The sequence below is a fragment of the Muscardinus avellanarius genome (assembly GCF_963383645.1).
Source record: "Muscardinus avellanarius genome assembly, chromosome: 1".
Taxonomy (NCBI): Eukaryota; Metazoa; Chordata; class Mammalia; order Rodentia; family Gliridae; genus Muscardinus; species Muscardinus avellanarius.
In genome coordinates this window covers 342,861-403,808 of record NC_137786.1, presented here as the reverse complement: position 1 = coordinate 403,808, position 60,948 = coordinate 342,861, and the positions used below count along the sequence as shown (strand labels likewise).

The following is a 60,948-nucleotide window of genomic DNA, read 5'->3' as shown; positions in this document are numbered from 1 at the left end:
GCGGAGCTCTCCCTGCCTGGGACGGGGACCTCCTCAAGACTCAAGACAAGCACCACTCACGTCAAGTGCCTGTGGAGGGCAGGCGGGTGGCTGTGCTGACAAACAAGCCACTGCTCCGTGGACTTGGAGTGCCGTCGGCGTGGGGCAGCAGGCAGCGTGGGGCAGAGCCGGCTGTCATGGGGCAGAGCACGAGGTGGGGCAGCGGGCGCCGTGGGGCAGGCTCTGGACCACCTCTGTCCTGGGGTGGGCCCTGTCTGGGGCCGTGATGAGCAGGGGCATTTCATAGCCAGGTTCTGCCGTGGGCAGGCGGAGGGCCTCTGGTTTGCTGGATTGGGAAGGGGAGGGAGTCAGGTCTGAGTGGACGCCGCTGGTCCTCCTTACTCTGAGAGCAGCTTTTCTGTCGAGCTTTAGGTAGCTGTGGTCTTTGGAGCTGGTGGGCCTCTGCAGCTGGAACGGCTGGCAGCTGGTGGTCATGCCACACTGGCTGGCAGCTCCGTGGGCTCTGCGGCACTGTGCTTCAGATCTATGTGTGGCTGTTTCCTTCCTGCCTACCTCTCCCTGCCCTATCAGCGTCCTGGCCAGGCTGAAGTGGAGATGGTAGAAGTGTTCCAGATGCACGTTCTTGGATTCCTGGCCCTTGGGCTCCTGTCGGGGATGCTGTGGAGGACTGGGAGCGCCTCTGTCCTCCTCGCTGTTCAGAGCCTTTGGGGCCCAGTGCCTCCCCAGGCTACAGCCTCCGGGGTACATCTCAGCAGGACCTTGCTGCTGGTCATGGTAGGCATGGACGCTCCTGGCATAGGAACAACCATCCACACAGCACCCCTGCCCAGGCCCAGTGGACCCAGAGAGGGTCTAGGGGCTTCACAGGGGCTGGCGGATGCTCTGCTTCAGGCCTGGGTGGAGAGCGCCGTCCCTGGTAAAGATTCGAGGGTCCTAGCCTCAATGCACCTGCCCCAGAAGGCCTGCTAGGCTGGGTCATCTGCCTGGGGTGGCGGGCCGCCAGCAGGGTCCACTTGCCTGTGTCTCCGAGGACCCTCCCTCTCATGAAACCCACACTCCCAAAGCCCTTCCCACCTGCAGGGCGGGCAGCAGACACCCAGTCCTGCTGAGCACAGCTGCCAGGCTCCAGCACTGTGAGGGGTGTCCTTTGTCCTTGGAGGGAGAGCTAGATGAAGGAGCCCAGGCATGTCCTGAGTCAGTCAGCACAGCCGAGGAACGTCAGGGTCAGGCCACAGTGCAGATGCCTGCAGCACCCTCTTAGGCCTGTGGTCTCCGAGCCACCACAAGCCCTGTGTCTCCTGCCACACAGGTGCTGGCCCCTGCCAGGGAGAGACCTGCAGGGCTCCTGCCAACACAACCTTTCAGAAGGTCTGGGTCAGGGTGCCAGTGCGCCAGCCTGCCGTCCCAAGCCTGGCTCTTTTGCAAAACCTGGTTTGCATTTGGGGTTCATGCTAGGACCAGTCGTTGCAGGGTGGACTTCTTTGCCAGGGCAGATTCTCATTGTGAGCTGCCAGGAGCTGCGTGTGGCTGTGTGGGGCCACTTAAGTGTGCATACTGGCTGAGATGCCCCTCACAAGGGGGTTCCCACAGAGCCCGTGGTGGGTGGGATATTGGAGAGCCTGGCTGGTCCAGTTCAGTATCACACAGGGGTCCCTGAACAGGAAGGCAACGACTCCCAGAAAGAGCAGGCCAGGGTCAGCTCTGAGCGTCTCCCAGCCCTGGGAAAGGTGGTGGGCATGTAGCCACAGCAGGGCCAGGGCCCCATACTGCCCCTCCAGGTCTGGGCAGGAAGCTGCAGGTGGGGCGTGTGAGGGACCCATTGGAACAGGGGATGGGAATAGTGGGTGTGGCTACAGACACCTCCCCCCCTCACAGACATCTGCTCCTGGTAAGAGACACCCGGTCACCTGATTTACTCACAGACTCCTGGTCCTAGTTACAGACACCTGGTCTTGGTGTCAGGCACCTGCTGCACTCACAGACACCTGGTCAGGGTCACAGACACCTGCCCCACTAACAGACTCTTGGTTATAGACACCTAGTTATAGACACCTGGTCAGGGTTACAGGCACTTGCCCAATAGACACCTGGTCCTAGTTACAGACACCTGGTCATGGTGTCAGGCACCTGCTGTGCTCACAGACACCTGGTCATGGTGTCAGACACCTGCCCCGCTCACAGACTCCTGGTCATGGTGTCAGACACCTGCCCCGCTCACAGACTCCTGGTCCTAGTTATGGGCGCTCCATCATGTCACATACAGGTGGCCTTGCCTGTAGAAAGCTCCTCACATACACTGACTCCCAGTCCTCCTGGAAGGCCGTGCCAGTGGGGTCTGGCCTGCAGGGATGTGTCCTCTACCCCCCTTTCTTTAGGCATGCTTTATTCTGAACTAATAGGGCCCAAAAGATTTGCTGTGGGGCCTGTTTGGAACAGGGCTGGCCCTTGGGGTATGGCCAGAGGCCAGGGTGTGTGAGAGGACCTTGGGTGTGCCAGAGGCCTGGGGGTATTAGGTGAGAACCTGCCTGGATGGAGGAGAGTCCCTGGGTTCTACAGGAGGTTTGGTGCACTGGTAGCTGCTCCTGGGCTTCCTCCCGCTGGGAGGTCTGTAATTCCACCTGCCAGCCTCCCTTGCCCTCTGGAGATGCAAATGTGGTAACACAGTCTGTCCCTGAGCTGCAGATAAGTTTCCAGTTCCCATATTCCTGCCGCCCCAGGGGAGGCGCAGGGGAGACAGACGTGCTCAGCTTCCACCAGCCTTGGCCTGGGCCTGAGGCCGGACATCTCTACTCACTGTCTCAGAGTTTGCTTCCAAGGGGTGGCCAACATACAGGGCACAGGAAGGGCTGTCTGTTGTATGTAGGCTGGCTCTGTTGAAGAGGGCAGGGCAAGATCGGAGCACCTCCCTCCTGTTTGGGGGGCCTCAGGAGCTGCAAACCAACAGTGGGGCGCAGGAGGCACACCTGGGGGCAGGACACACACCTGGGTGTAGGGCATATCTGGGGCACAGGGCACAAGCCTGGGTACAGACACACCTAGGGTGCAGACACACTTGGGTGTAGGATATGCCTGGATAAAGGGTACATACCTAAGGGGCAGGCACACCCAAGGGTATAGGAAACACACCCGGGTATAGGAAACACACCAGGGGTACAGGACGCTCACATGGGGTATGAACACACACCTGAGGGTTCTGGGTACACATCTGGAATTCAGAGTTGCAGGAAAAATAGTTGGGGTATCAGGCACACACTTGGGGTATCAGGCATACTCCTGGGGTATGAGAAGCACACCTGGGGATATAAGGCACGTACCTGGGGTGCTAGGCACACACTTGGGGTGCAGGGCACACACCGGGGGGGTATAAGGCACACTGGAGTGCAGGACACACACCTGGGTGCCTGGCACACCTGAGAGCCATCTCTATCACTGTGCTGGTGGGTCAGCAGCCTGCATCCTTGGAGCCTCTTCTAAATGACCTACTTCTCTGATGGAGGAGTGTTCGGTGTGCACCAGGAAGGGTGTGGCTGCCCCTGGGCTCAGATCGGCCTTGGAGATGATGGGCAGGGAAGAAGCTACAGCCGGGCCACCCGCCGCATGAGCAGGGCAGGGCATCAGAGGGAGAGGCTGGCCCTGGCTGGTCTGGACACTTCCCTATTCCAGTAAGAACAAGCAGTAACTGTGGGGTCTTCATACAGCCACGTGTAGGCACTTTATTTTATTTGCTTTTAAAATAAAAACCTTTACAACGATGTATCTGTCAGGTAATACATGTTCAGAATAACAGAAAACAAGGAACTTGAGGCAGATCCTGGTGTGTTCCCGGCCTTGCTGTTTGTGTGGCAGTCTGCCCGTCACCAACGCCTTCTGAGCACGGGCTCCAGCCCATCCTTCCTGCAGCCCTCAGCATCAGGCCCGGCTGCCTGGAGCCTGTCTGCCCCAGGACATGTCTGCCAGGGTGCAGAGGCCGAGGGGGTCCCGGGCCCGCGGTTAGGGCAGGTCCAGGGATACCCAGCTCCTTGCTGTCGCTATGGCTCCAAGTGCTCTGCTGTCTTTCAGCCCTAGATCCTGCAGAGCTCCTTCCCAGGCCCCAGTGCCTTGCCCCCAGCAACACCGCTGCCACTAGGGATCCCCAGGAAGTGTGCGGAGGTCCTGGGCTGAGCTCGGCCCCCTTGCCGCAGTGGATGGGCGTCCCAGATCCTCGGAGCAAACTAGTCAAAGCTAACCCTGCATCATCGAGTCTTCCTGCCCTTCCAGCCCGGGCCCCTCCGCACCCTGTCCCCTCTCCCCATGCTGGCCGAAGTCTGCGGAGGCTTCTCTTCTGCTCAGACTCTGGCCTGCTTCAATTTCTCCTCTGCCCCTCTGACTGCCTGAGGCTGTCCACACTCTACCTGCGCCCCGAGGGCAGGCCTGCCATCCTGCTGAGTCGGCTCCACATTTTGCCTCCTGGCCTGCGTGGCTGAGCTCAGGGCTGGCACCTATGGGGATGCTGGGGAGCCCTGGCTTCACATCTGGGTCGTGCTCTGTGAGGCCCCAGCTCCACCTCTGTCCTTGCTGTTCCCGTTCGGTTCTCGGGAAGCCCTTTATTTTGGGGTGATCTGGCACCTCCAGGAAGAGGCCCCTCAGAGAAGTCATATTTTTCTCAGTCCGGGGCCAAGGCAGTCTGCTGGGGTCTGGCCTGGAAGCACCGTCTCTGTGACTGGGTGGCCCTCTGGCCACACCAGGGTCTCTGGATTTTGGAGGCCTGAGGCCAACAGGGTGCTGACCCTCCTAGGGACCCAGTGTCGAGGAGGGCCTTTCTTCCCGTGGAGCTGAGCACTCAGTTCCCTGGAAGTGCTGACCAGCCTGTTGCCACTGTTCCTCGGGCCAGGGGTGACCACAGGGCTGACCCTCCGCGCCATTTGTGTGGCCCTGCGTTCTTGGACCTGCTGTGGGGTGTGCCCGTTGGTGTCCTGGCCCCACAGGGACACCTGCTAGCTTTGGGGTCGGTGCACATAAAGTCCAGACTGGTGCTGTTGGTGCAGCCCCAGCACACAGGTGCCTCTCCTGGGGCCCGTGGAAACCACGTGCTCTGGGTCCCTGGATGTCCCCAGGACCTCCACCCCACTGGGCATGGTGCCTGGTCAGGAGGTCCCGCCTGAGGGTGGGAGTGCTGCTGTGTGACCATCCAGGTCCTGCCCAAGGGTGGCCATCGTGGCCCAGCAGGGGGCAGGGGTGGCAGTTGCAGGTTAGACCATTAGCCTCCTTGGTCCAGAGCCCTGTGGTCCTGATGCCAGGTCCAGCGGCTGCGCTGGCGCATTCTCCTGGCAGTAATGCCCAGGGGTCCTAGCCTCAGGCAAGGCTCCCTATCATCTCAGCGCCAGTGGGGACACAGCTTGGGCCAAGGAGAACCACAGTGACTCCTGTTTTCTCCCCCTCCCCAGCAACATGGCTGACAAGACCAAGCCTGCCAAAGCCGCCAACAGGACACCCCCCAAGTCCCCGGGGGACCCTGCAAAGGACAGGGTGGCCAAGAGGCTGTCGCTGGAGTCGGAGGGCGCCAGCGAGGGGGCAGCGGCGGCCCTGGAGCTCAGCGCCCTGGAGGAAGCCTTCCGGAAGTTTGCTGTGCACGGGGACACGCGGGCCACCGGGAAGGAGATGCACGGCAAGAACTGGTCCAAGCTGTGCAAGGACTGCCACGTGATCGACGGGAAGAACGTGACCGTCACCGACGTGGACATCGTCTTCAGCAAGATCAAGTAAGTGCCGCGGAGCAGCACCAGGCAGCGTCTCCGGGCCAGCCCCCTCCCGAGGGCCCGGAGCCCTGCGGTGGGCCCTGCACCCAGGTTAGCCGGCAGTTACGGGCATGAGTGGGACAGCCTGGGCAGGCAGAGCTCCGCCCTCCGCGGCTGCGTCTCTGGGAGCGGTGGCCGAGGCCCCCGCAGCTGTCTTCTGGGGTGCTCACTGGCTGAGCCCTCAGGACTTCACCCAGGCGACCAGTGCCTGTCCCAGGGCAGGTCCCACCCATGAGCCTTGGCTGAGGGGAGCCTTCCCCGGCTTACGGGGGCCCCTGAAGCACCCGGGCCTGTTGTGGACGCAGCCCCGTGTTCCCCTCTGGGAAATGTATGCCCCCTTGTAGCAGTGGCCCTGCGTGTGGGTTTGAGCAGATGGTCCTAGGCGGGGACCGGCAGGCTGTGAGCAAGGGCACTGGCCTGGGTTGTGCCGGGTGACCGGGAACCGGAGCCTCTGGCATAGACACTGCCCTCGTCCTGTGCCAGAACTCTGGCCCCGCTCAGTGGACATCCTCACAGAGAGGGAAACGGCTGGGGAAGCAGATGCCCCGCGGAGCTCACTGCTGCCAGTGTGGATGCGCAGGGCCACCCACCGCCTGGCTGCGAGCCCCTGCGTCGCGCCCCTCCCCCTCTCCTGTTTGTGGTACTGGGGATTGAACCCAGGGACATTCCACCTCCAGCCCTTTGTATCCATCCTCCTGTCTCAACCCCCCACGTACTGGGATCCCAGGTGAGCACCTCTATGGCTGGCTCCGTTCTCTTCTTGTGCTCGTGGGTGCCCTTTGCAGCCCCCACTTGAGCCCGCCCAGGCCCCGGAGCTGCTCCAGCAGTGGGCTGCGGTACGCAGGGTCTCGGGACAGGCCGGGAAGCCTCATACTCTGCTCTCTGCAGTGTCCTCCTCCCTCGTGCTCTCTCGTGGCCTTGGCAGGCCCAGCATGTCCAGGATATTCAGAGTAGCACCAGGGTCAGAGGCCCAGAGGTGCTCACAAGGAAGCTTCTAGAAGGGCCGGCTGGCAGGCAGGAAGAGACAGCCTGTCCAGAGGCTAGCCAGTCCTCGGGGCCTTCTGCAGAAAGCTGTATACACGCACAAGTGTGTGCCCACATGCATACACAGGTGGAACATGTGTTCTCATACCCGCCTAGCAGAAGCCAGTGTGGTCAGTTTATTTGGAAGACAGGGCTGTGCTAAGGGACGTGCGTCCTTCCTGTTCACGGGAGGCACTGGTCCTATGAGCCAGCCCTTAAAGGGATCACTTGGCGGTCTGCGTCCATTCCCAGAAGACAAGGGAAATCAGTCTGCTAGGACCTTGCAGACTGAGGCTTGACCCCTCGCCCTAGGGCATGGCCCAGCCCTTGCTGCAGAGTCCAGGCCGCTGGGGGTGTTTCTACCTCAGAGGCCCATGTCTGGGGACCTGGCTGCCGCAGCCCTAGCCCAAAGGGACCAAGGCCCTGACATGGTCCCAGGAGCCAGGGTGCCCTGGGCAGTGTCCAGCTGGGCAGCTGTGGAGGAGCCTGGCCTAAGAGGAGGCCCTGGGTTCTGGCCTCCCTGTCTGCCTGCAGCTCAGACCCCAGGACACTGGGGTCTCCCTTCCTGGAGCTGACTCCAGCAGCTCCTGAGCCCTACCCAGGAGGCCCCTATTCTGGGGAGGGTCCCTCACCTCTGAAGGCTGCAGGAACAGAACTTAAGGTATACCCCATCCTGGGGAAGGAGAGGGGGCAGCAGCCTGTACAGGGTCATATAGTAATGGTGGCCCAAGACAGGGTCTTGGGGTCCTGCAGGAAGGCTTGGAGAACTTGTGGTGGAGAGATCCCCTGGGGTTTCCTTTTGATTTCTGGGGAAGGGGGTGGCTATATTTTGCATTTTAAGGAGTGGGCGTCCATGGTCTCCCCAGGGGCTTGGTCAACAGTCCTTCACATCCCTTGAGAGCCTGGGGACAGCGAGGAGATCATTTAGGCACCACCAGGAAGTCGCTGACTCCCAACAGGGTTAGAAGAGAAAAAGTCCAACTATTTCTGTTTTCGGGGCAGGTTGCCATGGCTCCGCAGGCGTGGCGCCAGCTGGGGTATCTGCAAGCCTTTGTTTAGGGCCTTGTCACCATGGCAGCGCTTGTTTGTTTTGATGTTACCATGTGTTAAGTTTTAAACAAATTTCTTGCTGCTCTCTACCAAGTTTTATTGAAGCCTACTGTTAACTCCGACTCCTTTCCTGCTCAGGACCGCCAGGCTCCTGCAGTTAGTGGGTCCTCGGGCAGGGCCCAGCGGGACGCGAGGGGACCCAGCAGTGTGCGTGTGTGGACACCTGTGTGTCTGCGTGAGGCAGGGCATGTGGGAGATGCGGGGTTGGGCTGTGTTCTCTCTGACTCTGCCTACGCAGCGCCAGGTTGGGAGGCCAGGCGGAGGGCCAGGAGGAGCGGCGGCCTCCAGCTCCCCAGCCACTGGCTGGGTGGGTGCCTCAGAGCATGTTTGCCTCTCCTGCCCACACCTGTGCAGGGATCTGGGTGGTGGCTTTGCATGGGGCACCCGGGCAGTGACCAGACTGTCCTCTGGACCTAGCTAGAGGGAAGCATGGCCAGCACCCACCGTACTGTAGGTTTGTCAGGCCGCAGTGTGGACAGGGGCTCCGCGCAGCTGCAGCCACAACCTGAAGCCTGTAGATAGCTGGAAGCTGCTCTGGGGCTGGCACAGCCCTCCCGCTCCCGAGAGCAGGACCCATGCCTAAAGAGCCCTGGCCAAAGTGTGTCTGGGGGCAGTTGGGGTCGAGAAAACCCAGGTGACCAGGACTGAGGCCCAGCCAGGACCCTGGGGGCAGCATCTTTTCTGCCCTAACAGGCCTTGCTTGCCTCTGGCACCCAGAGCCCGGGGTCCCAGAGGGGCTGCCACTGCCACAAGTCCCTTGAAGTGTGGGCCTTTCCTGCCCCAGCCCTATGGTCGAGTCCCAAGTCTGCACAGCCCTCTGGTGGCCACTCATGGCTCTGCACAGGGAACCCGGGAGTCCTTCCTCCAGTGGGTGCTGGACGGGTCGCCGAGAGCATCTCTGGCTGGTGGTCCTCTGGTCTTCAGAGAGTCTGGTGACAGCATCGGTGTCCTGCTCCTCACCTGCCCACCCTTCTGTGGGCCTGGCTGGACAGTGCATGCAGGCCGTGGTAGAGGATGACCTTCCCCAGACCTCCAGTGTTTGAATGACCTCAGGTGCACCTGTCTGTCCCATGCCCCCTCCCCCAGGCCAGTGGTTGGAGAGGGCCAGACAGTGAGCCCAGGGCCTCCCAGAGAAGGTTGACCATCCCCGTGAAGACCAGAAACCAGGAGAAACCTTGAGGATGGTGCATTCTTATTCAGAGGGAAGTGATGTTCGGGCTTCAGGTTCCCTCCAGGCTGGCTGGTGACTCCTGGGGCGCATTCCTGTGCTCTGTGGGGCCTGGGAGCACAGCGGGGCATGGCAGGGTCCTTGGTCAGCCTCTTGTCAGGACCTGAGATCAGCGAGGAGCACTCACAGGTGGCCACACAGGCGGAGGTCTCCTTGCCCACCCTAGGGTGCTCCCTGCTTCTCTGGCTGGGCAACCACCTGGGGTGGGCAGAAAATTACGGGGTCCCAGAAGCTGCCACCCAGGCCAGAATCCCCCACTCAAGCCACCACTGTCTTTGGTGCCCCTAAGGCTGGCTACTGGGGGAGGCAGGGGCAGTCAGTGGGCACGGACCACTGGGCCTCCCTTGAACACAGAAGCCTCCAGAACAGCTCCCCATGAGACTGGCCACAGTCCAACAGGCAGGCCTTGTCCAGGAGCCCCACTGCCTGGGGCCCCTCCTGGAGCTGCTCCCCAGCCTGAGCCACACCAGCACAGGGGCGGCTCTCCCTCAGCAGCCCCAGCTTTCCGCCCATGCTGGCATCTGGCTGGTGAGCCCGCCCTCTGGGGAGACCCCTCTCAGGCCTCGGCTTCTATGGGCCAGAAGCCAGCAGTGCTCTGTGACCCCCAAGTTCTCTCTGATCATCCAGGCCTGCAGAGAGGCAGCAAAGGTAAGGGCTGGGGGCTCTGCGTGAGCCCAGGGGTCAGGAGGCACAGCCTTTGAGACATGGGCCCCGGAGGCCCAGATCTCTGTTCTCATGACTTGTGCTGGCTCCAATACCCCAGGAGCCTAAAACCCTGAGGCGGGGAGGCAAACCCAGGTGTAGAGCATGCTGTGTGAGCAGAGACATCTCGCTGGGTTGGCTTTGGGGCAGAGTAGCCTCCTGGGCCAAGCCCCGGCCTAGGGGGCAAGGGCAGGGACGCCTCCAGTTCCCAGGGCTCTCTAGGGCAGACCTGCTGTGTCGAGAGCCCTAGGGTGGGACAAGGCTCTGGGAGAGACAGGCACGGTCATTCTAGACTCACTGGGGACTGCTCCAGACAAGCACCGTATCCCCTAGGGATGGCTCCCCGTGAGCTTAGGGGCCAGGCCTGGGGCTCCTCTTTTCACAGCACAGGGAGACGCGTGGGGACACAGACGGATGGGGCTCCTGGTGTAGCCACCCCCACCCCCTGCATGACTCACGCTGGTGGTGCCTGGCACGGAGGCTGCCCCGAGGGGGCTGTGTGCTCCAGCGGCGGGCAGCCAGGCTGGCTGCAGGCCTGGCATCCACATGTCAGCCTGGCAGGGCCGTGATCAGGAGACAAGAACGCCTTTGACGCCCAGGACAAACAGGCCCTAAGGGTCCCCGGAGCAACACCCTAGGACCAGCAAGGGGAACAGGACATGGCTGTTGGCTCCAGGCACCACTGAGCTGCAAGGACGTCATGGGGCTGAGCTTGAGTGTGAAAATCTACCCCACACTGCACCCACAGAGCCCTTGGCCCATCAGGCATTCCAGAATGTGTTGGCGCACACACAGTTCACCAACACAGACCGAGGGGCCTGGTCACAAAACCCAGGAGCTTCCCAGGATGTCTTCCCTCTGGCCCAGCTCCTCCCATGTCTCACAGGGTCGGCCTTCGGGGTCCAGCGCAGGGCCAGCTGGGAACCACCAGTGGTGGCTGTCTGGCTGCCCAGGCACTTGAGGTCCACCATGTCCTGGGTGTGACTGCTTTGACCTCAGGTTGCTGAGTGGTGTCCGTGATGAGGCTGCGGAAGGACACATGGCTCGTGCGAGTCAACTGTGACCACATCGACATTCAGGCTTATGCGAGGCCCAGATGGCCATTCTCTTGAGTAAGAACCCAGAAAGGGGCCCTGGGCGGCGCTCACCTTCAGGACACTGAGTGTCTGTGTCTGGCGCCCCTGCCAGGGAGTGCAGCGCGGCTGAGGCAGCATGTGCTCAGCACGGCCATTGCTGGGCTGATGGTCTTAGCCACCTGCGGGTCTGCTGTGAGGACCACACGGCAGCCTCTGCACAGCTCGCTGCCATCCATGCGTCTTCACGTGGCCCCGTTTTTAAACACTGAATTCTTTTCTTATTGTTGAGTGTAAGGAGTTGTGTGCACATTCAGCTCCAAGACTCTTTTCAGGTCTGTGTTTTGCAAATACATCCTACCCGTCTGTGGCTCCTCTTCCTTTTCTTCAAGGTGTCTTCTGAAGAATACAACTATCCAACTCCTCCATTGCTTTAGTTAGCATTTTGGTGTGACTTCTAAGAACCTCTGCCCAGCTTGGAGTCACACAAGTTTTCCTAAGCAGCTCTCTAGAAGTTTGCCAAGGCTGCGTGGTTAGGACACTTCTAACTCTACCTGTGGTGCAAGGCAGATCCGAGGGCTCTGGGGCGTTTGTGGGGATCAGTTGTCCTGGTGCTTGTGGACAGGACCCTCTTGCCATGGCTTGCCTCGCACCTTGCTGAAGACCAGCTGGCCGCAGTCCTGGGGCTGCTGCTGGGCTCGGGCTGCCGTCACCTGTATCTGGGCCCTCCTCAGTACCATCCCTGGAACTTTCCAGGTGGCTTGGAGTCGTGTGCTGCTGGTCTTCCAGCTCCCTTCTTGTCACACACCTTGGCTGGCTAGAGCCTCCACTCCTGCACTTCTCTACAACCCTAGCTATTTTTTTTTGTTTTGTTTTGTTTTGTTTTGTTTTTTTCAGTACTAGGGATTGAACCTAGAGGCAGTCTACTTCCAGGCTACACCTCCTGCCTTGTTTTATTTTTTATTTGGGAACAGTCTCGCTAGTTGCTGAGAGTCTTGGTAAGTTGCCAAGGCTAACTTTGAACCTCCTGTCTCGGCCTCCCGAGTACTGGAATTACAAGTGTGCACCACCACGCCTGTCCTAGCTGGGCTGACCAGGCCGGTCATCTCGAGTCCTGCACATGCAGGGCTCTGATGCTTGGCACTTGGTGGCGGCCTTTCTCTGGCCATTTCCCTGGGCTCCCCTGTCGTGGAGGATCCATGCAGATCTGAGCCTCGTCCTGTCATCCTCACTCATTTGGATTAGTTGGGGCAGATCCTATTACAGTTGAAAGTTTTTAAGTAAAACCTAAAAGACAAAGACTTCAGAATACTTTTGAAGTTGCCAGAATGACCTCAGGGGTAGGATTTTGTGAAAGCCGTGGGTGTGTGTGGCTCACGGTGGTGGCCAGGTGTGTGTGGCAGGCCCTGCCCAGGCCACTCCGGCTGGTTGGCTGCACTCAGGCTGGCCGCCTGTCCATGGGGTGGTCAATGCAGGGTAGCAGAGAGGGTCCTGGAGGAGCCTGGGGGCAAGGGTGTGGGGAGGCAGCCTCCTAATTTGGCCATGCCCTTGGCTCCACCCCAGCACCTACGGGCTCCTTTCTGGGCCGCTGGATGCCAGGCTGCTGTGGCCACCAGAGAAGAGGTACCTCTGCCTGGTTTGCCCCGATTCCTGGAGTGGAGGTCACAATGTTGGTCTTAGATCAGACAGAGCTGCCCTGGAGTCTGGTGGTTCATGAAGGACGTGCTTCCCTGAGGCTGTCTCCAGACGGTCTGCAGTTGCTGGCCGCTGGTGGCCGTGGCCTGCGGCGTCACCTTGCAGCACAGCTGGGCAGACTGCGCTGGGCCTGGCTGTCTGGTGGCCTTCTACCCCGAGGCTCACCAGGCCTGTCCCCACAGAGGGAAGTCTTGCCGGACCATCACCTTTGAGCAGTTCCAGGAGGCACTCGAGGAGCTGGCCAAGAAGAGATTCAAGGACAAGAGCGGCGAGGAGGCGGTGCGCGAGGTGCACAGGCTCATAGAGGGCCGCTCGCCCGTCATCTCCGGCGTCACGGTGAGCGGCTGGGGCTGCGGGGCTGGCTGGCTGCAGGCCTGGAGGTGCGATGGATGGGCTGGGCCTGAGGGGTGGGCATCCTCACCCCGGCTTGGGAGGCCACCCTCAGGCTGGGCAGCTGGGCACACTGCTTGATGCTAGGATTTGGAGAATGGGCCAGGTAAGCGGACCTGTGTCTGAAGCCCTCCTCGGCCAGGTGGCACCCTCTCCTGGCTCCATGCCGCTCACTCAGCGCTCTCTCCCCTTGCAGAAAGCTGTGTCCTCGCCTACTGTGTCGCGGCTCACAGATACTACCAAGTTCACAGGCTCACACAAGGAGCGCTTCGACCAGTCGGGAAAGGGCAAGGGCAAAGCTGGCCGCGTGGACCTGGTGGACGAGTCGGGCTACGTGCCTGGCTACAAGCATGCAGGCACCTATGACCAGAAGGTGCAGGGTGGCAAGTAGCTGGCCCTGGCCTTGCACCGCGGCGCTCAGAACTGGCACCCATCCCACTTCGTCACATTCCTTTGCCACTTGGCAGGACTCACAGGGCCTCCTTGGGCGGGTGGGGTGGGGTGCCCAGGCCACCACCTGCTGGGGACTTTTCTTTCAGACCAGGGCTTGGTCTTCGATCCGCTGACCCTTCCTAACAGGCCTGCCTCATCCAGAGCCTGGAAGTGGAGCCTTTGCAAATTTTCTTCCAGGATTGCACCACCTTGATGCCTGACCTGCAGGCAGAGGGGCTTTGGGAGCTGGCAGGGGCATGGAGCAGCCCCGCCACAGGCCAGGCTGACCTTCTGGTGAGCAGGTGCCTTCCAGGGGCCTCACAGGCAACGGGAGCTGGGGAACTAACCCAGGGCACCACAGCACGCCCTGCTCTCCCCAGCAGGGGCATGGCAGAAGCCACCTGGCAGCCCTGTGGGGGTGGGTGAGGCGAAAGGCCGGGGGAGGACTGTGAAAGGCCCCTCCCGGGGGGGTGGTGGGGGGTGTGGCAGGAGCTTTGCTGGCTCCCCTAAGAAGTGGCAGGAGGTGGTTGCAGTACAGGGAGAGCCCGGAGCGAGGCTGCCATGCCTGGCTGCTCATGCCGTCGCCAGTGCCGGCGGGGCCCAGACCCCCCCCCCCCCCCGACCTCTCCTGCCTGTGGCCATGCTGCTGTGCACACTCAGAGGCTTCCTTCACTGGAGCAGCGTCTGCAGCTCTCAAGCCCTCCCCTGTAACTGGCTTCCCTAACCTCCCCAAGCTAGGCCAGCAGCGTTGGCTGGAGCTTTGCCTCCTCCGTGGGCAGCAGAGCACAGAGGGGCCAGGGCAGAAGCCTAAGCAGCCATACCACAAGGTGCCACCCAGCAGCCTATCCTGAGTCATACCTGCACGGCCCGAGGAGCCAAGAGGCGTGTGCCGCCCACCGTCACAGGACCCCACAGCAACTGTTCGTCTGCACAAACACAGCCTCAGCCTCATGTGTGACCTGCTGGGCTGTGTGGTCCTGGAGAGCCCGGGCAGCTTCAGGAAATGGCTGCTGACTAGCTCTGTCCAGGGCAGATGGCTGTTCAGGCCAGGCATGGCTCTCTTGGACTCAAGGCCCAGCCCACAGCAGAAGCAGCCAGCAAAACCCCTTCCTCAATGCCACCAGCTCCCCAAGCTGGGGAGACTACCCTGGAAGGCCACCACTGGCACACAGTAGGGGCCTTGGCCGCAGCTCCTGGCTGACAGACACTGGAGGTCAAGGGCTCTGCCAAGGCCCTGGTCCACACGGGAGCCTCGGCCCTCAGGCTTTGAGATGCCCTAGTGCGGCATCTCACTGGGCTCGGCAGGCAGGGTGCCCAGCCCTCACTCGGTGCCCTCGCCCTCCCAGGCTGGATTGTGGTGTGAAACTGGAGGCAGTGATGACACAACACTCAAAAACTGAATGTGTAGAGCGCCAGTGACTGTCTGCCCAGAGCCTGCTCCACAGACAGCCAACGGGCCGCAGCCATCCCAGGACTGGGCATCCCACACCTTCTAGGCTCCTGCCCATTCTGGTACCCCTCGTCCCCACAAGCTACCATATAGCTGGCACTGCCATGGCCAGTTTTTTGTCCTTCTGCCTGTGAACAGCCCCATCACCACATCCTGGCCGAGTCACTGAGAACAGACATGAACCCAAAGGACCCAGGCCCTGGGTAAGTGCCCTGGCCAGGGAGCATCCACGGGTCTCCAGCCCATGCAGCAGGTACGGCTGCCTCCGGGACTCTGGTCTGAGGATGCAGAACACCATCTTCTGTGAGCACCATCTTCCGGTGATCACTGGAGGGCAATGAGCACCAAACCGAGGCAGGCCAGCCTGGAGCACACCAGGGCACTGCCTCGAGCAAAGGAGACAGCACAGTGCCATCCTGGGCACCACCGGACCCTGCAGGAGAAGGTCCCCTCAGACCAGCCATCTCGTCCGCATGGTCCACGCCTCACAGTGCCACTCACCAGAACCAGAGGGAGCAGGGCAGAGTGGCGGGCCCACAGGTCCAGCACCATCTCAGGCCCTCAAGGTGAGCTCCTCGATGCGAAACGGATCTTCACTTCAGATGGCAACGTCACAACAGTCAGCACCATCCAAAAGTCTTTGGGCTTTGTGACTGAAAGTCAAGTTGTTTGCTGTGGTGGTCCTCCCCATCCTAGCCCCGTACCCTTGGCTCCTGGAAGGGCAGCTCCACACCCTAGGCTCTCCCACCACCCAGCCCCTGGCTTCTCATTGGACAAGTCCCCTGCCTGTCCCCAACAGAACCCAAGGGTTTCCTAGGACACTCCGTGCCAAGGGCCACATCCTTCTCTGGTCAGTTTCAAATGTAGCTTTGAGAACGCCCCTCCCGTCTATGTCACTTGTCAAGGAAGGGTAGTAAACATTACCCGTGAGGACTCAGTGCACCGCCACCACACTGCCAGCCATCTGTTGGGCTCGTCCTGGCCTGTGTGTGCCCTCAGGACAGGACGGTGCTTGGACTCCAACCTCTGCACACAACGGATGCACATTTCCCTCCGCCACGGTGTGGTCAGCTCACAGACTGGTGTTTGTCTTTGTTGCATGTTTTATGCAATGCATTTAGCTTCTACTAACCATGGTTAAATAGAATTAAATGTCTACCTGTGAATAAAAGAAACTGCACAGCATGCAACCCAAGACACAGGGACACGTCTGTCAGGTGACACCCAGGAGACAGGGAAGGTGGTCAGGTAGGAGGACACTGACAGTGTCATAAGATACTATCAGGAGGGTAGGAGAGTGCTTGAGAACACTGATCCTAGCAGAATACTTATTTATTTCAGTCTAATGCTATAGGATGAGCACCTAGTTAGTGATCAGTAAGAGCTTACCAAAATCAAAGTTCAAGTTACATGTTTAAAGTGTTATAGCAAAAGAAACAGATTTATACTGGAGTTTTTTACACCCCTGCATCTTGTTCTTAGTTTGGGGCAGATGAGAACTGCAGCAGCTGAAGGTGAGCTCTGCGAAGGCACCTGGGTGTTCCCTGCCCCTCCTCTGCCATCCGCTGCCCTGCCTGGGCCTAGTAGTGACGGGCAGGCAGGCCTTGGGCAGCCTGGGCAGAGGCCAGCCCCACCCTGCCGTGGCCCTGGGCTGCTACAGCTGCCTGATTTGTTATTTGGGCTTTTTTTAAAGTCTTTTTTTGGAACTGGGGATGGAACCCAGGGCAGTGCACTTGAAGGCGAGCACGGGCCGCTGCATGACATCCCAGCCCCCAGCTGCCTGTTTTGTGAATAAAGTTGTATTGGCACATAGCCACAACCATGTGTTTACATATTGTCTGCAGCTGCTTTGGCACCAGGACTGGAGAGGGGAGCAGGGGACGGACACCATGGCATGGGCACTCTAGGACTCACCGTCTGTCCCTTCACAGGGAATCATGCCTGCTTGTCTGGCTCCCTTCCTCCTGCAGTCATACATGAACTGGCCGCTCCCCATCCTGCACACATGCCGTAGGGATCCCGCTGTCACCTGCCCACTAGAATGGCAGCAATACAGCTGTACTGTGAAGCTATCCATAGGCTAGAATGTCCTTCAAACACTGCACTCGATACCTTTCCTTTACCGACTTACTACTGAACACTCCGGTGAACTCAGGTGGTTTGGAGTGTGGCTTTCATTCTTGGGTATGTGACGGGGAGTCAGGACAGGCATTCCGAGATGCTTAAGTTAACTGTCTCTTCCTTTAGACCTCTTAAAAAACTAAACCAAGCCAAACAACAAAGGAAACTTGCACAACTTAAAGAAACTTGAAAGGGATAATATACTACTAGTTTGTACTAAGTTTTTTTTTCAAGAGAGGGAAACAAATTTATATATATATATATATATGCAATATATTTTTACACTATTTTATTAATGTTAGGGAGTACTGAGCATATCACTTTATCGGTGTGATGGGTGATGCTGTACCATGAGTGTTCTCAGAAAGGCACTTCTGATGTCTAACCCACTCACCAGGCACATCCCTGGGGTCCGGATGGCCCTGCTGTCCCTCTGCAGAGCAAGCTCCGTGTCACCTGCTGGACGTGCGGACGGCCCGCCCTGTAACCTTTAGAGAAACAGCTCCCGTGCGTCTGCCTGTTGCTCCTGTGTGTTTGCTGTTGTTAACATTGTGTGTCAAATTGGTAAAGTGATAAATAAAGGTGTTACAACATGAATTTCTGTTTTTCTTAGCGAATACACCCTGTGCCAGCAAGCACACCTCTCTGGCCACGGGAGCTGGACACTCGCAGGCACACACTGTGGGAGGGACCACCAGAGGGGGCGAGTGGGGTCTGCCTCTGCCCCAGAGCTCACAGAGAGCCCTGGGCACTGTCGAAAGGAGCATTTAACACTGGCTCAGCAGGACGGCGGTCCACCCAACCTCAGGAGGGCAAGTGGATCGGGCAGCTGCTGCTTCACAGGCTGGGTCTGGTTCTGCGACAGCCTGGTTTGGGGCCCAAATTCAAAGCACCATTCACAGCCGTGTCATGAACAACCGCGCAGCCTCCATGGCAGGCGCGATGTCAGCAGAAAGTCATGTGCCACTGAGACACCAGCCCCAGACAGTTTCCAAGAGGCTCAAATAAAGGTATCAGGAGGATTTGCCACCAATATTAAAAGAACTTCATGCAGGAAGACAGTGCCAACAAGTGGAGTGTTTGGGAAGTGAAGGCAGCGGAACAGAGAGAACAGGTAGCTCCAACTGAAAGTGACCAGACAGATGCTCTGCGGGGTAGACTTTCACCAAGCACTTGGGGGCCACAGCAGCCGAGGGCAGGCAGGGAGACGAGCGCAGTCTCACAGGAGAGCCTGAGCCAGGGCGTGCAAGATGAAGGGTAGCCTGCCGGGGCGCTGTCTCTGCTCGGACGCCGAGGCAGAGCAGATGTGCACCATGTGTGGCCTCCTTGCTGCACTACTGCTCGGGGCAGGGAGGCCACATCTCTACCACAGTGACGTAGCTTCAGGTGCTGTGGCCATTAAAATGCCAGCAAGAGTGCGAGTGCTATGCCAAAAAATCTGAAGATTAAGACAACACGGGCCAGCTCTTAGATATAAACTGTAAAACTCGAGGAAGAGTAGCAAGCCTACACGGCCCTCAGGCTTCAGGTCAGTGACTGCCACCTACAGTGGAAACCCCTACACCGCAGGGCTAGACACCCGACACTTATTTCTCACTCACACAAAGCCCACCTGAGTCAGAGAGGGGGCTCTTCCAACAGAAAAATTCCCTCTGATGTGTGATGTGGCCAACAAGGCCCGAGGGCCAGGCAGTGTCAAAGTGGCCGCCTGACGTGACGCACCTCAGCTCCTCTCACAGCCTCACTTAGGACTCATCACCTAGCCCCAACCAACCTGGGGAGGCTGGGCTGTTGGTGAAAACAGGCACTGCCACATCCTAACGCATTCATTAAACTTATCAGCAGTCAAACGAACAACCCAGGCACAGACGACTTCACCAGCAAGCTCCGCCAAGCATTAGGGACGCAGCGATCGCATCTAAGTAAATTCTTCTTGAGAACAGGGAGGCGCAGCCTGGTTCACACCATCCAGTGACTGACGCAGCTCCCGACAGGACCACATCATCAGGGGATGCGGAAATCAGGGCTCAGTAAATCTGTGAAGTGCAAAGGGTTAGAAACAGCCAGGCATCCTGAATGTCAGCTGGAAAGACATGCGCCGAGAGGGTGAAGAGAGGAAGAGCAGACCAGGGACAGAGCACTCCTTAGAACAGGGCTTTGGGAAGCTGGGCAGCAGAACCAGATCTGTGCCCTTCATGATCTGATGTCCTCTTGTAGAGGACATACCTAAATTCTACATATGTACTTAAAGTATATACCTCAACACCTGCGGGTTGAGGCCAGTCCCCAAGAAGGCACTTCCACCTTCAGGAGAGGCCGGCCAGCCCCAGGCCGTGTTTCTGACCAACCTACTATGACCTACTATCAGCTGGGGTCACACAACCCCTTCTTTTGAGTTCAGCTAATTTCCTTGAGCTCTCACAGGACTCAGGGAAAGGCTTACGATTAGGGGTTTGTCATCCACAGGTTGCAGATGGGGAGGTGTGTGGGCTAGGACACTGGAGGGACAAGCTCCATGCCACCGGGCACTGCCTCCAGGACCCTTCACCTATGAAAGCTTCTTATGTACACATGACTTAAGTGCATCATTGGCCACTGCTGGTCAGTTTAGCCTTGGCTGGGTGAGGCTGAGCCCCAGCTTGCCTGGGTCTCCTGTGACTGGCCCATCTTAAAGCTCAGAGGCTTAGCTTCTATGTTAACTCACTAGTGCTCAGAGGCACAATCCCCTCAGAGACCCCAGGGGTCTTAAGATCTGCACGTCAGGAAAAGAGACGGCTGAATATACACTTCACAGTGACTATGAAAATGGATTTTTAAAAACTGGGATCCAAAATGCTTTAATCATAGAGAAAAGATTGATACTTTGGACAATAATAAAATATGAAATTCTTCTTAAGATATACTATTAAAAAGTGAGAAGAAAGGAAGCCACTGCTCACAAGCACAAGCCACAAACATTCAGAGCCGCAGGCTGTGCAGAGCGCTTCAGGATTCAGGCTGGGATATCTGCACAGACTTCACGGGCTGAGCATCCCTATGCCAAGTTTTCACGTGTTGGGGATGAGCCTGGGGTGTGTGTGTGCCAGGCCAGCGCTAGCCACTGAGCAACACCCTGGCCCATATGTGCTCAAAAAGCTTCCAATTTTGGAGAACTTTGGATTTTCAGATTAGGGATAGTCAACTATAAATAACACCTGCAAATAATAGAGACAAACTATCCAACAGAAAAATAGGGAGAATGCTCGAACAGGCATGGGACAAAAAGAAATTCAGATGACCAACAAACAGATGAAGTACCCAGGCGGAGGCGAGTTACAATCACAGGAGGTATTTACACAGCTTCTGGGAGACGCTGGGTGCTGGGTGCTGAGAGCACGGCCAGCAGGCACTCACACAGACGGGGATGGGTGGCCGGCATCACAATACTGTAACTCTTGAGTGAGCTCAGAATTACCTAGGAAAGCTATCAAGGACGTGGTTACGGAGTTAAAACTACATGAATGAAATGAGAAAACCTTAACAAGAAAGAACCAAATGGGATTCTAGAACTAAGTGTGGATAGATAATCACGGACAATAAAACTTCACCACACAGACTCACGTCAGGTTAGGGTCCGGAAGGGAAGCTCAGCGAAGTCTGCACTGGCCAACAGCAACAACCCCAAAGGAGGCACTCAAACAAAGGGCGGAAAAGACCAGTGTGTGCAGGGCCACGGGACAATGTCCAGGGCCAGCAGAATGTCAGTGGAGTCCAGGAGGGGCCGCGGAGAGGGCCGAACAAGGAATCCCGGCCAGACTCTCTCAATCTGATGGAAAATATGAACTCACGGATCCCAAAAGCTCATAGAAACTCAAACAATAGAAACATAAAGAAACAGAATGGCCTGCCATCTCAGTACCTGGGAGGGCTGAGACAGGAGAATGACAAGTCCTTGCCCAGTGTACGGTAACTTAGCAACATACTGTTTCAAAATAAAAAGGTCTAGGGGCACAGTTCAGTGGTGGAACTCCCTTGAGTTCCATCCCCACAATTGCCAAAACAAGCAAAAGCGAGAAAAAGAGAAAGAACGGCCTGGCGATGTTTTCTACACACTAAGATGGATTGCTACTGAAACCCTTTGATGCTTCTGAGTAAATAAATTAAAGGTCTGATGATGGAAGAACTCCACCCCACACCTCAAAACCTAACTGGGACTACGCATTTTCCTGCTAGATTCCAATACCTGGTGCCGAGGGCCTCAGCCAGGACAGAGGTGGCAGGAGAGACACGGAGGGTCACCTCCACCTCTCACAATGACTGGACTCACACCCACACAGCTACAGAGTGCTTGCTTCTCAGGCCTACTCATTCTTGTTAAATGAATATTGCTTAAAAAAATTACCTTGCTAGCCGGGCGTGGTGGCACACGCTTGTAATCCCAGCGCTTGGGAGGCTGAGACAGGAAGATCACACAGGTTCAAAGCCAGCTTCAGCAACATAGTGAGACCCTGTTTCCAAATAAAATACAAAATAGGTCTGGGAGTATAGCCTGGAGGTAGAAAAGTCCCCTGGGTTCCACCCTCAGTACCACAAAAAAACAAAACAAAACAAAACAAAAAAACAACCTTGTTGCCAAGCGTGGTGAAATATGCCTATAATCCCAGTATTTGGGAGGCTGAGACAGTAGGATTGCAGGTTCAAGGACAGCCTCAGCAATGTAGTGAGACTCTCAGCAACCCAGCCAGAACTTGCTTAAAAAAAACTTAAAAGGGCTGGGGGTATAGCTCGAAGGTAGCATGCCCCTGGATGCAATTCCCAGTACATACACACACACACCTACCTCTTGTTTTTAACAAAGCAGGGATTACATATGAAGCGAGTTTCCAAACTAAAAACCTAGTTTTCGCGCGCGCTGGCTTAGGAGACCCTGTTTCCAAATAAAAAATATAAAAATAGGTCTGAGAGTGTAGCCCGAAGGTAGACGGGCTTCCAGGAACCCCAGTACCACCAACAAAACAAAACAAAACAAAAAAACAACAAAAAAAACCCCCTAGTTTTATGTCCTGTTATAATTTTCAGAAATATACTATAAGCAAAAGGCAAAGTTTAGAAGATAATTTTACTAGACATGTTACTATCATAAAACAATATTTTCATACCTTACAAGTTCTACTTTAAGTCTTAGAACTTAAGTATTGCCACTTAACATAGTGGGTAGCTTGTTTTATAAAATAATCAGTGAGAAATTCAGTTATAATTTGTAAAGAGCACTTAAAAATCAATTTTTCACAGCCGGGCATGGTGGCCCACTGTAATCCCAGTACTTGGGAGGCTGAGACAGGAGAATTGCAGGTTCAAGGCCAGCCTCAGAAACTTAGTGAGGCCCTCTGCAACTTAGTGAGACCCTGTTTCAAAATAAAGAATACAAAACAGGGCAGGGGGTGTAGCTTGGAGGTCTAATGTCCCTGGGTTCCATTCCCAGACCCACAAAAAAACAAAAAACTAAAATAAAATAGGGTTGGGGTATAGCTCAGAGGTAGACCATCCCCCAGGTTCAATCCCAGTACCTCCTCCCCATGTACATACATACAAATTAACTTCTCAGTATATTAGTTCATTAAATAAGGACTGCTTGTCCACAAAAACTATTTTAATTATCATTCATATTCTCTCTTACTTTCATTAGAAGAAAAACCCTATGTTTACTGCTTCTCGGGATAACTGATGGATAGATAATGGTATTCATTCTATTATTTTGGGGTGCTTTATACAGTCCCTAAATACATTTTGAAAATCATAAGGAATTCACAAACAGAAGAGGCGATCCTTGCCAGCAAGTGCGAGTCAAGATACACAAGGCCGTGGCAGACGACAGGAGGAAGGGTCTGGGTCGGAGTCAGCAGGACTGGCGGCCCCCAGGGCTGGCGCTGCGGGGTGGGAACAGGGCCACGGTCTTCTTGAATTCCTGAAAGCTCCAGCGCATCTGCTGCACCTCGGCCCTGTGCTGCGCCCGCGCCCGGCTCAGCTCCTGCAGCAGGTGCTCATTGGTGCTGACCAGGGAGCTGGAGAAGGACAGGGAGGCCATGGCTAAGTTCTTCCCTGTGCCAGGCTGGCTGCTGCCTTCCCTGAGGTACCATTCCTGCTCCTCCACCACTGGCCAGGCCAAAGCCCCCCAGCACCAAACTGTGAGTTCCCGAGCCAGGCTTACTCCCTCCCCAGGGTGCCAGGTCACCACCTGTCTAGAGCTCGATGGACTCCCACTTTCCATTGGCCATTTCCCTCTGCTTCGCCTTCCAGACCAAGGCGGGCTGTGCCCCGCCTGACCCCAGCCCAGGCGTGGCGTCCAACAGCAAGAAGGGCTGAGTGGGTGAAGGCTCCCCGCATCCCACCGTGCGTGGCTCTTTGAGAAGAACACCTTATGGCCCGCAAAACACTAACTCCACAAACGATCTACACCGCAAGGGTGGTCACTGCTACTGACCAGTCCACTCAGCAGGCACTGGCCATGGAAATAGCCACTGGTCCATTAGCACGAGCCTCAGAGGCCAAAGCCTGGCCCCTCTGCATTTAGAAACTGCACTTGCTCTGACTGCACAGAGCCGCAGCGTACCCACTGGAATGGCCATGACTGCCCAGGATGGCCCGATAGGTTCCAGGGGTGAGGGCCTTCTGGCCACTGCTCTGCCCGAGGTGGTGGTACCTTCCCTTCATCCCATCCATTCCCAACTGAGTCCCCTCTGCCTGGAACTCCTGCCCCTCTGTAACTCAGGCCTGGAAGGAGCTTGGGCCTGTGGCCTTTAATCCCTAATGGGTCAGCGGGGCTGCACCCATGATCAGGCCACTCCTAAGCAGAGAGGGGAGGAGTGAGGAGGGACTGGAGGCGCTGAGAGCAGGGCCAGGACCTGGGCTCACACGTGCTTGGACGGTGCCCAGGTGGCCACCCTCACCTGCTCAGCAGCAGTCCCCCGGCCTCCACCCACTGCCCAGCACACCTCCTCTGAATAAAAAGCCGCAGCTCCTAGTCCCCTTTTTGCTGCTGTAGCACAGCCAGAGGGTAAATGTAAAATGTCCATGTTTCCATGTGAACAGCCATAAGCTGCAGAGAGGGAGAAAGCACAGGCTTCAGGAAACACAGCCCAAGGGGCCAGGACAGCACGCCACATCTCCCGTCTCATGTGCCCCCTGGCCACCCCTCTGGGTCACGCATGGCCCACACGTCGGGGGCCATCCCTCATGGCACACACTCCAGGGTACACACTCCCAGGCTGCATGGCCCACATGTCGCATACCTTGCAGGTCCTGGTCCAGACCTCACAGGTCGTACACGGTAGGGTCCACACCTCAAGCACACCCCCAGTCACACCTCATGGGGGCCATCACACCTTTGGGTCACACCTCAGTCATTACACTTCATGGATCACACCTCACAAAATGCTACAGCAGGAAGAAAGAGCCTCACTCCTGTCAAGAGAGGAGTGTGCACAGACGTGGGGCCTGGGTGCAAACGCTGGGAAGCACCAACAGCTGCCGCCCTGCGCCCCGCCCCCCCAGCCGGCCTCCTCCCTCGGCCGCGCGCAGCAGCCCAGCGCACCTGTGGCTCTCCTGCAGCATGTGTGTGAGCTCCTGGATCTTGTCATAGTGCTCTAGGTGCTGCTTTAGCTCCACCACCTCACCAGACAGGCGCTTCACGCTCGTCTGCAGTCCTGGCAGGGAAGCAAGGCAACGTAAGGCAAAAATCATTCATGCATCTTGAACAATGCTAGGTTACACTGGAGCTGAGTTACCAGAGAAAAAATACAGCTTGGAAAAGACCTAGGCTCCTCCTCTGGCTCCCTTCTTGGAGCTGAAGTGGGAGGTCAGCCCTGCAGACACCCCTGAGAGTCCCACCCCAGGGACAAGGAGCATGGCGCGGCACTGGCTCTGTCTGGCCTTTCCAGGCCTTTCCACTAGTAAACTAGGTGCTGTGAGGAGGGCCTGCGACTTAGAGACAGAGTCCAGTGGCCATGTGCCCTGGTGTGCCCTCCAATGCCACACCCATCAGTGGCAGAGAGTATATTCAGTTTCCCTCTACACACTCCTGTCTCTTTCTGGGTTTCCTACTCTAGAAGGAAAGAGACACAGTATCTCTTGCTCCCTAAATCCAAATATGGAATACAAGTAATTCCACATTTAGACACACTACTGCAAAGCCACACAATGGCAGATACAAGGAGCCAGAGAGGAAAGCAGTGACAAAGCCTAACAACCACAGTGACAGCAGGCGCGTGCTGGGCCGCGTCCAATGGCACTGAGAGTGCAGAGCAAGAGGCGCCCGAGGGTCTGTCCACTCAAACTCCTACACAGGGCACGAATGGAAGGGATGCCAGGAAGAGGCTTTCCCAGGATTCCCGTATTAGTCAATCACCACGAGCACCTAGGTGGAAAATCAGAGCCCCTCAGCAAAGGGCAAGGGAGACTCCAGACCCCAGAAAGGGGCAAGGGAGACTCCAGATCCCTGCAAGGGCAAGGGAGACTCCAGACCCCAGCAAGGGGCAAGGGAGACTCAAGAGCCCCGCAAGGGCAAGGGAGACTCCAGACCCCAGCAAGGGGCAAGGGAGACTCAAGAGCCCCTCAAGGGGCAAGGGAGACTCCAGACCCCAGCAAGGGGCAAGGGAGACTCCAGACCCCAGCAAGGGGCAAGGGAGACTCAAGAGCCCCGCAAGGGCAAGGGAGACTCCAGACCCCTGCAAGGGGCAAGGGAGACTCCAGACCTTGAACAATGGACAAGGGAGACTCCAGACCCCAGCAAGGGGCAAGGGAGACTCAAGAGCACCCCCCCCCCCGCAAGGGCAAGGGAGACTCCAGACCCCTCCGCAAGGGGCATGGGAGACTCAAGAGCCCCGCAAGGGCAAGGGAGACTCCAGACCCCAGCAAGGGGCAAGGGAGACTCCAGAACCCCCCGCAAGGGCAAGGGAGACTCCAGACCCCCGCAAGGGGCAAGGGAGACTCCAGACCCCCTCAAGAGCAAGGGAGACTCCAGACCCCCTCAAGAGCAAGGGAGACTCCAGACCCCTGCAAGGGGCATGGGAGACTCCAGACCCCCCCCGCAAGGGGCATGGGAGACTCCAGACCCCCCCGCAAGGGGCATGGGAGACTCAAGAGCCCTGCAAGGGCAAGGGAAACTCCAGACCCCCCCCCACGCAAGGGCAAGGGAGACTCCAGACCCCAGCAAGGGGCAAGGGAGACTCAAGAGCCCCGCAAGGGCAAGGGAGACTCCAGACCCCCGCAAGGGGCAAGGGAGACTCCAGACTCCCGCAAGGGCAAGGGAGACTCAAGACCCCCGCAAGGGGTAAGGGAGACTCCAGACCCCCTGAAAGGGGCAAGGGAGACTCCAGTCCCCTGCAAGGGGCAAGGGAGACTCCAGTCCCCAACAAGGGGCAAGGCAGCCTGAGGGGCTGACTGGCCTCACCCAATCTAGAAAGGGCCCACCCTGGAGAGAACAGCTGCTGGAGGGCGGTGGAACAGGACAGGGCACAGAGAAGAGTAGGGAGGAAACGGGCCTGGGAAATACCAAAGGGAGGCCACCATGCTTCTGATCCAGGAAGTCAGAAAAGCCTCCTGGCCCTGCCTTTCTAGAGAATCAGGAGAACAAATTCCACATGAAAAGAAGAACAGAAAGTATTGCAGGCAAGTCCCACGGCCACTGCAAGAGCGTCCCTAGACACAGACAGGCCCTTGGGCAGGTCACACCCTACCCACTGCTTCAACACGCGCAAGGATGACAGAAAGTGCTGTGAGAACAGCTAGCCACCTGAGCCAGAACCACAATGTCAGGAAACGCAGGACAGAAGTGGCTAGGAGAGCCCTAGGAAGGAAGACCAAGCTAGAGGCCATCCGAGAGCCAGGAAGTACAAGCCGTAGGAGCAGAGGCAAAAAGGAGAATTTAGACTACAGAAGGAACAATATAAAAGACTCCCCCCATCCAGCAAAACACCCCAGTTTGCAAACGACAAACGATCTGGGCAGACACTCTGCCAGGGTACAGGCCTAGCTGCCTGGAGCGTGTCTCCTTTGTGGTGCCGCAGCCGGGGACGAGGTGGAGGAGCACCAGCCTGGGCAGCTGCCCCTGCCTCGAGTCTTCCCTCAAGAGAAAGAAACAGGCACTCAGCGTCAGCCTGAGTAACACAGAGGCAGCCTCCCGGAGAGGGTACCATGGCAACACCAGCACCGGGCCCTCTCGTCACAACCCAGGTATCCAAACTTGAACTTGTCTTAAAATAGTAAAAGACGCTGGGTGTGGTGGCACATGCCTGTAATCTCAGCACTCGGGAGGCTGAGACAGGAGAACACATTTGCTGTCAGCCTCAGAAAACTCATGAGGCCCTCTGCAACTAAGAGACTCTGCTTCAAAATAAAAAATAAATGTAACACAGAGGTAGAATACATCTGGATTCAACCCCCAGTATCACAAAATAAACAAACAAATAGAACCGAAGAAAGTGAAGAGAGAGAAATGAAAATTATCTGGACTTGGAAGAAACGGTGACGGAGTCAGTGGACGGAGCTCAAGACACCCGCCGGGGAGCAGAAATGCAAACACAGCCCACGGCGCCCACCGCAGGACCTCAGCAGATTCCTCCGCACTGCAGTGACAGACTCAGTGGGGTCGTAAGACAGCTCCCCCACCTGCCTGCTTCAGGCCACCGGGCCAGTGTGTGCTCACCAACAGGGTCAAGCCCCCCCACCCCCCAATGGCCCGCGGTGAGGGCTCCCTCCCGCTCAGGACAGACTCCCGGCTTCAGACTTCTGGTAGGAAATGATTTAGAATGACATCTACCCCACGTACACTTTGAACACTCAAGCTTCACCAAGTAGGGTTAAAAATAAACGGTAAACTCACCAGTAATCTGCATAGTTAGTGCAGCAGAAGCATCTGCATTCTTTACTTCTTTTTTCATGCTGAACAAGAGAGATTTTAAGCTACTATTCTCCTCTAAAGACTTGTCTAAATGTTGTTTCAAGGTATCCTAAGGGCACAGAAAAGACACTTCAAACAGACCAGTCAGATTCAGTAAAATGCATCTAGAAAATGGGATGAAGCCTTTTGATAAACAGTTCTACAGATACAGGCTTCCTTTTGGCTCAGCCTTCACAGGAAGACCATGTGGCGCACACTGAGGACCCCGTGTCTGCACTCTGAGGACTCGGGCTCAGTGATGGTCCCTGTACGGTGGTGCCCACGGTCCCCAAAGCTCTGCTCCCGTACTGTATTCTGTACTTCTCCAGCTGTCCCTGTCAGTGGTGCCACCACAGGACTGAGGTCACCCAGGGTAGAGATTCGGCTCACTCACCCAGTCAGGGGACTCTAGCCTGCTCGTGTCCAGAGTGCGCACAGGCGGCGAGGGAACAGCATGTGCTGGGGCCACCCTCTGGGCAGGACTTAGGTAGAGTGGCAGCACACAGTTGACATTTGAGCTCCATATGTTGAGTTGCAACTGGTCTCAGATGCCTCAGGGTCAGGGGTATACCTGGTCCCAGAGTACTAAGAGTCAGGGCACACCTGGTCCCAGACTCCTCAGGGTCAGTGGTATACCTGGTAAGGGCCGGGTCAGGATACACCTCAGGTTTGCACAGAGCCCTGGCAGGCACCACTGTTTGGTCCCTCTTAGGGCTACCTTGGGTCCCGCAGGACAATACTTCCCACAGCTGCCTCTGCAGTGCTAGGGTGCAGGCCTGGCGTGCTATAGCCCCCTCCAGACAGAGGAACCACCTGTGTGTGCAGGAGACTCACAGTGCACTGAGTACCGAGGCTTTCCCCTTTCCTCTAAAAATGAAGCTTCATGTGGGATCTCCTGGACGGTTCTAGTAAAATAAAGGTACTACCTGCCAGGCAGTTTCAGATCTGTGAAATCTCATGGTGTTTGCTCCCCACTTTACAAAGGAGGTGGCTGATGTGGGAGACAGGCCAGGCAGCTGCTGCCCTCAGCCAGCCTGGCTCACACATCTTCCTGCACCGTCCCTGGTGGGAGCAGGGCCACACAGCATGCAGGCAAGAGGAACGCGACCACAGGCTAGTTCCACTTCGGCAGCTCTGGTTCTCTAGCACTGTCCATGATGAGGACTCTCACGGTCTTGCAAAGACCCTGCAGCACCGAGGCCACCTGTGAGGGGCCTGGAGGAGGATCCCAGCGGGCAGGCCTTCAGATGGGAGGCCAGCCCCTTAGCGGCTAAGCCGTGCAGATGCTGCATGACGGTGAATGTGCAGGTCCCAGCTGTCACCTGGGGGAGGTACTGCACGGCCAGAGAGAGGTTACCTGGAGGGTCAGCACTGGCCTCATGCGCCTGCTAGTATGGACTTTGGGACAGGAGACTATCCACTCATTCACAAACAACCCACCCATAGGATAACTGGCTGGGAGGCCCAGGCCAGGGCTCTGGCTGCTCGTGGGTGCCACCTAGTGGTGGAGGGCCCCTCAGACTCATGCAGGGCATATGCATCCTGGCTGGAGCGGCAGGACAGGCATGGGACCCCAGAATCACCAGGAAGCCAGACCCTCACTCAAAGGGCGGGCATCCTGTGCCGGGGGCAGTGGGGACACAGGCCTACACTGTGGCCCTGGCCCAGTACCCACCCCCATCTCTCCCACCCGACCCTCAAGAAGTGTCAGTGGCAGGCAGATGGGGATGACCAGCAAAGCTGCCGCGTTCCCCTGGGGTCTGGTTCCCCTGGGTATGGGCATGGAACAGTCAGGCATTTCCTGGCCCTGGAGGAGCAGGGGAGGATATAGGGCTGGGCCTGAAGTCCGAGCTCCCTCTCGGCCCGTGCCCTGGGGCCCGGCTCACCAGCTCCCTCCGCGTGCTGCCGAGCTCCCGCGTCGCCGTGCCCAGCGCGGCAGCGTGCTGCTGCTGCTGCTCAGCGAGGCGGTTCTGCAAGGTCTGCTTCTCGAGGGCCAGGCGGCGAATCTCTTCACTCCCGAGTTCTGAACTGTCCTGAGCTGCTGCGATCTCTTGAACAGATGACAAGATGTGCCTCGCCTGAGCTGAAGTAAAAATGAAACGCTGTCACGGCACTGCAGCTAAAGGAAGGAATAGACCAACATGTCCAAACGTGCGGCTCTGTGTCTCAAAACACTGAGAAGCTTGGAGAGAGACCGAGGGACATGGCGCTTTGACATCACCTTGCTCAGGCGCCACACAAATCACAGGTGGGGTAGAAAAGAACAGAAAACTGTCCATAGTCGAGACTTCAAGGAAGGCTAAAAATTCCAGTCTGGAATAACCTGGGTGAAGCCAGGGCAGCTCACCGGCCAGCAGCCTGGCAGCTCCATGGGCCTGGGTGCTGGAGACCAGCCTGCCACCACAAATAAGACCCTGGCCCTAAGACAGGGCATACCCACGCAGAGCCAGGGCCTGGAGAGCTGCAGACCCTCGGGCACCCTGACTCAGGAGGAGCCAAGGACCGTGTGCTAGTAGGGGTTGGGCCTGGTGGTGGCATCAGAGGCGCTCTGAGCTGTAGGTTCTGCCAGGGGCAAGTCTGGCACCCAAGGGGACACATGTGCAGCTCAGGCTGCAGAAGAAAGAAGGCAGCTGCCAGGCTCCTAGATGGAGCTCCTAGCACATTCCAGCATGGAGTTCACGGAAGCAAACAGTCCCAAACCCTCTCTAGGGGGAACTGTCCTGCTGGGCCCCATGTTATGTCCAGCAGATGCTCTGCAAATCCAGGGCCTGCTCACAACCAGCAAACAGGTGGCGGATGGCTCTCCAGCTCTCCAGCCCTTGGCAAAGACAGGCGATGAGAGCCCAACGCTGCACCCGGCATTGAGCACCAGGAGGCATTGCCCAAGGCTGGCCTGGCCCCTCCCCAGAACCAGGCTGCCATGAAGAGGCAGAGGCTGGGGGAGGGCAGGGCACAGTAGGGCCACAGGTACTCAGGTGGACGTCAATTACTTAGTGCTGGGTCGACTCCCCAGATTCTCTGGAGCCCCAGGTGGTGCACACAGAGGACCCCTAAGCTGCTGGGCTGGCAGCACCTGCCAGGGTGCTGTCTGGAGTGGGCTACCTGCTTCTGGACTCACCAAGGAATGCCTCGTTGCCATGCAAGGACCTGCAGCCACGCCAGTGCCTGTCCACCAGGTTGAGCAGCGCTTCCAGGAGTGCCCCCTCCAGAGCAGCCCCCTTCCCAGGTGAAGCTTCCGAGTGTGGTCTGGGAGAAGACTGCAAAAGACACAAAATCACAGGAAATGGCCTGCTCAATTACGACTGGTCACAGCAAAGAAGGTCTCTAACAGCAGGGTGCCTCCTCCAGAAGGGGAGCCCAGGCTGAGCCAAGAGAGGGCCCTCGGTAGCGCCCTAGTGAGCACCAGCCCAGGTTCACTGGAATGCCTCAGGCAAGGGCCTGTCTTGGTGCCAGGCCAGCACAGAACCCCACTTTCCCCATTTCCTTCTTCCCTCAGCCCAGATCATTAGGATACAGGACACAGATAGATCACGGCCAGCCACATGTGAGCACAGAACATGAGGATACAGGACACGGATGGATCATGGCCAGCCACATGTGAGCGCAGAACATGAGGATACAGGACACGGATGGATCATGGCCAGCCACATGTGAGCGCAGAACATGAGGATACAGGGCACAGATAGATCACGGCCAGTCACATGTGACCACAGAACACGAGGATACAGGACACGGATGGATCATGGCCAGCCACATGTGAGCGCAGAACATGAGGATACAGGACACAGATGGATTATGGCCAGCCACATGTTAGCGCAGAACACGAGGATACAGGACACGGATGGATTATGGCCAGTCACATGTTAGCACAGAACATGAGGATACAGGACACGGATGGATTATGGCCAGTCACATGTTAGCACAGAACATGAGGATACAGGACACAGATAGATTATGGCCAGCCACATGTTAGCGCAGAACATGAGGATACAGGGCACAGATAGATCACGGCCAGTCACATGTGACCACAGAACACGAGGATACAGGACATGGATGGATCACAGCCAGGCACATGTGAGCACAGAACATGAGGATACAGGACATGGATGGGTCATGGCCGGCCACATGTGAGTGCAGAATTGCCCACAATCTGCAGATCAGCCCAGAGCCAGTCACCACAGTTAGGATGGCAAGATGTCAGACCACCATCCAGCAATGGTCTGGGTGCCCAACTGCAGCCCTGATGGCGGACCCACACAGCCAGGATGCTCAGTGCTGCCAGCTTCACTCCTTCATGCTGTAGTCCAGCTCAGAACCCACTAGAGAAAGTCAAACAAGCCCCATTCACCCAGGGAGCCTCCTCCAGCTCCCCACCTCGACCTCTGTAGAGTCCCAGCCCTGCCTGTCCCACTGCGAAGCATCCTCACTCCTGGACTGCCTGCAGGCCTCTGCCCACTGTAGGTCAGCAGCTGCCCGCCTTGCCCCAGCAGCTGGAATCCAGGTCCTGTCTATTTTCATCAGGGCGGCCCTCCCCTGCATCCACGGCCTCCAGCTGGGCTGCTTGCCTGGCTGGCCGCTGACAGGCAGTAGAGTTGTCCATGAGGTTCCAGGTACCTCTGAGCCTGGGAGAAATTGCAATTCCTATTCAGGACACATCTTTGCACTTCCAGGATGGGATCCTCAATACAGGTCATTAGTGGCTCCAGTGGCCATGAGGCCTAATTCCAACTTTGGAGACAGATGTAAATGTGGGACATTTACCTCCTGGGCCACCGCCGGCCCTAACTCACCGCCCTGATGACACTCGAGCTCTGAGACATCTGCTCTTCAGCTTCCAAGGCCTCAGAACCAGAGAAGGCCCCCTGGCTCCTGACCTCGCAGCCCTCCTGTCTGCTCGAACTCTCCTCAAGACCGCAGGGCCCGCCAGTCCTCTCCAGGCAGCTCAGACGTTCCTGGTCTGAAGGTGCCTGGAACCTTCCACCAGGCATCCTATGCTTCCTGTACTTTTCAGGAACAGGTAAAGGATTTATCACTTTCTGCGATAGCAAATTTGACTTTTGAGAAGAAGAGGCAGAGTCCTCAGTATCTGTGGAGTCTGTAATGGACAGAGATTAGAGCCTGATCAGACCAGATTCCCTGGTTCTTAAGAACGTTGGTTCTTAAATGGTGTGTAGGCACACACTTGTGTATGCACATGTGCATACATGTGTCCATGGAAACACGGGCACACACACACTCACATGTGCGCACACATGCCATACGTGCACACGACATACACATCCATGCACACACACGTCATACACACGTGGACACCTGCCATACCCATGTACCATGTGCATGCCACACACATGCACACATGCCATACACACACCATGTGTACACACATGCCATACACACCCACGTGTGCACATGCCATACACACCGTGTACACACACATGCCATACACTCAGACACACACACGGAGAACAGGGCACAGAGGGGTAAACATGGTGTGACGGGAGCTCAGGGGAACCCATGTGCAGCACACGGAACACGGCTACGTGGTGAAGGTGCACACAGACACTGTCACGGGGGCTCTGGAGGACATGTGCACACATGCGTTTTCCAGGAGGGTAAGTGATGAATTCTGGCAGTTAAGGGGGACCTGCTGACCAAGGCACAGCAGAGGTGCAGACACAGGGTAAATGTTCCTGGTCCAGGGAGGGGCCCCGAGAGCAGGAGGTGCTGGACAGAAGCAGGACCCAGCCTTGCCCACAGCCTGGAACTGGCTCCGCACGCCATGCCCCGCGGCCACCCCCTCAAGCTCATCGCCCAAACATCCTGCTCAGAGGCCCCGTGAACTCCAGAAGTGCCAGGCACGTCCATGCTGGGAGGACTGCTGATACTTACACCACACAGATGTGGATGTCATTCTCAGACAACTTATTTTCCTCATTTCAACATTCAATGTGTAGCTAATGTGTTTATGTAGGCCTAAGTACTGAGAAGAAAAGGTATGTGTGTGACTGCAAGAGAGGGTGGCGTGGAGGGGGAGAGGGGGAGCGTGTGTGCGCACCAGAGAAGCACCCGAGAGCAGACAAGGAACCTAAAATGTGGGTAGACCGTAATTTTCAGTGTGCTCAACTCTTTCCTAGGGCATTTTAGAAGGTTATATAAAGGCACCAGAAGAACCATCCTTTAATAGCAAACACTGTGAAAAGCTTTTAACTGCTTAGAAAGGTTACCTGGGTGTGGGCTGAAGTGGGCGTGCGGCCCATGTGTGCGACAGGCCTTGGGCTCGCCGCACTGTGGGGGGAGCTCCCCGCAGAGCTGGTCCTGGGCAGGCTGTTCTGGACAGCACCCTCTGGAGCTGCCCTTCCTTTTCTCGTGGCCCCACCTGACCGAGTCCCCACACTGGTGCTGGATGGACGGAGGACTCAACAGACGTCTGGATTCTCCTTTATTAAAAACATTTTTCATTTAATATTGCATTTTAAGATTGTGATAGCCGGGCGTGGTGGCGCATGCTTGTAATCCCCGCCCTTGGGAGGTGGAGACAGGAGGCTTGCACAGGTTTGAAGCCAGCCGTGCTGGCTTAAGAGACCCTGTTTCCAAATAAAACAATAAAATAGGTCTGGGAGTGTATCTTAGAGGTAGAAGCGTTTCCAGGAACTCCAGTACCACCAAAAATAATAATAATAAAAGATTGTGATAGCGTATGACATTTATTAAGCATACTTTCCTTAACTTGATTAAATAAGAGAAAGATGCCTGAGTAGATTCATAATAAAATGGTCCATACTGCTGTGGATTCCAAAGAGTTTTCAGGTGGGCCAGGGGCAGACTGGAGAGTTGAGAGGGCCTGAGCCTAAGACTTACAAGGAAAAAAAATAGCCAAGATGGGTAACAGTGGACAGGGAAAGGGAAGGACACAATGGCCCATAAAATAGGACAGAATGAGAAGTAGATGCAGGTCAACTGATCTTTCTTTCCTCTTCCTCCTCCTCCTCCTCCTTTTTTTTTTTTTTTTTGTGTGTGTGTGTGTGTGGTTCTGGGGATTCAACCAAGGAGCATTCTGCCTCTGAGCTATACCCACAATTTTATTTTTTATTTTGAAATAGGGTCTCACTAGGTTGCTGAGAGTTTCACTAAGTTGCTGAGGGTGGCCTTGAACCTGTGGTCCTCCTGTATCAGCTTCCCAAGTACTGGGATTACAAGTGTGCATCACCACGCCTGGCTAGGTCAACTGATTTGGAACAAATGTGCCAAGGTAACTAAATGAAGAAAGAGTCTTTTAACAAATGGCATCAGAACAACTGGATATACATGTCTTGACCCACGAACTCCACCCAGAAGAGCTGGATCCAACAAGGGGCCATGCTCCAGGGCATCTGTAAGGAACCAGAGGAAACCTGTCCAGAGGGATGGGTCCAAGAAGCATAAACCATTAAAAAAACAGGATTCCATCGGAATCAAAACAGCTCTTCAAAATACTACTAAGAAAAAGGAAAAGGCAAGCTAGAAAATAAAAGAAAAATCAAGGAACTTACATCTGAGAAAAAACCAATACTTAAAAACCACAAAGAGCTCTCACAACTCAACACCAAGAAGAGAAACAGCCCCACCGAACGGGGTGTGCACACCTGAGGGAGTGTCACAAAAGAAGATACACAAGGGCCAACATTCCAACAGCATTAGTCCTCAGGAAAATGCAAACTAAAACCAGAATGAAATACTACCACAGCGCAGGAGAGGACTGGAAGTAAGGACTGCGTGTGGGAGGTTGTGGGCAGTATGTTCAGGCAGCAGGGGATTCAAGGTGTCCGCCCAAACCTATGCCTCAGCTCAGCGCTGTTTTCATGAGGTGCTCTCAGAACCTCATAAAGGAATAGGCCTGAGCTTATGAACAATTGTAGCAGCCGGCCATGGTGGGCACACATGTAATCCCAGCGCTTAGGAGGCTGAGACAGGAGGATCGCACAGGTTCCAATCCAGCCTCAGCTACTTAGTGAGGCTCTCAGCAACTTAATGAGACCCTGTTTCCAAATAAAGTATAAAATAGGTCTGGGAGTATAGCCCGGAGGTAGAAAGCCCTGGGTTCCACCCCCAGCAACACAATAAACAAACAAACAAACAAACAATTGTAGTGAGCAGCAGAGCCCCTGAGCAGTGCACGCGTTCATGCCCAGGGAAGTGGTCCTGGCGTCCATGGTGGGGATAAAGGTCTAACTGTGGCCACCTGAGCTCAGGGCTCCTGATGCCCAGTGACCACTTGCTCATGACTGCTGTGGATGTCAGCTCAGCTGCTCACAGAACACTTGTCTTGCTTGTCTCCCTAGAATATTTTACTTTTTCCTGTGATCTGAGGGAGGGTGGAATTCACACAACAGTGCAGTATGACTATGCTCAAGCACACTGAGTTCCTTTAATAGTCCACAGTCCAATCACTGGCACTCAAAGCGCACAACAGCTTCGTGAAGATCCTGTGTTAGAGGTAAGTCTTGTTCTTAGTGCTAGGATTGAACCCAGGGTCTTGTGCATGCCAGGCCAGTGCTCCCTGCTTAGCACCCCAGCCCTGGCAGTCTCTTACACAACACTCTGTGGGTTGGAACCAGTGACAGCTGGACCCACAGGCCCATGGCTGGGGGCTGAGCGCTCACCTTGGGCACAGTGGAGGTCAGCCTCCTGCTCCTTCTGGCTGGATCGCAGGCTTCCAGGAGGATTGCTTAGGTCCCACTCGCATTCAGCAATGAGGTTCAGGACGGCCTCGTCATCTGCATCCATGACCAAGCACCTCTTGGCAGAGGGGTCAGCGCACCTGGCCCAGGAGTGGTGTGGTCTGCAAGAAAAAGCAAACTCATCACCCAGCGCACAGTACGCGCAGCCCACAGGGCACGTCACGCAGCACCTGGAGGACGGCTTTGGTGCGACTGCAGTACAATGCTCCCATCACCCTACTGAAGTCATCTGGAGGAGGGTCGCGCTCAGGACAGCTGGCCTGACAGCAGGACCACAACTTGCCACCACACATCCCAACACCGTGCCCTCCACGAAGGCACACCGACTCAAGGAGTCCTCTGCCCAACAAGGCGGTTCATAGAATCCGTCTTGAAATCAAACCAGTGTGTACACTGCGAACGCTGATTTTAGGAGGCAGTTCACCTGCATGACACCTGTCCACTGTAAGAGGCCAGTCACCACTCTAGAGCGCTACAGAGTATGGCCCAAAGAAGGGACACAGAGCCTGGCTCTGCCCACGGACACGTGGGATCTGATCACAAGGTGGCCTCGTGTCCACGGTCACCTCTGAGTTAGGACTTTAACTTAAGCGCTGTAGCAGCTCAGTTTTGCAAGTATCAGGGACAGATGATGCTGACTGTCTGCAGTGAGGACAATCACAACTAACACTTCTCTGATGGTTCTGGATGCCACAAGACGGCCCTGCAGGCACCTCAGCCACCGAAACGCAAGTGTCTGTACCATTTTATAGCAAGCATGCTCTACTCCAATTATCTAGATATTAAAAATCATGTATGGTCTGACTTGTAAGCTTATTCTATGACATTTGCAACTTTAAAATGACCAAATATTGTCAAATGTTTAAACAAATGAATCTAGAAAAGGCAGTAAAACATTTATACTGTTGACTAAAGCGCATTATTCCCAACCATGATGAATGATGCTTATTTTATTGCCATGTTATGACAAAAGAGAAAAAATCGGAGACACTCCTATAAATCATATTAAAATTATATTCAGAATGATGTCAGAAAAAAAGGAAAAGAACTCCAAAATTTGCTCTCCACACAAACAAGAGGGAAATATCCATCACTTATTGGGAACTCTGGCAGCCCAGGCAGCAGCTATTCCAGGGCCGACATTGACAGGAAGACAGTTGGTCCTCACCAAGGGCAGTAGGGATCTGATGAGAACAACTTCAGCCCGCACTCCCAGAGCTTCAGGGAGCAGGGGATAATGTGCAGGTGGTGCTCTGGTCTGTCCCTGAGGAGCAGCAGGCCCTTTCTCGCCACCTCACAGGGGCAGGTCTTCAGCCCAGCAGGGAGGCTGGGCGTTCATTCAGAGGCTCAAGTCCTGACTGCCGCTCCTGAGCCACTGATGGTAGCTGGAGCAGACAGCAGCGTACAGTCTGGACAAAAGGCCAAGGAGGAACATCCACGGGGCTTTCAAAGTGCCAAAACGTGTCGCTCCATGTGCAGGGCGTGTCCTGAGAGGTGCACTCTCATGAAATTTCACTGTTGTACAAACGTGAGTGCACTCACAATTTAGGATGGCCGTGAGGCTGGATGATGGTCCTTCTTCAGCTTATTATAATCTTATGGGACTGCATTTGTACCCACAGTCCCTGGTGACTGAAACATTACCATGTGGCGCATGACTCTTCTGGAGACCTCGAGGCCCCTAGTGTGGCACACGTTATTCTCCTGTGTGGTCAGGAAAGCCCCAAGAAGGCCCTCCGCCTGCCTGCTCTTTCTGGCCTTGCAGGTGTGCCAAACAGGAAGTAGGCCTCGCACAGAGTTGCAAACTGCCTGGCTGAGGGGTGCTGCATGCCCAACGCAGCCCCCGACAGACACTGGCATTCTGGTTCTAAATATGTAAGGAAATCTTTGCCAGCATCCCATAAGAACAGGGTTTGGAGTGCTTCTGGATAGCCAAAAACATGGGGCTCCTAGAGGGGGTATCAGGGACAGCCTGGAAGCCTACCCCCTTTCTCATACCATGACCTGCACACGGTGTGATCTGTATCCTTTGTAATAAATTCTGTAATTGGCTGGTCAGTGTGCTTTCCTGAGCTCTATGAGCAGCTTTGGCAATCAGCTGATCCTCTGATCCCCAGCCTGCTGGTCAGTGGGAGCAGCCCATCGGAGGCTCCCAGGGTATAATGCTTCGCAGATGTTGCCTCTGCCAAGCCGAAGGCCTGTGGCGATCATCCCAGGCTGGGCATGCCCGTGGGCACCACTGCTCTTACAGTGCGTGCACCCCTCCTGCCCCGTGGCACATTCTTGTAATGCTGAGTATTTCAAACTTTTCCATGATCGTTGTATCTGTTGTGGAAATCTGCAATCAGTGATCTTTGATATTACTACTGAAATTGTTCTGGGGCACCCAAACCACACACACAGTAAAAGGCAGTAATTTGGCGGGTATGGTGGCAAATGCCTGGAATCCTAGTACTTGGGAGGCTGAGACAGAAGGACCTTAGGGAGACCCTGATTTAAAACAGAAAATAAAATAGAGCTGGGGTATAGCCCTTAGGTAGAACACCCCTGGGTTCAAGCCCCAGTAACTAACACGCATGCACGCACACGCACAGGCACACAGCAGTCCCTGAGCCGTAGCATGCATGCTCTAAGTGCTCTACCACCTGGCCACCATCTCCCCTCTCTCAGGCTGCCCTGTTCCCTCAAACCGGGCAGCTAGCAGGGCTATGGTGGCCCCAAGTGCTCAGGTGTAAGGAGGGTCTCACGCCTCTCACCCTAAATCAAAAGATGCCATGGCCAGGCCTCTTGTGTCCACTAGCCACATTGTGAGTGCGGAGGACAAGTTCTTGAAAAAGCCAGAAGCCGCAGGAGCAGTGTGAAAGCAAAGGAGCTCTCCTCTGAGGCGGAGCGCTCGGCGGAGCGGCCACACGTCCAGTGGACTCCCTATGCCTGGGCGGAGCGGCCACACGCCAGCGGCCACACAGCCAGCGGGCTCCCTACGCCAAGGCCTCGCGGGGGCAGCCCCTCTCCAGCTTGGGAAAGCCTGGGAGCGACAGGAAAGCACTGCAGAGGAACAGCCTGGCTGGGAGGGTTGGAGCATGAGGGGACTCCACGGCTCAGATGCCGCGAGCCACGTGTGCCCAGAGGCAGCTGCAGCGGGTCGTTCAGGAGATCCACCCAAGGGACTCGCATGGCGGCCGCAGTGGCCAAGAGTTCCCCTGCTGGAGAGGACGCACCTAGGACGGTCACAGCCAGAGAGAAGCCAGAACCTGGTGTGAGTAAGAAGTATAATTTTTTTGTGTGTCAAACAGGTCATACAGCAGCCATTTTAACTCATACAACCCTTGGTTGACTAGATCTTCCAGAATCTTAGCCATTTTAGTTCATAAAACCTTTGGTTAACCAGAATCTTCCAGAATCTTAAACTTTCTTTTTTTCTTTTTCTTTTCTTTTCTTTTTTTGTGGTACTAGGGATGGAACCCAGGGTCACTCGACCTCCAAACTACACCCCCAGTCCTATTTTTTCAGTCGTTTTATTTTTTGAAACAGGGTCTCACTGAGTTGCAAAGGGCCTCGCTAAGTAGCTGAAGCTGTCTGCAAACCGCAATCCTCCTGGTCTCTACCTCCTGAATGCTGGGATTACAGGTGTGTGTCACCACACTGGCTAACTTTGTTTCAGAACTCCCACCTTTGGGAGGCTGAGACCGGAGCATGGTGGTTCAAGGACAGCCTCAGCTACTTATGCCCTTTGAAACCTAATGAGACCCGGTTTCAAAATAAAGAATGAAAAATAGGGCTGGGGGTGTAGCTCGGAGGTAGAATACCCCTGGGTTCCACCCACAGTACTGCATTTAAAAAAAAAAAAAAATCCCACCTGTCTTAAAGTAAGCCAATCACTTCAGAGTTATACTTTAAACTTTCTTTGCCCAACTTTTTTTCAGAATTCCTACCTGTTTTAGAATTTAGCCAGTGTCAAAGAGATGTAGCCCCGCCAATCAGGGCAAGAGGCAGAACTGAGTCAGGGGTAAAAACCCAAGCAGACTTCCTGTCTGGTGTGCTTGCTTACCAGACTTTTTTCTCAGTTGCACATCTCCTGCAGAAGTAAACTCTTTTTGCTGTACCGAGTGACTCTCCATCACCCACTGTCATTTACCACATGTTAGTCAGCTTTCCCGTGCTGTGACAAAACACCTGAGGTAAGTCAACCTAAACGGAGGGGAGGTTTATTTTGGCTCACAGTTCTGGAGGTCCAGCCCAGGATTACTTGGCCTGTTGCTTCTGCCCGTGGTGAGACCACAGTGAATGAGACAGACAGCTTATCTCATGGTGGTCAGGAGTGAAAGAGAAGGGAGGCAGGGGCCAGGGTCCCAATATCCCCTCCAGGGCAGGCCCCATGACCTCACTTCCTCCTGTAGGCCCCACCTCCCAAGGGTGCCAGGGGCTGGGGACGAGCCTTGGGGTCACTCCTGACCCAGACTCCACACTGGGCAAAGTTTCAGGGGCGGGCTGGCCCCCGTTAGGGCCAGCAGGGCAGTGGCTCCAGCTTGAGGCCAGTGCTCACTTGTCACTGCGCAACAAAGCCACTCTGCCTGTGCCCTGAAGTGGAGCCGTGGAGCCCGGACGACGCACATCTGTTTATGGGTCGCTGAATGTGTGACGCCTGCTGCTGAGACCTCTGCTCAGAAAGAGTCTACTCAAAACTTTACTGCTCGGCAGTGGCCCTGGACACCCAGGAGCTCGGAGGGAGATGAACCACAAGACAGCGTGTCTTCAAGCCAGCCAGCACACATCCATCCTGTAGCCCCCGGGTCAAGGAGGAGGCCTAGCTTCCAAATCTTAGCATCTTGTAGGCTGTAGCTGCCACAGAAAGTGATTCTCTGGTGGACTGGGCAAAGTCGGTAGAAAGGATTCACATTTACAGATACCACCATGAGGAGCCGAGCACCAACATCACAGGAGTAGAAGAGGCCGATCCAACCCTCATGGGTAGCCTTGAGGGATGCGGGAAGAGGCAGAAACAGCAAGAGAACTAGAACCAGAACTGAAGTTTAAAGATATGCCTGGATTTCTTTCCTCTCAAGAAAAAACTGGAGGAAGTAGCTCATGATAAATGGATAAGGAGTTGCTTCTCTGGATGAACAAAGAAAGTGGCTGAGATTCTTGAGGGAATCTCAAGATTCCCTGGGAAGGTTGCTGTAAACCCTGGTGAGATGGCCCCAGATGATTAGAACAGTATCTGACCTTAGTCGACAGAGCAGGGTTCGAGAGGACTGACTCAAATCTGCTACTGTGGGTCAAATGCTGACAAGCACCAGCCTGTGCTGCAGTCAGTGGATGCGGCCAGGTTCCTTGGGCTCTCACTTTAAAAACCGCCCCCAGCCTTCCACCCACCGCAGCAGTGTCCATGGCGGGCAGGGCCTCCACAGCAAGAGATCTCCACTTGTTGAGGGCTCAGATGACCCCTAGCACTTTGGGGCAATAACTGTAAATTAAGGCATGTACTTTTTGGGGACATGTACAAACATGAATTCTATATGCGCCGGGGAAACAAAGCACACATCAGAGCTCATGCCACACAGCATCTGGAACAGCCCACAGTCCCTCCCCGTATCCCTGCACTTAGGACATAGAGAAAACACTTAGCAAAATGACAGAAGTCCTTCCTTAACAGTAATCACATTAAATATTAGTGGGTCAAAGTCTCCAATGAAAGGGCAGAGATTACTAGAATAGATAAAAAGCAAGATCCAACTATGTGCTGTTTGTAAGAGACTCACTTTAGAGTCAAAGATGCAAAATATTAGCATAAAACATGGAAAAAGATATTCCAGGCAAACAACACTAAGAACAAAGAGAATAAACAGCCCAAATCTACATCCAGGCACATCACACTCCAACCTCAGAGAGTCAGGGCGAAGAAGGCGTCCCTGTTGTGTCTATGAGTGGAGTAGTGTAACTTCAAAGTGGAATGCAAATGTCCACATACATTTAAATTTCTATTTACACTGCTATGGGTTTCTGCTCTAATTTTTATTATTTTGCCCTTTAAATGCAACCCATTCACAAAGCATAAAAAGACTCTTTATGGTTCTAGAATACATTAAATACTCTCAGCCTAGCTGGGCGTGGTAGCACATGCCTGTAATCACAGTACTTGGGAGGCTAAGACAGGAGGACCGCAGGTTTGAGAACAGCTTCAGCAACATAGTGAGACTGTTTGAAAACAAAAATACCAAGGGCAGCTCAGAGGTAGAACGCCCTGGGTTCAATCCACAGTACCATACACAAAAAAATACCATCAGCCCGATAGTCTGAACAGAACGTGAATGAAAGGTGCAGACCGCAGGTGCTGGAGGTAGCATGGGGATCAGGACGCAGCGGGGCACCGGCCAGAAACCAGAAGCCAGCCTCGCAGACCTGGGAGCAGGGCCACAGAGTGGGCAAGCCAGGAAGGGCGCAGTCTGTGTGCTACCTCAAGGGTGGGAGTGAGGGCCCTGGGCACTCAGGACCCTCCAGGTGGGGGTTCCTGCCACAGCACTCACATCCAGGAGCGGCTCGGTGGTGTGAGATGAGAACCTGGGAGCAGAAGCGTCGCGGGTGCAGACACAGCAAGGATAGGGAGGACTGCACTGCTTTTCCTCTTGTGAGCCTGCTACACCATTTGATTTAACACACGCCATTTTAAGAGACATTTTAAATGTTAAAAAATAACCTCCAAAAAATGTGGGAAACAAGCAGAGCAGCGCTGTCCACCATTTGCTTGAGCCCGGCTGGCCTGGGCACCTCCTTTGCCTCTCTGCTCGAGCCCCACTGGCCTGGATACCTCCTCTGCCTCTCTGAAAGGCAGCGATGTCCACAGACATGTGCGACTGAGGCTGACCGTCCCGTGTGTCCAGCCACATCTGTCCGTACCTTCCAACCTGCACAGCGGCCGGGAAGCTCTCCTTTGAGCCGAGCGAGTCCTCTGAAGCAAAATGCAGGCGAGAAGCTTTCCGTTCGCTCTCTCTCACAGGACGATCATCTGAGGAGAAAATTCCTGACAAGTGAAGAGGACAGCAGGGCCTGACAGTAGCAAGGCACCCAGTCCCCGGAGCACACCGCACAAGAAGGCCCTGCTGCCTCGGGCTGTCCCCGCCACGGAGTCCCCCGCAGTGATGGCAGCCCAGTCCAGGACACGAGGCTCCATGGCTACAAGTACAGCCACAGGTCGCTAGCCAGGCTGCCGCGCTCAGAGAAGCAGACACAGAGCATGGTCCTCAATGTGGACCCCGGTGCCGGTGCACCCCGAGAAGTCTCTGTGGAGGAGGATCCCAACACAGTGAAGAGCACTGTGGCCTTGGGGCCTTTAAAGTGTGCGCCCTCAGGTCTCCGGGGCTAAGCAACAGATGAGAACCCTGACGGGGGCCTGGAAGGCTCCCGAGAGCTCCTGGCACCTGAGATAAGAGTCCCAGCAGCTGGAACTCACCACCCATTTTTTCACAGAATCTTGAGAACACAGTTACGGTCCCACGCCAGCAGGGCTCTTCACTCACCTCAGGCCCAGAAGACACGGCTTCCCGCTCCTGCTGCTTTCCTAACTGCACCCAGTTCTGCCAGAGCTCGGGCTGCAGCCCTTCCTCCATGGGACACACAACCCTCCCACGGAGCCCTGCTCCCTCAGGACCAGAACCAAATCCCTCACTCCAAGACCACGCCCCAGGCCCGTTCCACAGCAAAAGAGCTGACCTCTTCCCAGACCACACCTTCTCTTGGTCGCAGTACCCTCCTGGACCCACTGCTTCTTCCCTGTGGCCCCTGGCCACCCTCTCATTTCCCCTCCTGCGGCCTTCCCCTGGCCACCCCAGCCAGGACTGGGCCCCTCCTCGGGCATCTGCTGGGCAGGGCAGGACTGGATGAGATTCTTCAACGGCTTTGATTTCAATGATGTCCCTTTATTATTTCTATAAATATCGTTCCTGTGTGTAAAGACTCAGATTCGTTCCCTACATAAAACTGAGAAATTGAGAATCTAACACTTTTAGGACAGAGCAGAAGCGATGACTTAAAGATCCCTAAAACTACCCATAATGACTGTGCTATTCCTAGAAAGGAACCAAATGAGACTGTTTCTTACAAGTCACTTATTTAAAGGGTTTTTTTCTGTATGTGTGTGTTTTCGGAACCAGGGATCAAACCCAGAGCACCACACCTGCAAAGCAGGCGCTTTGCTACTGAGCTATATCCTGGCCCCACAAGTCACTTATTTAAACAGTCAAATAAAAGAATGTAAGTACTTGTTTCTCCCAAATATCTTCAAGTAAATGCAGTAATTCCAAGTATGTTTCAAACTAAACAGCATGCTGAGGCACAGAGCCTGCCCACCCACAAGCAGGCCTGGGGTCTCGTGAGCGGCCACGCTCCCAGGAGGCCAACACCACACACAGGCTCTGAGACCTTCATCACAACCGAGCTGCAGGATGGCCCCCACACACTGGCCAGGGTGGACCTTCTGTCCAGCACGTGCTCACAGGAGGTGGGGAACCAGTGTCTCTGCTCGCAAAGCAGGGGCTCACTGCATGGCTGGGTGCTGCCAGGTCAGGAGGCACAGATGCCCAGCGCCCTCCAGCCTCACTGTACCCGGGACTACAGACACGCGGTCAGCAGCACAGGGCAGCCATGCCCACCCCTTCTGTCAGCCCAAGCTGCCCTCAGCTGAGGTGTTGCGGAAGTGGATCCTGCGGGGATGGGGGCCAGCCAGCCTCAGGCCATTCTGTTACTTCTGTGAAGACTGGAGGAAACAGCTTCGGCTGAGTTCTTACACAGGTGGGTTCCTGGCAATAGCAAACCCGTGGCAGACGCTGCTGCTCTTAGCGGAAGACTGCTTTGAAAAGACATGTTCGAATGCCAGGCGTGGTGGCGCACGCTTGTAATCCCTGCACTTGGGAGGCTGAGACAGGAGGAACACACAGGTTCGAAGCCAGCCTCGGCTACTTAGTGAGGCCCTGTTTCCACATAAATTATAAAATAGGTCTGGGAGTATAGCCCAGAGGTAGAAAGCCTCTGGGTTCCACCCCTAGTACCACCAAAAAAAAAAAAGAAAAAGAAAAGACATGTTCGATTCCACTAACCTATAGTCACAAAAGGGAACAGAAACAAAGGGATGTGTGTGCTTCCCATTGACACACTCCCTGCTGGAATCTGCAGAAACATTCCAAGACAGTCGAACACTGTTTAAGATGTCAGCAGACACACACAAGACCACACTGGCCAACCCATCTTTGCCATGACCACACGGCAGCCAGGTAGCCTGGCCCAGTCCCAGCTCAGAGTCCACTATGCACTCAGACTCCCCAACCTACCCGCAGCCCACGACAGGGCTGATGCAGTGACCCCTCCGGCCACAGAGGGACTGTGCAAGGCCACCTGTGCAGACCTGCTGGGGGCCGGTGGGGGCCATCGCGGTGCTTGGGAGGTCCGGTCCCAACAGCAAAGGAATGCAGGGAATATGTAGATGCCCCTGCCAGGTGCTACCCTGGGAGCTTACAGGTGTCAACTCAGGAAAACTGTGAACTCAACATTCCTATCTCCCTTCACACAGGAGGACCAGGGCTAAGAGACAGCCAACCCTCCTGGTCCCCAGGACTCCTAGCCTGGGTGCTCTTTCTCCTGAAGCATACTCCAGGGCAGCATCAGCATGGCGGCACCACACCCCACCAAGGGACCTCCCAACTGTGTGTGCTGTGGGGGCCCTGAAGCCAAAGTGGCTGCCAGACCTGGACTCTGCTCACCCTGTCACCCGGGGGCACTCAATGAACTCTGTCTGCGTCCTTCCCAATGGATGCAAAAGCAGAAATGATCCAGCTGTCCCGCTGAGCCCCGGATGACGCCTGGGGCCAGGCAAGTCCAGCAGCCATAATGTGGAGGGTTCTCCATCAAAACAGGATGCAGCAGCCTGACCCAGGGCAGTGCTCCTGGGACCACAGGGCCCCTACTGCCCTTCCCGCACAGCCCTCCTACGAGACCCACCCTGTCACAACCCAAGGCTACAGGAGCCAGGAGTCTACAGGGACTCAGACCATTGGTGTAGAAAACCGACTTCCTTTTCTGGAAGAACCAACAGCATGGTCCTCCAACAGCATGGTCCACCCAAAAGCACAAAAACGCCAACTACAGCCCCCGAGTGCAGCTTAAGCAGGATGGTGCCCGCCTACCCAGCTGCCGGAGCTTAGGGAGCATGTGCACCACAAACAGGCGGTAGTCGGACTCATTCTTCACCACGGGGTTCAGCCGGAAGTCCACGTCCTGGAGCTCAGGGAGAGAGTGAAGCCTAAACACTTCTGCTAGTGAGGAGATGCAGTTGTAGTAGAGGTTGAGACTCTCCAGGGAAATCAGGTACTGGATGCCCTGTGAACAGGAAGACATGCTCAGTCAGCTCACGCTCTCACAAACAAACACATTAGACAGTCGGCGGACCGACCAGCCACCGACATCAGCAACACACACGCCGTGAGCAGGAAGGGCAGCAGAGTGGCAGTGTCCACTGGGAAAGGACACAGGGACGTTGCGCACCTGCCAGTCCTGCTGGCAAGGAGCAGAGCTGCTGCTCCTGAGCTCTCAGGGTGCACAAAGCCAAGGGACGCATGCTGTTTGCTCACTCTGCACACAGCCCAATGGATCAGAAGTGTTAGTGCTCAGCTTAGGAAGACTTGTGAGTCTGGAGAAGCTGGCAACGGAGGAAGCCCGCACCCGACTGAGCGAGGCTCCTGAGGTCCGCGTCAGGCACGGCCTCTCGGTGCTGTGTCCCAGAGCTGAATGCCTCGCTTTCTTCCAAGGCAAGAACTCCCTCTCTGAACTAAGCCAAGAAACTTCCCCAGATGTCACCTGGGTGATTTCTTAGTCTCCACGGGGCAAGCGGCTGCAATCAGCTTTGAACTCACAGTGCTGCTGGCTAGGGCCAGAGGCTGAGGTCAGGCCACGGTGGTGATGACCCAGAAAGTAAAGAAGAAAAAGAAAATGAAGAAAAGCATAGCTGATGAAGGGCAGGGAGGAACAGGCACCCACACTTTAGTTTTGGGCTCCTGTTTCATTCCTTTTAAAATACCCCATCTCCTTCAGAATGCCATGACCTGTACGCATCAAAGGAGGCTCAGGACATAATATGAAGTGTAAGAAGTATAGCTTACAGTAAACAACAGTAACAACACACACTCGTTTTAATACCACACAAACTGTATTTTTACCACAAAATGCTTTCCATTGATAATGATAGCAATATATTTTCTTTTAAGAATCAAACCTAGCTGGGCTTGGTGGCACAAGCTTGTAATCCCAGCATTCGGGAAGCTAAGACTGGAGGATCGCAGTTTGCAGACAGCCTCAACTACTTAGTGAGACCCTTTTCAACCTTTATTTTTCAAAATAAAGAATAAAAAACAGGGTTGGGCGTGTAGCTCGGTGGTTAAATGCCCCTGAGTTCCATCCCCAGACCCATAAGAGAAAAAAAAAAGCATCAAACCTAACTTACCTCTAGACTAACCAAGGAGTTGCGTGAAAGGTCCAAAGACTTCAGGCCTGTCAGATGCACCAGGGAGCTCCCAAGGTGGGTGATCTTCTCTTGGTACGTTCCAGGGATAGAAAGTGAGCGAAGCTCGGCTACAAATAAAGTTACAAGATTTTAATCCTTTTCTAATTGAAAACAAACACTGTAATAGAAGCCCACATTCTTAGTTTTTAGAAACACAGAGATAGCAGGCAGAGTAGCACATACCCATGATAATCCCAGCTACCCAGGAGGCTGAGGCAGGTGGATCGCAAGTTTGAGGCCAGCCTGGGCAATTTAGCAAGACCCTGTCTCAAAATAAAATTTTAAAATGGCTTGGAATTTAGCTCAATGGTGGACTGCTCATTTAGCATGAAACAGGTCCTAGGTTCAATCCCCAGTACCACTAAAAAAAAAAAAAAAAAAGACTATAAAAATTGTCCTCACCAACAAAGAGAAAAATAGTTAATAAAAACAGATAGAAGATGAGCATGGCAGAACACATAGTAATCCTACTACCTGGGAGGCTGAGAAAGGAGGATCTCAGGTTTTCAACCAGCGTCAGCAACTTAGCAAAGCCCTCCACAACTTAGTGAGAACCTGTTTCAAATTAAAAATAAAATAAGGCTGGAGTGTAACTCAGAGGCAGAACGTCCCTGGGTTCAATCCCCAGTGCCACAAAAACTGATTGATCGATCAGTCAATCGACCCTCAGAGCCCTAGGAGGGCAGAGAGAGTCTGCATTTATTCTTCATAAGGCCCACTGTATTCCACCAGAGCTCCAAAGAAGAAAAGACAGAATGGCTAAGAACAAAAAGACTCATGTTTGAAGGTTTAATGACTAAAAACCTATAAATTTAGCTAAAGACATAAATAAACCCACCACTCAAGAGGCTAGAAACCCCAACCAGAAGGTTTGCCCAGACACACCAGAATCACACTTCTGCAAACCCAAGTGCTGAAAGAGAAGAATTCCCAGCCCAGAAGTCTGCAGCTACCGAGAACAACCCTCAGGACTGCAGGCAAAATAACATTCTCAATGGAGAAAACCAGGAGAGCTTGATGTCAGTACACCTGCCCTAAGACAGGCGCTAAGACAACGCCAACAGAAAGATGAGAGGAACGCCGGGGGTCTGAGAAGCTCCTGGGGAGGGGGCCTGACTCAGGACAAGTGGGGTCACAAGGAACACGTCAGGCCTGGGGCAGCACCCGCCCTCCTTCAAACTGCTCTCCCTAACTTTTAAGAGGTTTGGCAAGCCGGGCGTGGTGGCACACACTTGTAATCCCAGCATCTGGGAGGCTGACACAGGAGGATCACAGTTGGAGGGCAGCCTCAGCTACTACTTAGGCCTTTTGCAACTTAGTGAGACCCAGTTTCAAAATAAAGAATAGAAAATAGGGCTGGGGTGTAGCTCAGAGGTAGAATGTCCCTGGGTTCTATCCCCAAAACCACAAACAAACAAACAAACAAAAAAGAAGGAAAGGAAAGAAGGGAAGGAAGGGAAGGAAGGGAAGGGAAGGGAAAGGAAGGGAAGGGAGGAAGGGAGGAAGAGGAAGGAAGGAAGGAAGGAAGGAAGGAAGGAAGGAGCAGGGCAGGAAAATATATGGGGCAATAGGATCCAACCAACCTTCCTAAGAGAGACATGAAAACTGCTCACCCAGCTGTGGTTACAGACTTGCAGATTTTACATTGCAGCTTTAGACACCAGCAGGAAAATTCCAACATAGTGAACACACCAAACTGTCACACAAAACCCAAAAGTGAATGTCCTAAATTACTGTGCGTGAGTTGGGTTGGAATTTATGGACAGTTATAATAACTCACCATGTGGAATACCTCTCTCTTTTTTTTTCCAATCCTGGACCAACCAGCTCTGTGACTTTCCTGGTGAGCTCACCCAATAAATAAACTCTTTATTTTTATCCAGTGTCCCCTCAAATGAAAGTTTTCTTTTGGGTTGGCAATAACCTAGAAAATGCCACTGTGCCATGACAAAAATCACATGAAAAGAGAAACAGAAAACTCTACAATTCGACTTCCAGGTAGATGGCAATGGAGAAAAGCGGGGCTTACGAGCCCCATTAACACCCAATCTCTATTACCACAAAATCAGCGCCTTTCATAGCCAGAAAACACCATCAGCAGAGAAACAAAAAATGTAATTACAAGGGACAGAGAAAAAGAGGGCTGGAAAAACAAGACACCAGAAAGAAACCAGACCGCAGTGCTGCAGCTGGAGCTGCGGCGCGAAGCGGTAGGCGCCATTTTCCCTTGCAGCACCAGGCTAGAGAGGAGGGGAACTCATAACGGAGCTCTGAGCCACAGAGGAGATACGACGGCCTCACGCCCGTGGACGCAGCAGCAGCGCTTTACTGCCGGTGGCAGCGGCGAACCCACCAGACGGCACCAGACTCAACAGCCCACCAGGCTCCAGAGAGGAGCAGCGGACAGCGAGCCAAGGTGAGCCACTGCGGATCAGCCGGGAGGAATTCGGCAGATTTCTTGGCGCAGGGAGCATCTAAAGCTCCCAGAGGCTGGGCTCAGCACACCCTGCAAAGACTCAGGGCGGAGCTCAAAAACAGAAAAGAAATACGCCAGCCTTACGACCGAGGGCGTGGCAGCGGTTCCATATTGTCACCGGCGGCGGCAGCAGCAAATTCACCGAGTCCACTATAGCTCCAACTGCGCACTCAACAACAGTGAGTCAAATTGTGGCCCCTAGAGGAGAAATCCCAGTACTGTACTCCCAGGGACTTGACCCAGTGGGGGAGTGGCAGTGACAGAGATATCACACCATAGGAGAATGCCCAACCTGGCATCCCCATGGTCTAAAATAGCCTCGACTGACTCCCTAGGTCTGAGACTCTGCAATACAACTCAGTAAAGGAGTAGTGGGGACCGAGATACCACAGACTCGAGATCCAGAGCACCTTAAGTGAAGTCTTAGTGACCCAAGGGAAGAATCCAAAGAAGGCACAAACTTCTTAAATCATGGGAAAGAGGAATAACAATGGAGCAATGAATGCCCACAACCCCACAACATCAGAACCCGATAAAACAGAAAATCAGAGATTTCTAGAAGATCAAATCAGGAAAATAACTGTAGAAATAATAGAGGTGCTTCGAAAAGAACTCAGAGAGAGCCAAAAAGAGATAAAGGATGCAATTAATGAAGTAAAGGCCTCAATTCAAAGCACAAACAACCGATTAGACCACATGGAGAACAGAATCTCGCTCTTAGAAGATGAGCAATCCAAAAATGAACGCATAGTTGCTAATCTAGAAAAAAATATCCAACAGCAGGAATCTGACACTAAAGAAATACGGGCCCATTTTAAGAGAGCTAACCTAAGAATAATTGGAATAGAGGAGGGAAAAGAAAGTGAAACCAAAGGGATCAACAATCTCTTCAAGGAAGTAATAGCAGAAAATTTTCCAAACATAGAGCAAGAGGTCGATACACAGGTCCAGGAAAGTTATAGAACTCCCTTTAGACAGGATCGGAGAAGAGGATCCCCATGCCACATAATTGTCAAAATGACCAATGTGGAAGCCAAGCAGAGAATCTTAAAGGCAACAAAAACAAAGGGCCAAGTGACATTCAGAGGCAAACCAATTAGAATCACTCCAGACTTCCCAAACCAAGTCATAAGAGCCAGAAGGGCTTGGAGTAACATATTACAAACTCTGAAAGAAAACAACTTCCAGCCAAAAATTTCCTACCTGGCAAAACTATCTAGCAAATTAAATGGAGAAATAAGAAGCTTCCATGACAAACAGAAACTGAAGGAATTTATGTCTTCAAAACCAGCGCTAGAGAAAATACTCAAAGAGATTAACTACAAAGAAGAAATAGGTAATACACACCAGAACCAGAGAAACAAGATTTTCCATCCAACAGACAACTAAGATTGGTTATCTGTGGAGATTCATTATTTATGCTAGTCTTTTACCTATCTCTAAATTGTATTGTTTGCTTTTATTGTTGCTAATTTTTAGGATGTCTAGTTGGAATATTAATATACCTTCAGATATAGCATTTGGAAATATTTTATCCCATTCTATCAGTAACTTTTAACTCCGTTTACATTGTCTTTGGATATACAATATTTTTTTATTTTTTAGGGAGTTTGTTGCCTGTGCCATTGAAATCATATCCAAGAAATCACTGCCAATTTTAGTGAGATTTTATGACCCAGATTTCCTTCTAAAAGTTTATAGTATTAAGATATATAGACTTCCAGGAAGATGGCGACAGAGGAAAGCAGCACTTACAAGTCCCGCAAACAATCGAACTCTATTACCACAAAAACCAGCGCCTTTCAGAGCCAGAAAATACCACCAGCAAAGAAATAAAAACTGTAAATACAAGAGACAGAGAAAAAGGGGGCTGGAAAAACAAGACACCAGAAAGAAACCAGCCTGAAGTGGCGTGGCTGCTGTGGCACAGAGCAGCGGGAGCCGCGGCACAAAAGCGGGTGGAGCAGCCAGAGTGGCCAGAGCCGTGGCGCAAAGCGGCCAGAGTGGCCGGAGCAGCAGCGCGGAGCGGCGTGGCCTACATCTTCCCTAGCAGCACCAGGCTCCAGAGAGAAGGGAAACTCAGAACGGAGCTCAAATCCAGAGAGGAGGTACGCCAGCCTCACGGCCTAGGATGCAGCAGCAGCGCCTTACTGCTGGCGGCAGCGGCAAGTTCACCGGACGGCTCTAGACCAACGCACTCAACCAGCCACCAGGCGCCAGAGAGGAGGGGTGGACAGCGAGCCGAGGTGAGCTGCTGCTGAACAGCTGGGCGGCAGTCAGCAGTTTTTTCGGCGCAAGGAGCGTCTAAAGCTCCCAAGGGCTGGGATCAGCATACCCCGCAGGGACTCAGAGGAGCTCAAAACCAGAGAAGAACTACGCCAACCTCACGGCCGAGGACGCGACAGCAGCGCCTTACTGCCAGGCGGCCGAGAAGCTTTCCTGTACAAAGAAATTCAGAAAACACTTCCACTCAGGATCTCCCACAAGAAAATAAAATACCTAGGAATAAACTTGACCAAGGAGGTAAAAGATCTCTACAAAGAAAATTATAAAACCCTGAAAAAAGAAATCGAAGAAGATCTTACAAGATGGAAAGACCTTCCATGTTCATGGATTGGCAGAATAAATATAATGAAAATGGCCATCCTCCCAAAAGTGATCTACAGATTTAATGCAATGCCCATTAAACTACCAAGATCATTCCTCACAGACATAGAAAAATCAGTCCTTAAATTTATCTGGAATAATAAAAAGCCCAGAATAGCCAAGGTAGTTCTCAGCAACAAAAACCACGCAGGAGGAATTACAATACCTGACTTTAAACTATACTACAAAGCCGTTGTAATAAAAACAGCATGGCACTGGCAAAAGAACGGATGGGTAGGGGTTAAATCAGCGATGAGTACATGTTTGTACACACAAGTTTTTTACCCCAATATGATGTTTGAATATAATGCACCAATAAAAAAAAATTAAAAGAAAAAAAAGATTTATATTTAGGTCTTTTATCTATTTTGGGTTAATATTTGTATATGGTGTTAGGTAAGGGTCTAATTTTATTCTTTTTCATGTAATTATTATTATTCAACAATATTAAGTTAAAAGATTAGTATTTCCTCCACCAAATGTTTGTGGAAACCTTGTCAAAAATAACTTGACAATATATGGAAGAATTTATCTCTAGGCTTTTATTTAACTCCAATAGTTTATATATCTGCCTTTAGAACAGTACTACACTGTTTCAATTATTGTAGCTTTATATGGTTTGAAATCAGAAAATATATATCTTCTAGCTTTGTTCTTCTTCGAGATTGTTTTGGGTACCCAGAGTCCATATTCCATATCAGGATAGATTTTTTCTGAAAAATAAATAAATAAATGTATGATAGTTTCACCTAAAAAAAAAAAAAGAAAAAAATATTATCTGGTAAGAAAGAAAGCAAAAAGAAATATTGAAATGTTATCTCTAAGTCATCAAAAGCTTGGTATCAGACAAATGAAACTGTTATGTGAGATTATCATCGTTAATATTGGATAGATTGCTATAAAACTAGATGTCAACCACTGAGCCAAGCATGGGAAGGAGGGATGGGGAGGGAACGGGGTGGGGATCGGGTAGGGGCTAACTGGGCGATGTGTGCATGTATGTCTACAAAAGTATTTTCTTTATACCATTATGATGTATGAATACAGTGCACCAATAAAAAAATAGATGAAAAAAATAAAAGATAAAAATAAAAGATAAAAAAAAAGAAAACTCTACAATTCTAGTTAGGGCTTTCAATACACCTTCCTGGGTTATTACCAGAATCATTACACAGGAAAATCCTATTGCTTGAAAAGAACAACAACACCATCCAGCAGGAACTACCTGACACTTACACTTTGTATTCAGATACACTCAGAACATTCCCATACAGACCAGAAAGCACAGGTCATTAACCCTTCAGCACTTAAAAGCAATTAAATCATACCAAGTGTGTCCTCTGGCTATAATGGAAGCACACTAGAATCTGTAACAGAAAAATAACGGGAAAATCTCCCAAAACATGAAATTTTAAAACATACTCCTAAATAATCCATAGGTCAAAAATAAAGTGTCAAGTTAAAATTTAAAAACACATTGAACTAAATGAAAACATGTTAATAAAACTTGGTGCTGCTACAGAAGGAGAAGGTACAGATGTTTCCTCTAACATGCCCAAACTAGGGAACATAGAGGATACCGGAGGGACTCCAGATAATGGAGGGGAAATATCAGCAAAGCTTGAATGGAAAGATAGGAGAGGAGGAAGGCTAAACTTGATTAATAAGGGTCTACATCCGAATATGTGTAAAATTATGAATATGGCATGGTTACCCTGGACAACCATTGGTGGAAGGGGGGAAGGGAAAATGGAGGGAGGGAGAGGGCACCAAGTATAGTTTAAATACATACCATTTATGTTCAATAAAAATTTGTTTAAAAAATAAATAAATAAAAATGTGAAAATAAATAAATGAAAAAAACTTGGTGCTGCTAAAGTAGTGTTTAGAGGAAAAATTATAGCACCAAATTATTAAAATAAAAACAGTCTCAAATGACTATTCTAGTTTTGCCTCTAGAATACAGAAAGAGTAAAAAAATGCAAAGCAAGCAAAATGAAGGAAATAATAAAGAACAAAACTCACTGAAATTTGAATCTAGAAAAACAATGGATTAAAATCAACCAACCCAAATGTACCAGTATTGGGGACTGGCCTAAAAATGCCGGGTCTTTGTAAAGATTAACAGCATTCCTAAATCTCTAGCAAGATTAGAAACAAAGGTTATCTATGTCATGCATGAAAAGGAGCTGTCCCACAGACATTCATAAGCTAACACGGGCATGCTACGAACAACTCTGTAAAGGTGCATGTGACGACTTAGATCAAATCCATTTTGCAAAAACCCCAGACAACCAACACTCACCCGGGACGAAAATGATAACGCGAATAGTCACTAATAGTGAGAGGAGCTGGCCTTGGCATTTCAATCTTCAATAATAGAAATGCCCATGTCCACACTGCTCACTGAAGATTTTAACAAAACCTTCAAAGAGTGAGCAAAAATTCTAGCAACCTCTCCTTTTATACAGAAAAGGAGGCCCTGATCCTAAAACTTAAAAAGCACATGAGCTCCCATCCATCAACAACAGATAGGAAAGCCTCCGCAAAGTAGGAATGCGCAAGTGGACCCCAGAAGGCTCGGGCGCCCCTCTGCGAACGCGGCCCCCACGCAGGGAGGGCTGCACTTCCCGGGGCGCCCAGCCCACGGGGCCCACGGAGCCCGCCGCCTCCCTGACCCCACGGAGACCCCGCGCCCGACCTTTGGGGCAGCCCAGCCTCGGGGCGGACCGTCAGGCTGCCCCCGGGAGCCCCGGGCCCACCCGCCCCCGACGCCGCACCCAGGTCGCGGTGAGGCCCCAGGCCGCCGCGCTCCCGGACCGCCTCCTCGCTCAGCACCAGCCGCGGCCCCGGCGCCATGGTTTCAAACCGGACGCCGGCCCGCGAACCGCGCCTGCGCGAGGGGCGGGGCTGTGGGCGGGGCCTGTGGACGCTGGGGCCGGGTGGGCAGGGCCAGCGCCGCGGGGGCGGGGCCAGGGCCGGCGGAACCCTTGGGAGCGGGGTCAGCGGAGCGCGCCGGAGAGGTGCTCCAGCCGGCCCTTGACCCCCCACCTGCCCCCGCCTGGCCTGGCTGCCTGCGTACCCTGCTGGCTCTGGTCTGCCTGAGAGCCTTGCTCTCTCTGGAAAGCTCAATGGGCACGGAAGGTCGAGCTCCCCAGCGCCCCTGACCGGGCTCCTCTCCCCCGCCTCTCTCCCCCCCACCGCACCACCTCGTGCGCACTCGCCCCAGCTTGGTCTGCCTAGGGCTTGAGCCAATGCCTGTGACCCAGAGAGAGGGCTGGCCTGACCCTGCCGATCTCCTCTAGCCAGAGAGGTCTCTGGTCTGAGTTTGTGGCACCCTGGCTGAGAACCGTCCTGGGCCCGCAACCCTTCCTTTGTATCTTCCCAGAGAATGTGACAGAGCTTGGGCGCTTTGGGAGGAGGAGCCAAGTTGATCAGGGCGTCCACTGTGTGGCCAAGGCCTGAGGGTGTAAGCCTAGGGCCCCAGGGGTTCTCCTCCTGACATGGGGCACCCTGACAGCCTCACCCACATTGACTGGCCTTGGGTCACACAGCCAGGGTGGTGGTGCAGGGCCAGCAGCAGTGGGGAGACGCGGTGGTGTTCAGAGTGTGTGCAGGGTGTGTGCAGGGTGTGTGCAGAGTAGGTCTGAGGGGGATGTGTAGGCAGGTGCGTGGCGTTTAAGCATGGTATATATAGGGGGCAGTCACAGGCAGTGACCACAATCGGCTGGAATCTCTAAGTGGGGAGAGTGGAGCTTCAGACGTGCTGGCTCCCGGAGCCTGTGGGCTACAGTGGAGCCTGTGGCCCAGCACACCCGGAGGTCCTCCACATGAGGACAGCTCTGAGCCAAGGAGCACAAGATGACTGGGTGCTCAGAGCCCTGAGGGTGGGGACAGCCAAGGAGCAAAGCCCCCATCACTGTGCTCCCTCCTGTGGCACACCCGGAGGATTCCAGCCAGCTGGGGGCCAAGGCCCCTGGTGACACCTGCCACTGCTGAGAGGGACTTTGTGCAACCTGGAGACGTGGAAGCAGTGAGCAGGTAGCAGGGCGCTGGGCCTCGGAGGAAGTGCAGAGGAGCTGTGGGGTGGGGCTGGGTCAGCTCCCTGCTCTGGCTCAGGCCTGCAAGGTCTGGGTGCCAGTGGGACCTTGGTGGGGTGCCGGGGGTGGGTAGCACTACCACTGGACCAGCTTTTTTTTTTTTTTTTTTACCATAATAGAAATGCAAACAAAACTTTGGAAAGAATGTCTTCTGCTTACTAAAGTATGACATCTTCACTGTAGCAAGATCCGTTGTATACCCTGCAAAGGTAACATTTCACATGTTGATGTTTGCAAGCCGTGCAGACTCTGACAATGAGGTTATGCTGAATATGATCACTTAGGCAGCTTTAGATATATCTGTCCCTAAACATTCTCTAACATTACTTACTAACCACCATGGACCAAGCCCACATTTATCTAAGCCATGGCCTACTGCTGGACATTGCACCTGCTCCCACTTCTTTCTGCTGACCATCTAGTTGGGTAATAGCCTGAAGTCCTATCTGGGGTGCCTTGGAGTGGGCCAGTAGCATTGCAAAGATGAGACTTCAGAATGAGCAGCCCTAGACCCTCCATGGTAGGATGGTCTACCTGGCCAGCACAGCTCCTGTGGCCCTGGGGTGGCGAGCCCAGGTCCCTGCGGGCAGCAGCCTGCAGATGAGGAGCCACAACTCACCTCGTGGGGCATTAGTGAGCTGGGTGTCCCAAGCTGAAGCAGGACTCCATCACAGTTCCCAAGCAGCAGTGTAGGCAAAATAAGGCCCAGCTGAGCTGTCCTCACGTGAGACGCAGCTGATCAGTCTCCAGCCGGGGAGTCTCTCGGTGCTGACAAGCCTAGAAAAGCTTCTGCAACCCCTTGAAGGCCAGCTCCCAACCACCCCCGAGTGGCCAGCTCCGGTGCCAGGCCAGCACTGGGCCCCCAGGGACAGGACCAGGACACATGCTGAATGATTCCTGCCATTGCCAGTGTGTAAAAGCCTGAGACATTTCAGGGATAGCTCTATTTCCAACTTTTCTGTTCCACCCCCCATGGTGATCCCCCAAGGTGACCCCCAGGTGGAAAGCCCCAGCAGTGCCCCTCAGCAGTGCCCCCAGGCAGTGACCTAGGCAGGCTTGCTCTTATTCAACACGTCTCACCAGCCCCTCAGGTGACCCCCCACTGGAAGCCCCAGGGAGTCTCAGGACAGCTCCATAAACACCTTCTTACACACTCAGCATCTTCTGAGGAGCTGCCCATGCCCACCCTGCCTCTCTCTCCACCATCTGCTCCTGGACAAGCCATCTGGACCTAGGTGTGCTGAGCTGACCAGGGAGACAGGGAGCAGGGCCTGGCCTCAGATGGAGCTAGACATCCCCCAGAGTCCCAGGCCCTGCTGAGGACAAGACCCTCTCTGTCCAGTGCAGCCTGCTCCTCCCTCTAAAACCTTTAAGAATGCAGGGCTCAGAATCTCTCTGGACTGGGCGGGGTGTGGCCCCAATTAGCCAGGGTTCAGAAAACTCAGGGTCTTTTCCAAGCAAGAGTTCACACAGAGCCTGCCTGCCCTCCCTGGTCTTGCCACCATCCTGCAAAGCTCACTTTTGCCCAGGAGCCTCCTGCTGACCAACCCAGCCCCTGCTGCTCCCAAGCAGCTGGCCTTGCCCCACTGCACAGCCCAAGCTCTGCTCCCTTGCCCAGGGGTTGCCGGCTTCAGCCCTGCTCATAGTGCCTTCCCTCTGGCTCAGAGTGGTGGCAGGCCAAGGCTCAGTGAGCACAAGTGAGAAGCTGGGCTCCAGGAGGGCACGGCCAGCCACTCCATGATCTGGCTTCACCCTGGCAGAGAGCTATGCAGGGACACCCCTGGACTAGGTGCAGGTCTCCTGTTAAGGAAGCGGCTGAGGACGCAGCTTGGGCAGGAGCTCTGGTCAAATGCAGTTCGACTCTGCTCACTGGCCATGTGGCCACACAGAACCTGCCGACCAACCCCAGTTCTTGCTCTCTGGAAAGATAAAAAGAAGGCACTGAGGAGAGTCAGCTGCCCTCTCCCACCTCTGCAGTGACCAGGGTTGGGGTGTCGACGCCCTCAGGGGTCAAACCTACAGAAGTTTCATGGGATGCAGAGCCGGTGCACAGGGATGCTCTGAGGCAGGCGGCCTGCCCACTCCTGCCTGAGTCAAGTGCCCTTTCCCAGGGTGGGCTTGTGTGGTGTCATCTTGGGTGAGGGCCATGAGGACCCCACCCTTTCCGGGCCACCTAACGGGGCGGACCCAGGCTCCCAGGCCACAAGACCTGCCTGGTTCTGAGCCAGACCCACACCCAAGAAGCTGGAGCCGCGGCTTACTGAGACCCGGGAGTCTGGAAGGGGCTGCCTCTCACCAGTCTGCTGATCCTCACCCACTGACTCTGCAGGTTTTTATGGCATCTTCTCCTGCTGGGCCTCTTATCCCCAAAGAGAAGACCGTGCTGTCTTCTGTGGGCTGTACGTTATTTTCTGCACTCTTTTAACCTCAATCTTGTGACTTAGTGTTTCCTCAGGCCCCTTTTCAGTACCACAGCACAGGAAGCAGTATCCTTTTAAAAACCAATTAACCATACATTTTCGCTCATTAAATAAATGTTTTCATTTGAGCCCAGTTGATTTTCCAGATATGTGGAACAATGGGTCTGACTCGCCCTTTGCGGCTCCAGCCTCTTTCCTCCTCAGGACCTTTGAAGTCCAGGCCGCCACACCTGGCCGGGCGGGCTGGGCAGGCCGGTGATACGCACCTGGATCCTCAGCAGCATCGCAGGATGTTTAGCTACCGGCGTTTCATCCGCCGGCATGCAGTGCTTCCTAGGATCCCAAGGTGCGATGCAGGTGTGACGCGGCCCAGGAGAGAAATGCCAGCAGGGTGAGAGGGGCATGCCCCCAGGCGGCCCCACTCCTGCCCAGCCTCCAGAGTCCTCCACCCCCTCCAGCTTTGGCCCTTGGCGCTTGTTCCCTGGTGCTCTCTCTCCTGCTTCCTGTGCCCCCCGCAGGTAGTGCAGTGGGGCTGGCCCTGCAAAGGGACCTCATCCACTTGCTTGGCAAACATCTTCTCCATGCCCTCATTCTCTGGGTCCCATTCTCGGTGCCAGGACGTGGAAGAAAAGAAACAGTCATAGGTATTAAAGAATAAATACAACTTGTAATAGAAATCCCAAGAGGTAGGATGGACAAATCACTGAGTTTTGTAAGCAGGTACTTTTCATTTGAGCAGGTTGCAGTTTACTGTTTACATGTTCCTAGTTTGCTTTCTTATTTTGGTGAATATTAATCAGGTTGGTGTCAGTGGCTCTCTCCTTGCTCCTGGAATGGAGCTGCCATGCAGTTCAGCTGTCCTCTGAGGCCAGCTCTCCAGGTGAATGTCTGGGCACGGGAGCCCTCAATGGCTCGGTGGGTGCGCATCTGACTGGAGGGTGGGCACAGCACCCTCCCTGGCCTGCACCCTGCGCTCGCTCAGGCAGCAGAGGGTCACGTTCTCTCTTCCTTCCTTGGTCTGTGCTGGCACAGGTGCAGTGCCATCATATTTGGCCTCCTCGGGCTACGGCCCCGAGCATCTGTGAGGAGATAGAAAGAAAATAGTCAGGTAGGGAAAAGGCCTCAGTAGAA

The 60,948-nt window shown here is 54.2% G+C and overlaps 2 protein-coding genes across 2 annotated transcripts; one reads left to right on the top strand and one right to left on the bottom strand.

The window, feature by feature from the left end:
• Positions 1 to 5,427: 5,427 nt before the first annotated feature.
• Positions 5,428 to 13,386, top strand: TPPP (tubulin polymerization promoting protein; the record flags this gene model as incomplete). Its single annotated transcript, XM_080712238.1, has 3 exons — positions 5,428 to 5,738; positions 12,788 to 12,941; positions 13,192 to 13,386. 3 exons carry the CDS (start codon positions 5,428 to 5,430, stop codon positions 13,384 to 13,386), a joined length of 660 nt encoding a protein of 219 aa, XP_080568364.1.
• Positions 13,387 to 22,873: 9,487 nt separating this feature from the next.
• Positions 22,874 to 56,156, bottom strand: CEP72 (centrosomal protein 72; the record flags this gene model as incomplete). Its single annotated transcript, XM_080714720.1, has 12 exons — positions 22,874 to 23,039; positions 24,569 to 24,680; positions 27,857 to 27,983; positions 29,800 to 29,996; positions 31,032 to 31,170; positions 32,704 to 33,008; positions 34,138 to 34,347; positions 36,553 to 36,731; positions 43,525 to 43,633; positions 46,803 to 46,995; positions 48,116 to 48,243; positions 56,078 to 56,156. The coding sequence occupies 12 exons, from the start codon at positions 56,154 to 56,156 to the stop codon at positions 22,874 to 22,876; spliced, it is 1,944 nt and encodes a 647-aa protein (XP_080570846.1).
• Positions 56,157 to 60,948: the final 4,792 nt, after the last annotated feature.